Genomic DNA, 69,128 nt, shown 5'->3' with positions numbered 1-69,128 from the left:
TTTTTTTTTTACAATTAAAAATTATTTACAATTATGTGGTATAAGTAGAAATATTTACAATTTATTTATTTATTTATTTTTTTAAATTTATATTGAAATTAAATATCTATGTACAGGTTAGAATCATATAGGAATTTTAATGTTTTTCTTTGTTCTTTTTCATCTGGGCCCAGGCTTACTGCCAATGAGTGGTCAATGCTGTTTTCTGCTCTTAACTCTTCAAATTTTATGCATTCTGTTATTACATGTTTGACGGTTTTGGCGGTGTTGCAAACTTCGCAAATTGGTTCCTCATTCTTTTCCAGTATGTGTTTGTGTGTCATTAAGGTGTGTCCTATTCGTAATCTGTTAATTTTTACTTCTTCGTTTCTTTTTAGCGAGACAGATTTTGGCCACGGTTTTATGGATTTTTTTATTTCGTGGAGTTTGGAATATCCATTTTGCCATCTTAGTTGCCATTCTTTAGTCGTGTTTTCTTTTATTAAACGTATTATATCTTTTACTGTGAGTTTCTTAATTGTTGTTGCACTTGTGTTGGTTATTGCGCTTTTAGCTGCCCTGTCTGCTTCTTCGTTTCCTTTTATGCCGCAGTGAATTATCCATTTAATTGTGGAGCAATACATGATTACGAGTATATTATTCGTATTACACAAAAATAGACGTGTGAAGACTAAAGATCAAAACATGTAATTAATACATCTAAGTGATACATCAGCAACTAATTCATACTCTTCCCGAGATAAGAGAAATGAGATATAATCATAAAAACATATATTATATAATACGAATCGATAATTTGTGGCTAATATCACTAAAAATTATAAAATTTAATCTTAAATATAAGTATATTTTTTTCAAAAGTCAAATTATGTGTAGCATTTATGTTAAAACCCCAATTTTAAACTCGCTATTCGAATACAAAACATAATGAATCGTAGCACAATTGCATTAAATATTAACTTTTTTTTAATTTTTTTAATCCAACCATTGTGTGTATTTTGATAAGTTTATTTTTGATGCACAATGGCTACTTCTAGACAAATCTGTTAATTTAAGTTCGTCGAGTAAGATAAGGTACACGGATGTAAAAGTTAGTGTATACGATACTATTTAGGTCCAGGTATTGTGTACAGATTTATGTAACACTTGTAACAGGTCAGTTATAATTTCAACTTGATATGCTTAACATGACATCAACTTTCTTTGTATAATGCAATAGAGATGGAAAAGGGTTGGAAATATTAAAATGTTAAAAAATACTTTATGTATATAATTAAAAGTTAGCTAAATCGCTAGTATTTTTCTCATTGGCTTATAAACAATTAAAAGTAACAGTTGTTTGAATATTATGTAATCCTATTTGATAATATCTATAAACAAGCATTATTTGGTCAACAGTCAGATTAAATAATTAATAGTTATCACTTTAGATTAAGAATACAGTTTAAATGATTTGAATAGATATTTTTTCACTAATTTTAGACGATTTAGAAAAATAAATTTATTTTAGATTTCTGCATCTAAAATATTCATAGTAAAATAATTAATTTTCATTAATAATTTGAACTAATTTTGAAATTTTCTTATTAAAATTTAAACGATTCTAAACATTTTTTAAAAACCAAATATTTATTCAATCCAATCAAAATGATTGCATTTAAATTGTATAGACGAAAAAAATGATCAGATCATAATCATAGACATGCTGGAGAATGTCTTGCAGTTTCCGGTACGTTCGCATTACCAACAGCAACGATTTTCAATGTTGCCAAATCACATTTTGCAAACATTCTGTTGATGGTTTCACATTTTATTATGTTTTACAATTAATCGAGTGTATTTATCAATATTATTAGCTATAAATAGCTCCGCGGGGTCCTAAAGTCGAGTAAATTCCAGTTTCCATGTAAATATTCAAAGGTTGTGACCAAATACGTAATGCTTAATTGTATTTTGTCTTGATTTTTCTCTATAAAAGAATCATTAGAGAACTTGAAATTTGATTTTTCTTAAGCCTAACAATTATCAAAAAACGATTGCATGTATTGTGACTTTATTTCAATGTCTGAAACAACAACAACAACAACAACAACATAATTATTCAAGTAATCGCGGTCGACACTTATATCGATATCTGAACTACGACTTTAAACGTTTCAAGGTCAAGTGTTCCTAATAATACTGTTTAATTTTTTATGTAACTTCAATGTATTTTCCGTTTTGTTCTAGAAGTTTTTTGTTAATATTACATTTTCGAAATTTTTAATTAAAAATCAAAAAACATCACATAACATGTTTAATCTTAATATGGAACTGATATCTATGTCTTTACCAATGCTAATTAATTATCAATGATATTTTCACTTTCTATACATGGAATTTTTATTGGGTCGACTTATAATTATTGTCCATGTCACTTAATGAGGTATTAGCTGGCTTATACAATTGTAGAATATGACGCAATTTAAAATTTTGTTACTAACAAAATTTCTGTTCATAAACACTATTACACGAATAAGTAAATATTCATTACGAGCCAATCTAATTATCATCCAAAGAGGTAAAGAATATAAACAATAATTGTTTAAACAATAGTTCTAATTATTAGAAAGATAACTTTAAAGAAATATAATATTAACTACAAATTAATATTTTTAAGAGGGTAGTTTTCTAAAAATGGCGATTAAAAAAATACTATAAACTTTTCGATATTTACTCCTTAGAAATGTTAAATCATAGGTAAATAAATCAAATATTTATATTTGATGTGTTTAAACATCATTATCTCTTTAAAGCTTTGAATATGCTCCTGTTTTCAATGAAATTTGAAAATTGTATTTTTGCGAAAATAAAATATCCTTGTAAAAGCTTATTATAAGCCGTATAACAATTTTAAAAGCTTTTTAAGTGTTATACAAACCTGTTAAACAAATATATTATCATTAACTACGTACTAAACGTTTAGTTGTAATCTTCAGTGATATGACTTGTCTGTTTAAAGTAAACATGCATTAGTCATTGAAGTCAATGTTCTAAGGTGAGCGATTTGCACGGTCTGATGGTTTTAACGTAAATCGTTCATTCATAGTATTCAACGAATAACATTAGATACATTGTATTTTAAAATTGATTCTACTTCTTCTACGACGAGTAAACTTACAAAGATTGGACTGAAATAGATATTCTACTCTTCAACACATACTAAATAAAGTAAATATCAAAGAACAACAATAAAATCTCGTGTGATAGGTCTCATCAATGTAACTATAACTTTGATTTAATTGAGCTTCGAGTTTCTCTATACATAATAAAAAAAAAGGATCAGAATTCTCAATCTTTTCACCCTATTCTTAGTCACGAACGTCAAATATACTTGAAATCGAATTAAGTGGTACGATGTACATTTGAAAAAGAAAAAATACATTTTATACATTTTCCTCAAAAGATCCGATTTTAACAACTATTTACTCAAAATAAAATAGAAAAATTTGAAATTACAGTATTTTTTTCAATATAATAGAATTAGTACTGAATATCTGAATGACTTCTAATTAAAAAACTAAGCTTAAAGGTACTTTTAAGTCCTCACCAGTTACGATCATTTTTGAACATAACAAGTTTTTCTTTCTTTAATTTCAAGTCCTACTTATCCCGTACAATATTAACTAGATCAACAAAGATCAACTATAATTATTTGACAATTCTAATATAATTGTTATTGTTTAAAGAAAAACCTGTTTAAGAATTTGTCTTAAAAACATTTCTTACCACTCAACAACAATAAGTGTATATTCCCTCCCTACGCATATGATGTAAATCAAGCAAACGTGAGCACCATCACATTGACGTACGTACCGTGTTCTTGTCTGGGACCGGTTTTCAAACGGATCCATTTGGGTGAAAGTGAAAATTACTTGACCCCGCCTAAAAAACCCATCTGACTCATCAGTTTCCGTTTAACGGGTTATGGTTTAGTTGCGTTTATTTTGTTTTTACAAGCACCTCCAGTAGTCTTATTACCCACGTCTGGAAAATCCCGTAAACGCCCCAACTACGCATTGCCTCTTTTTGGTTAGTGTCGTTTAACTATTTCAACACACCAATAGGTAAATCACTTAATTAAAATAGCAACAAAAATGTATTTACTGTGAAGTAAAATAAAATCTGTAGATATAAAATATAAATTTTTTAAGAGATAAAAATAAATAGAATTCTATCCCCTGAGAAACATCTAAAAGATAACAATTTATTATAAAAAAACAGCCCTCATTCAAATAAAACTTTAATTTGTGTTAAAAAAATTGTCTTTTTTTCAAACAATTAAAAAAAAACATTTGGGTGACAAAAATCTATCGAAACTGTTTACAATAATAATATATAAATTAAAATTAAAAACACTTTTAAAAATGCACCTTTTCGTGAATTAGATATTGGCAAAGAAAACTTTTAAAATAGACAAATGTCAAAAAACAGTTGAATTATGATCATTATAACTCAATTGTCAATACATTAACATAGTATATGTATTTAACCACGCACTGCATACTTTTTAGTGCACATTAATCAAACTCACGAGTTTCTTCTAACGAATGACAGAGAAAGATTTAATTTTTTAATTAATAGTTTAATTAAAATGTCAATTCTATATAAAATTCTTGTTATTAATAAATGAACAAGAGTTTATATTCTCAATAATAATAATAAAATGAACTTTAGGTATCCAATAATTTAATTGATTTTATATATCCCATAAAATAATACAAATTGCAGTAAAATGATTAATTCTTTTTATATAAATTTCTGGTAACATATTCTAATTAAATTATTTACTAATTTTTATTACTCTAAAAGTGTTTACAAATTACAACTTCATAACTGTCACATAATTAATCACTTTTATTTTTTTATCAATAACATTTGGTACCATTTTAGCATCCAGTTCGTTGTATTACTTGATGCATATCAAATTGTTTGAAGTAAATTATTTCTTGGAAATTATTAACATGCTTTGTTTACCTAAAGATATGACAATATTGTTAGTCGAACATATCAGCAATTCGAATGTGGCGATTGTCCCTTATCGTTGACGTTGTGCTCGTTTTGTGCATGTCGACATCTAGTCTATAGGCTCTAAACACAAATTATCAGTTGTTTTTGCTGGACGAATTGTTTGAAGAAATCGCAAGGTCTGTCAAGAATTAATGACTGACGATATATCTGTAAAACGATTTATGAGCAAAACTTTTTTTAAACTTTCCGAAAGTATCGCTCAAACAAGTGTCAGTTTAAAGCAGATGTATATATTATATTTCTCGTTTGACCTGATTTTATAATGAAAACATATTCGTATAAAGATGAATTGAGACTTTGTCCTTTTATCTGAACTCAACAGTAGAATATTTCACTAATAATAAATTTAATTCATAAGCTATAAAAAATTCTACTTACATAAAAAAACATATCATTTAAAAATCTCATGTTAATTTATTTAAATTAAAAAATTTGGAATAAAAACAATAGTTTGAATAATTCAAACTGAAATATACGGAATAAAAAATAGAGATCACTAGATAATTATTTCTTGAGCTAACATAGAGGGTCTAAAATTAATAAAGGAACTGATTAATTGCAATTTTTCAGTTATTAATTAATTCAAATTAATAGTAAAATTTTTTTTTTTTAATAAAAATTGTATTTTATTAATGATATTAAGAGACAATTTTTTTTTAATAAATTTTTTTTTTTCCTGAATGAAAAATTAAAATTTAGTTTTACTTTTCTAAACAAAAAAAAGGATTTGTTGATACGTTTCTTTAAACCTAAATCTTTGACATTTTAGCTCAATAAATTTGACAACTCTATTCTAGGGTAACTGAAAAAAATTTAATTCTACAATCATTGTTTTATTATTGAAAAATATTAGATATTAAAGGTGTACATTTAAATTTTCTTCTCAAAAATACAACTAACATAGTTTCAAACTACTGTATTAAAATTATAGTTTTATAGTAATTTTAAGTTTCAAAATAATTGTCTTTTAAATAATTTGATATTTATTGATTAACACTAGAGATGTGAAAAGGTCTGATTACAACTGCATAATCAAATAAGGTAGTAAAATAAATATACATAATAATATATATATATATATTAAGTTAGAACAAATATTTATTGCTTAGATTTTTATTATGGGAACATAAAAAATTTGGAAATAACACTTTTAAAGCATAATAGTTATATATTTTAAATAAATTACTATCAAAATTTATAATCTATCGAATTTAATGCGTAATCATTAACACTAATCACTTGGTGTCAAAATAATTTTACAAATAAAATAACTTCTATTAATTAAAATTACAGTTATAAAACCTGTAGGCTATTAAATTGGCTAACAGATATTTAACCTAACATTTTACTCGTATAGATAGTCATTCAATGGTTCATTTAGTATGTTTTAACAATGAAAAATATTATTTAAAATAATTACATATTTTACATTATTTGTTTCACAGATGGATTGCATCATATATTTACTTTTGATCAGAGTTCACAATTAACACCTTCGCCATTAAACAAACTGGTTGTAATTTGTACAGTGCAATGATCTAAAAAAATAGACTGCATAACGCAAATATTACGTTTTAGAGACGTCATACGACAATTACACAGTCATAATAAGTTCAAATTGAAATTTTTGACAATATATAAACTTAAAAGTTTTTTTAATTATAAGGTCTCTACAGATAATAAAACATAACGAATCTTATTGTATTTCCAATTAAAAATATTTCTTTAAGAAATTATATTTTAATATTCCGTTTTGAAAATAAAATATTATAATACATGAATGTATTTTCATTAAATGTATAAAAACACATTTATGAAATTTATTTTTAATGTTAAATTTAAATTTAAAGTGCAATAACTAGTTATAACGATTGGAAATAAATTTTTTAGATTATTTTTGATTAAAATTAACTTATTCAAATGTTACAGCAATTTTACTTAGATGTACCTAAGTCAAATTAAAATTATAATTTAAATATTTATTCTTATTTGATGCATCTATAAAATAATATACTTAGTCAAATATTTAATTTATATTTGATCATATAATTTATAGATCCCTCATAGTATTGTGATGAACTATTAAAAATTGAACTAAGCTTTGATGGTTTTTGTTCGATGATTTTGAACTATACAAAGTTTTAGTTGAGATTCCATTTCAAAATAAAAAATTTTACTCGTTTTTATTTATTATAATTGTGAAAATGTTTATTATTCATGAATTCTTTTCTGGGTTGTAATGTTAATCTCAAACTGTTAAATCTTGAAATAAAAGATACAACAGTAAACAATTTAAGTCAAACAATATGAGAATTAAAGAGAACAAAAGATGCTTCATGTTTATTTAACCAACTCCACATCATGAAATATTATACAAACATATTATAAATAGCTAGACTTTATCCATTAGATATGGAAAAGTTTAATTACAATACTGTTATGGTTATCATCATTTTTTTTTGTAGTCGAGACTCAATTCAATTACTCTGACCCTTTAATGAATATTAACTCCGTAGGTCGATTTGTTGGATTATTTCAAATATAAAATACATTTACTCGTATATTACATGTACGTCTTTTACCTGAAATAAAAACATCTGTAGACATGCTAAACATAATATTGTACTCAGTATACTTTAATTCCGTAAAACACTGAAGTTTTTAATCAAAAATACATTGTATTAAAGTGTTTGAAACAAAATTTTATTTATTTTAATTTTTAACAAGGGAACATTATATTAACTGATTCTTAGGTCATAATTAATATTTATAAGCAATACTTGGAAAGTTAATGAAAATTGTAAAATCTATTAGTTAAATTGATTTATTCCTAAAATTATAGACTTAGAATTTAGTAAATAGAAAGTTAGTGCTAATAGAAATATTAAAATTTGTAATTGAAATAATTGTTAATAAAAAATTTATTTGTAAAAATAATTTATTGATTAAGGGGCTAACTGGTAAAAAATTAAGATGATATAATAAATTTGAAATTCAATAGGTCAATCAACTTTTAACTTAGCAATATCACTTAAATTTTTCGTTTAACAAATTCTCAGCCTTATTTATTAGTACTTAATAGTAAAAATGCTTAATAAAAAAAAGTAATCGCTTTATTGATAAATTTTAATCAAGATAACAATCATTACAGTTAAATCTTTGTATTTTAAAACAAAAATAATAAAACATAATAATGTAATGAAAGGTTAATTTCCATGTATTCATTATCAATAAAAATAAAACCATTTGAGTCACGTACATTGAATAATTATTATTGTAATATCGAAGTTAAATTATTTTTGTTGTATATAATCGCAGTAGTATTGTAAACTTAAACAATAAAGAAAACCTTATTATTTTTTATTGCTATTTACAATCGAGTTGATTAAAATTGGAATTTAAAATTTCTCGACATTATTTTATCTTGAGCGTAAGTAACAATAATAGTAAATTATTAACAAACTAACTTCTGTAAGGATTACATAAAGTAATTTGATAGTTCGTTCATTTTTTTTATAATAAAAGTAATAACAACATTAATTTTAAGAATGAAGTGTAACGATTTAAATAAAATTGTGATAAGTACTTTTACAAAATCAATTTTAATTAAAATTCACTGTTTCGGGCTTCAGAGAAAAAACATTTTTCTCTAATTACCTTTTATAAAAACAACAAATACTCTATTTTAACATTTTATAAAAATTTTTATTTTTATTATAATTGTATAAATCTATTTAATAGTGTAACATTATTCGTCTAAAAAAAGTATAACAATTACATTGCGATATGGCCAATTATAATATAAGTAATGTTTTAAGTATCGTCGAATTTCGGTGCACGTTGAGCGTTTGATTATTATTTACAATGTGTGACACACGAATACTCTACACCGGAAATACCAATTTCGCGTTGTCATGGAAGAATAAATGTTTGCACTAACCGTATTTCTAGTACAGAAATGCATTTTTTTTTTACTCTTTGAAGAGGTTAAATTACCATGATTTTTGTGCAAACTTAGTATTTCTTTTAAGTACTGATGATTTAATATTATCCGAATTATTTTATTCGTGTTTGCTATTTTTACTTATTTGAACAACAATCAAATTTAAAGTATTGTTAATAGCTACTGCAATGAAATATAAGATTTGTTTTTTTTTCAATATTTTTAATTTATACAACACGACGACATTAATTTATAAAGTATTATCAGTACAAATTATATTAAATATTTTTAATGAAATAATTTAATTAAAACGGTACACAAAAAATTGTTTTAGTTTCTACATAATACATTTGATCATGTAATTTGACATTGGAGTATATATTTTGTGTATGCACATGCAAATAAAGACGATTGTTGGTTTTATTATTAATATCATAATTTCTACAAAGGAATTCATGAATATGTCGCTACATGGTTTATATTCACAATGAAACTTAAAATACTAACAAGTACAGAAATAGAAGTCAACATTGTAAAGAAATAAAAAAAAAGCTTAAGACCATTTTGCAGAGCTTTTAACAACATAGAGACGCAAATTAATTTAGTAGGTCAATGTATGAAGCTCGAGGACAAGTTTGCCGGCTACAAAAATAAACGAAGACAAGGCGCATGCCTATGCAACAACAGGTTTATCTGGTGACGCGTTATTTCCAGGCAATCGCTATTTGGTTTTACTATTAATATATATATATATATATATATTAATATAAAAAATATATATATATATATATATTTTTTTTTTTATTGTCGTTATCCGTGATTGTGTCGGGGGACTTGTGTTTTACGTCATAGCCTTCGTTTGACGCAATATCTATATTATTCTAATTAATGGAATTATCATAATATATGAGTGGTCAACACAAAAAATAATACATAACCTCTAGATAGGCTAATATTAAGAAGTATAATTTAACCGGATCCGTAAGTACGTTCATAAAAGTCGATTTCGTGGGGAAGTGCCAAATTACTTCTCCGTCTGGGAATGGATGACAATTGGAAGTCTATAGGTGCTCTCTGATCATAGAGTGACGGAGCTTGGAATATAATGGCGCACGTGCCCACGATACAGGCTAATGTAAACACCCACAAAAAGAACCGGTCGAAAACCATAGATACGAACTTCCAATCTTCAATCACCTGTAAGCAAACCAAACATTATACTATTCAATATTTTATGCTCTAGTCAGTTACTATGTTATAATGTGGGAGTAAATAATTTATCATTTTGTTATTATTACACATAAATAATTAGACGTGTAAAGTATTGATAGCGAATTCGCGTCGCACATAAAATAAAACAGTTCTGAAAACATTCAATGGCGATTCCCATACACCGAAATCTAACGATATTAGTTTTTTTTCAGCGTGTATTAAATAATTTTTGTAGTTGAAAACTCTTGATGAAAGTTGCATAGCAGACAAGTGATTTATTAAATGATAAGTGATACATTACAACTTTAAATATTGAACCATATCCATGTTTAACCTAAAAAGTGCCTCTACGCATTATCAAATATACAAATATATTGACAAATATAGATAATATTTATATTTCTCATAAAAACTCGCCTAGAAAAATTAATCATTCCGGTTCAAGTTGGGTAAAGTATAAGATTCAGCGATTAGGAGATTAGAGGATAACAATAGATTCATAACTCATTTAACCGATTGTTTTAATTTTTAAACATAAAATATACAGTTAAAGTAATATTTAAATATACTATTTTCTATATATAAAACGGAGTATACCCTTTTATGAGCTTTTTGAGGTACCTAGGTTTAAATTTATAATTTATAATTGTAAAAGCAGCTTTTCATTGACTACCATACAATTTTTTAAACCATAATTAATACGAAAAAAAATTATTGGAGACTATTTTTATTCAAGGTCATTTCTGTTCAAAAATAAATTTGGATGCGTATTAACCAAAATCCTCAAAGTAAAGTTCTTGGTAAATTTAATTGCAGCATATTTGCAAAAAATATTGTTTGAAACAATTTGTAAATATAAATATGTCAATTGTTTTATTTTAATAACTCACAAAACTCGCTTGATCGCATAGAATAATTTTACAACAAATAAAAAACCAGCGATTACTATAAGAATTACTGCAACCTATGTTATCAAGTATACTTACTTCTTTATCTTTATCAGCATCTTTAATATGTTGAGCAATGTAACATACTCCCTGTAAAGCCTTGAGTAAATCTGGCGACATGGTTTTAGGGAGAACATTATCAGCTGCAACAATCCATTTTTGTTTTTAATTAATTTAATTATACAATAAAAATAAAGGCAATAAATTAATTGTTTTACCAAAAAATGTATTTCGTTATCTTGTAAAAATAAGTTAAGATCTAAGTAAATTTATTGCGTTATCACAATTTTTAGGAAAAATTGTACATAAATATAAAAACGTTTTCTAACTTAATAATAATAAGATATGTTCAATGTCAAATGACTCATTAAACTTGACAAAATATCGAATAATAAAAATAATAATTATATATAATTACTAAACGACTGGTCGTCAAATTTTAAAATTATAAATATAGACTGGAAGAGGTAAGGCATGTTTTATTGTTAAACTAAAAGTATGAAATATTCATGTAAAGCTGCACCTATTGTAAAGCTAAAATATTAATGTAAAGTCGGCATCATATACAATATGTGTTTTTAACAAAATCTCTTTTCTCGATTTCTTAAGTGAAAACATAAGGTAGACTTAAAAATTTAATGACTCAATAATTAAAAACGTATAAAAAGACTATAAAACAATGTTCAATTCAACTTTTGGAATATAAATTTGGTCAGTAAAGATTTTAGATGAATATTCAATAAATTTTAAAACCACGGTAAATAAATAAATAAATAAATAAAAACAGACTACCGTAATTTAAATTAAAGTAAACATATAAACAATAAGAAAACAAAATTTTCTTTTTTTTTTTATTTAATGTTTAAAAATATTTTGAAATACTTAAACATTTGGATGAGAAAAATAGTAAAATAACTTATGTAAATATGTTATTTTTCTTTAATAAATATAGATGTATGTTATACATTTATTTATTAGTAACTAAAAAATATTTAAAATAACTAATTAATAAATTGTTTATTTAAAACGAATAATTTAAAAATAAGTACCCTTCTTGTTATCAAACTCATTTTAGTTAAGAATTAAAAACGAAATACTTGAGATAGAAAGTTGTTTCTGAAGAAATTTTCTTGAAAATTTACTATCTATGATTAATATTTAAACTCTACACCTCTTTAAGGACTTCCTTTTTTCTTTTAACAAACCTTTAAAAACTATAATATTAACATACATTAACACTTACGATAAACACGCGGTTGTACAGATTGAATCTTTTTGAAAGACCAATGTCTCTGAGTCAAAGACGCTGGTGGTTTTAGATCAACTCCGCCACTGTCACTAATACTATCACGGCTTTTGTTTGAGGAACAAACAATTATAATTTTTACATTATTTTACACTTTTACAGAAAATTAAGGTAATGTTTTTACAAACCTAATTAAATCAAATTACCTGTAGTCCAATTCACTGAAATATCCAGGAGAACTTTGAAAACCATCGTTTGTCATTAACGAATACGGTGGCCGACGCATCATTAGAATTTGAGGCATCATATGCAGAAACACGGTTCTTACCCACGGAGTGAGAGTATGTGTAGATGGTGACCTTAGAAATTATACAAAAATAAATCCGTGTATTATTTAATAATGCACAATTTTGATCCTCACCGAAAATGAATATTTAAAACCACCACTGTCATGCCTATAGACATTGAAACTAAGACCATAGTGAAGAGCAGATATTTACCGAGAAGGGGTACTGCAAGGGATGTTGGAGGAATAATTTCAGCCAAAAGCAAAAAAAACACAGTTAGTGAAACAAGTATGTTACTGCATAAAGTGACCTATAACGCAAAAGTAAAAACGAATAACAGTAAAAAATAGAGTAAATTAAATATATACGATTGTTATGTAGAAATAGTTTACTTTTTCTCCAGAATCTGATGGTAAATAAAACACTAAAACTGTCATGAAAGTAAGGCCAACGCATGGAATTATCAAATTTACTGTATAAAATAGTGTTTTGCGTCTCATTTTAATGTTGAAAGTAATATCTATAAAAAAAATAATTATAATTTTATATCGTAATAATAATTTTGAGATTGCTATAATTGCAATTAATTGTGCTTAAATTTTAACATATTTACCGGGATATGGTTCAGAACAACACGGGTAATATTCTTCGTTTCTATAAGCAGGAACTTCAAGCACGTCCCACTCGACGGACAAATAAAATTCACTGAGATCTATACCGACATCTACTTTATTACTACCTGAAGTTTGATCAATATGCCTCAGATCCACCTAAAATGTATTGTTTAGGATCATATATAAAAATACTAGTTGACATAAAATCATTGAATTCTTCAAAAACTCACCTGAACTCCATTATATGTCCAGGAACCAAACATCATGTAACAAGTTTGTTCATCAAACGGAAAATAAAGCACATTAATTTCACAGTAAGATTTGTAAATTGCTGGCGGTGTCCACAAAACTTCTCCAGTATACTTTAGTACGGCTTTCGTCATTAAAGTCACTTCATAATTTCCGTCAGCACTATAAAAGATAATCCATCAAGTAAATACATATGACACTGTGAATGCAAGAAAGCTGCATTTCGAAAAAAAAAAACAGTTTTCGTGATAAATGACATAACGTTTTGACTTTCCATACTAATTACATTGTTTTTAACATTTATATTAAGTTGAAATCAAAATTTGTTTAAATATCTGAGTATATTGAAATAAAATTAAATAATACCAAACTATCAAATATGAATTTAAATATATTGCATTTATAAAGTGACATATAAAATAACTTTAAACAAAATAAACTCTGAATATCAGCAACAAAATAGTAAAGATTGATTTCACATTTTCTAATTTCATTAAAAATCATGGGAAAGTAATATAGACATTTGAGTTTAAAAGTCATAAAGTAAAGAATTTTGCAAATTCCATTTTGAAAAATATTAGTATTGTAAATGGTCTATCAATATTTAAAAATTGAGCATATTGTATATATTTACTTATTAAACAGTACTATATCTGGTAACCAAATATGATCAGATGGTACATAAATGACCTCTAAACCACCGTAGTCGTCAGGATTCCATTTCAAATTACAATCAAACCATTTTTGAACCAGCCAAACACTTGTTGTCATTACTTGACTTTTAAGGTTCTAAATTAAAAACTGTCTTAGATAATTATAAAATTAAAGGGTCCGAAATAATTACCATTTCTGTTAACTGAGTAAGTTTCAAACCCACCCATACAGTTAAATTTTCTGAATGATTATGAACGGGTCTAATCAATCGGTTGTAATTACTTAAGAGATCATCAAATAAATGTTTCTTATGAGGATTACTTTCGAATAAATCTGAGCCTAAAAAATATATATAACTTTTAAATTACGAAAATTATTAAAATAAATAAATCTCAATTTTAATAAAAAAATGTTCATTTATAAAGTATTTAAAAATCCACGTTTAATTAATTTAAAATATTAATAATTAAACTATACATTTCGATGATAAATGAAAAACTAGAAATCAATTAAATGTCTCGGTATTGATTTGTGATATTATCTAAAAAATTTAAAAGTTGAAAATTACTTCATTTAATATAATTTGAAATAATAACAAAATTCAATTTAAAAGAATATGAATTAAAGCAAAAATTACAAATTTGAGAATGTCATGAAAAAGTTGATCTTTTATTAATTATACTAATTTTTACTATTTAACTAAGGATAAATTATATAGGGTGTTCAATAAGTAAGGAAACTGGTTTCTATTGTTCTCATTGTTTGTAACAATTTATCTGTTTCCTTATTTCTGAACATTCTGTGTAATATTCAATAAAAAATAATAGTAATTTAATGGTCAAAATATACACTAATTTTAATAACTTCTTTAATTGTTTTCTATTTTTATCTTTGGTAGTTTTTTAAAATTAATTTATACATAAAAGTAGTAATAAATGCAAACATGTTAGATTTTGAATGGAATATAAAGTCCATCGTTATCGTTTTTGTTATACCTTTTAAAGGTACATGTTGTTAATTTTTAATAAAAGTCGTAAATATCTTATACAGGTCGTGTAAAATTATATTATTACATTATTTTAGCAATAATACGTACAAATTAAAATTTACATACCATTATATGCCAAAACGTTGCTGCCTAGTTGCAGAAGTAAATGTATTATAACAAAGATATTCATTTCAGAGTAATTTTATGAAAATTAAAAGCAAAATAGAAGTAAATATGGAGCAATTCTCGTGTTGTTAATCAGCTGGCCAAAGTTTTCGCATATAGCCGGAAAAATCAATAAACCACGCCCTCTCATCTCATTTTACAGTTTGCAGATCACAATGGCATTTTTCGGATTTCGCCGCCCTCTATTTGATAATACCGTTGAAAAAGTGTCATTGGCGTCGGGTAGAGGGGGGCTACGGAGGTTTAGGCCCTCAATTTATAATTTAGTAAAAAAAATAATAATAATAATTTAGCCAGAAATCTATCAAAATATTATGCATTGTCATAGAGAAATTATTTTTAAGAAGGAGAAAAATTACATTTAGCTTCTAAAAAAAATTAACTACAATACGTCTATGAAAAGTGTACATTTAAATATAAATGTTGTAGGCGATAAGAATGTATATTGTATTTACGCGTCAAAATTTCAAGGGTATAATAGACCATTATTTAAAAGTACTTGATATGAAAAAGTTAATTTAACACCAAGTATTCTTGTTATTTATAGATCGAAAGGGTTTTTTAACATCGAACTAATACAAATAATTAAAAAGTAAATTCTTGAACTTATCTTATAAACGTATAGTTCATAATATAATTATTTTACTATTATTTTTTTTAAATTTATTATTAAATCTGCAGTTATTAATTATGATCATATACTATACTATTAAAACAATTATATTTTTGTTTTACCTATTTTGAATAGTGTAAGAGTATAATTTATGTAGAGAAGAAAAGCTAAATAGAAATAGCTAAAAATGTTAGATATTATTAATAAAATTAGTATGTTTTTTTAAGATTATAAAACAAAAAAAAATTCTATAACAACTATAAAACTTTCATTATATTTTAGATTAAGGTACTTTAATAAATTTTATTAATACATTCATAAGTCTGAAAAGTGAAATTTAGAGTTAATTAAATTTATTATTAATTATATTGATAATTAGGAACGTTGTTTTATTTTAATTTAATTCATTATTAAAATACTATAAGAGTGAAAAATTTATTTAACATGAATTCTTAAACAAGTTCACAATGAGAAATACTTAAGTAAATATACATTTATATTTTGCACGTATTTTTTACGACTATCACTGAATAATATTTCAAATACACCTACGTACATTGTATAGTTGAGCAAAACAGAATGTGAAAACTTAAAGATAATGACTGTCATCACGATTCGCGGTAAACTAATTTGCGTAGGTGATTCAACTGAAATGATTATAACTATTTTTTTTTTATCTTTGGAATTCTTAATAATGAAATAAATAGGTACGCTTTGTTCAGTTTATATTATTGAATTGTTTAATGATCTTAAACAAAAGTATTATTTATGCATTTTATTTAAAAAATTCAGTAGTGATATGAAAATATATTTGAAATTTGATCCGAAGTAATAACATAAAGTTCAGATAAGAATTTAAAATTAAATTTACATATTTTTGAACACAAAATTTCAGTTTTCTAATTTTGATACTTAAACATTTACCCTTTTGAGTAGAGTTAAGGTCGGAATTTTTTTCAATAACTTTTGTTTTGTTTGGCTCCATAATTTAATCTTCAGCGCTTTACCTTAGTAAAATTTATTTTAAATAAAAATTCTTTAGGTTAATTACGTAAAATACAAAAATGATTAAATATATGATGCGAACTTAAAATTTTAGACGTAACAACACCACTGTTCCTTTTCTTTAATTTTTTAACTAAAAATGATATGAGCGCGCACAATAGTTCTGGAAAAACTAGTGTTATTTACACGATACAGTTTATTTGGTTTTTTCAATGTACATATCTCGGTTTTAACATAATATAGACTCTTAAAATTTTAAGTATAAATTATGCTTTAGAAGCTTTTAACGTTGAAAAAAAATAAGCCCATAATATTAAGTCCTTTTAATTATAATATACTTGTAGAAAATTAAAACGTATTTTAGTCCTCAACTAGCCAATAACTGGTCAAGTGTTTAACTATACAATTAAAAATGTAGTGTTGATCTTCTACGCTATCTTTTTTCACTTTTTTTTACATGTACTTCTATGTACGTGTGAAGTGAATTTATAAATTAAAGAAAAAACAGACTTGGACACAAAGTTTTCTTTTTAGAATTTACATTTATGTTTTTATGAGAATAACTATCATTTTAAGTTTTGTAAACTTTATTAATATATTAAAAAGTACCTAGAAATTCAAAATAATAGAAATATTCATATTTACATGATAATAATAAAAAATTTGAAACATACTTCATACATACGACTTTGAGGATTTGTGTTAAATATTCTCTTAAGAAGTTTATAAAATTATTTAAGATAAGATATTTCACAAATCATAAATACATTGTTACTCTTTTTATGTACTATTAGCATTTTTTTACTTAGTATATAATAAATAATATACTAAAATAAATTTATAATGTTATGTGATACTAATTTAAGAAACTTTAAAACTTTGACGAAGTTAAAAAAGTTTATGTTATCAAAATTGATGAATACCTATTATAAAGCTTCAAGCGTTGCATTTCTTAAACGTGTTTGTTTCCGCTAAAAAATTAAGTTGTTATTACTAACAAATTGTGTGTGATGCAAAATCCTTCTAATTAAATATTTATAGTACTTTAAACAAGTAATTACCTATTAATTATTTAGTTTAACTCTGGTAATTAATATTTTCAATAAAATTTGTATAAAATATAATTTTTATACCATTTAAATTAAATCAATTTTTAATATAAGACAAATGACTTGGGAGAATTTATTAATTATTGTTAAGAGAGGTGTGTAAATGAGATCACTTACTTTATAAAATCAGGGTTTTGTTCGAAATTCATTATTATTATTATTACTCTAGACACTAATTCTTTCAAAATCAACTAGCGTTCAATTTTAATTACTTATACGCACGGAACACATTTTATGTTCACTGAATGGAACGAGACGCATACATAACTGCGTGTGAGTACAATTCTTGTTACCATAGGGACCTAAGTTCTATGTAATAGCAAAACAGTATAGAGCAAGTCTTCATTTTACACTCCAATTGTAGAAAAAAAATTTGATAAGGTAAAAATGGAATTGTCTACGCAAAGATACACAATGATATTAATTTTACAAGTGATGCTGTTGGTAGTAGATCTTATATTCAATACATTCATCTATCGGTTTCTTGGTAACACCGGAATATCCATTTTACTTTTTGTGTTAGTAATGTATAATTTTTTTAATTTAAACAAAAATGTATTAATTTTATATTTATAAAACAGGTTACAAGACATAAGCCAGTTAATCGCTTTTGCTGTACTTCTCATCACTTTTTTTCAAACAAATATATTTCAAGTAAATATGAAATACCTCAAAATAGTTTGTATATATTATATAAATATATGATATGTTTTATTTTCAGGCTGGGTTCATAGTATTACTATTCAATGAGTTCCGTTCAACAGTTATTACTGGTGTGGGTTATTTTATATTTACTTTATTTGTACAAGCATGGACATTAACAAACCGAATTAAAGGCCAAGTTTACTTTTTTTGGCCAGATGGATTATACATATTTTTCGTGTTACATAAATTTAGTAAGTACTACCAATAATTACAATAAAGTTTAATTAATCTAATAACTTGTAAAATCTAATTAACAAAATAATATAATTTATTTAGTAAAAATTTTTTATTAAATTTTCAGCATCTTGTTTACACTATTATTTGTATAAGAGGACTGCATTAAGTATATCAGATCCAAAATTTTATACGGATGAATGGATAAACAATCGGATAAATCAACACTCGGAACAAACAACTCCAAAATTCTAATTTCACATTGTTTTGGTACAAAATTTAAATACAAACATAAATAAACTGTTAGTAAAAAAAAAACAATTTTTTTGGTAACAAGAAAATAGAATTTTATGGTGTACATATTAGACGATTTTGGTGTAAAAGTTATACTGTGATAATATACATAAAACTGAGTAACATAATCTCAACAAATTTTGAAATTTATTCATTAAAATGTAAATTATAATAAATTAAGATGCATAAATTAAAAAGCTTCAAATAAATCATACTAGTCAAGATCAGTAATGTTGTAATAAATAATTTAATAATTATCATTTCAATTTAAAATAAATAGGGGTTTAAACAAAATAAAAGATACATATATTAAATAAACAAAGAAAATAATTTAAAAATATATATATTTAAACTTATTTAAGTGTTACAACCAACATAAAAAAAAGTATATAAATATATGTCAAAGCAAATTAAGGTGGTTTTTAGGATACTACCTATTCTTGAGTCAGAATATAAAAAATAAATAAAATAAATTACTTAATAGTTATTTTTTACAATAGTAAAATAATTTAAGATTTGTATTTTTTGGTTTTTAATTAATATAGTTTTTTTCCAACACGTATAATAAATAAATAAAAAATTTCATTAATTTTTAACTGGTGTATGATTGTTTGTTAAAGTGAAAATCAGAAACAAGAGAAAAGTGATCCGATGGATATGAAAAAGATGGTACTCTATTTTCACCAACATCTTTTTCAGTTGGCATGTTTAATATTGCACTAACGGTTAATTTTTGTTTGGTGTAAAATATGTAGTCAATAGTATGCATAACCTCGCCTTCTCCTCCTCTTATTTTCCATGAGGTATAAGGTGGTTCTGAGCCAGATACTTTATAAGCGCTATCCAATGGTAAAGAGGGGTAACTACACATAGTATTATAAACTGGCTCAATAGGTTCAGCATTGAAATCTCCACATATAACTGTTGGTCGTTCACCAGTATGTGAAGATATAAATTCTAGAAGATCTTTACCTTGTTCATTTCGTAATGTTGACAATAAAGCTCCTTTTCGAGCTTTAAGATGAGTGGTGGACACACATAATTCATTGCCTGAACATTTGTCTTTTAATATTAATAACAATGATACCTATTAAAAAAAAAAAAATGTCTTAAAATGTAATAAAATTTAAAAGATAAATAAATATTTATAATTATATTATAATACCTGATTACTATGAACTGTCCATACTTGCAAAATCTTTTCATGTTTTTCTAAGAGATCAAACTTATTGTTTTTATAAAATATGGCACATCCATCTGGCCCATTATTATCTTTAATGTATACACATGGAGAATCTGGTTTAGGTACAAATACACCACTGTATGATTGAGTAGCCAGGGCTCTACTTAGGAAATCAAAATGATCAACTTCCTAAAATACAAAAATGGTCAAAAAATACTATACATTTAAGAAATACTTTATTATAATAAGAGAATGTTTAATTATACAAACCTGTAAACAAATAATATCAGGGTTGTGTCTCAGAATTTCTTCAAGCATGTGACAGCGACGTCGTTTCCATTCTAAAGCTTCAGGTGGACAAAGATCAAATTTATCATTATTCTGACCTAATGCTGTAAATAAATATATTTGATATAATTTATAGTTTTAATAAACATTACTCTCAAATACAAACCTTGTGATAGAACGTTCCACTGAAGAACTCTTACAACATTATTCTCTACATTTTTAGGGTCTAGACAAAACATTAAAAATGGTTACATTTCAAAAAACTATATTAGAAAATATTATATAATTCTATAAAATATATAGTTATATATATATATTAGTTAGTATTTAATTTTTTTTTTATAGAAAAAAATTATGCAAATTAAGTTATGGAACGAATATAGTTAAAAAAAAATATTCATAAAATTTATAGTTAAGTTTTATAAAAGTTTAACTGAATATAGAAAATTACAAAAAATAAATAGTAATTAGTGAGATTTTTTTTTTTTTTTTATAAAATAAAAGTATTACAAACAAAAATTTCCACTTTTATTTCGCTAATTATTTTATAAGTTAACTTATTTAGTGTTACATAATTCTGATGAGATCTCTACAATATCATCTAACATAAAAATACATACATAATAATACGCTCCAAAAGTAAAATAGTTTGTTTAAGATTCCATAAAAACATGATCTATTTTTATTCAAATTTTAATACTGGATTTGACAGTGATTTAATTTAAAATTAGAATAGAATGAATTAAATGACTTGTACAGAATTTTGTAATAATGAAGTCATTAAAATAATCAATTTACAAAATTTGGATATATCACATAAATACAGAGGGGTTTACTTAATATTAGTATTATGTTAAACTAACCATACGGAATTGTTGAAAATGTCCTATGGATAAGTGATGTTTGACACTGATTATTGTGTTTTTGACAGTAATCCAATAATTGTTGTACTGAAGTTTTAGGTTCAAAATCTAGATCTTTATCTTGTGAATCTTCATTATCTATTTTAATAGATGAAGTGAAACTACCCATCCTAAAAATATATAAAAACAAAATAATATAGAAAAGCTTTTATAATTTTTTTATTTTTCAAACATGCCAAACTAAACTTTTTAAATTAAAATTTTCAGATACACTACAATCAACCACTGTTGCTAAGGAGTTTTCCAAACATTTTTAAATGAGTATTATTTCCAAATTGCAAAATTATGCACTAATTTATGAGCATACATGTCTAACTGCCAGGCTCTTACCAAATATATTTTAAAAATGTTGACCTCCTCATCCTGATTGAGCGTTTAACTCGGTTAAAATAACTGCTGGAGCAGTACATTCGTGCTGACCACAATAGTTGTGGCCGTTGCACAGAGTATCGCATAACAGACCTAATCATTTAATGTTATAAAGTATATTTTAATAATTCACTAAATATGATCACCGACAGAAAAATAATTTAATAAAATTAGTACATCATCGAAAAACTAAGCCTCCCATCATTTAAAACAATACCTACAATATTTCTTCAATGTAATTTTCTGTGCGTTTCAAGTAGTACATGTTATTAATTGAATAGAGGGCATTTACTGACTAATGCCAAATGACTAAGGCGGAGTGCGATAAAGGTGGGAGAATGCCCGAGAAAGTAACAATGAATTGGCGTGATTATAATATCTAATTAAGCAAATCATCGACTACTGTTTACAAACTAAAAAATTTAACAAACACGAAAATGAAAGAAAATTATTAGCAGCTTATACGACTATCGTGAATGCTGATAACGTCGATTGTTATCTCTTATCAATTACAGTAGTGTAGTTAACTCATTATCTAAACCTAGACCTTGTACAAAATTTAAACAACATGGTCACCGACCTTTCCAAAGCTAGTCTCTTGAATCGCGGTTCCAAGTCAACAAACAATGGACGTGGAGAAGTCGAACTATCTGTCACAACTTTTGAGGAAACAACAACTTCTTCAGCGTGTGCCATTTTTATCAGAAATCTATCTGCTACAATTTTGTATTCAAAATGGAACTTTTGATGCTTGCAGATATTATTCACTATCAATGGACACGACCACTACGAGAGCCCCGAGCAACTGTGTAAAAACTTGTCCACAAATACAATTGCGTCTCTTATTTATTGTGCAATGTGCGCTCCGTATTCGTCACAGTTATGCAAATATTTTTTTCTATGCTTTTATTATTTTCTATTTTATTATTATATATGTTTTTTTGTTACTCGATATTTTCTCAAAGCCGTTTATAATAACAATAATGATAATCTCCAACAATCGAATAATATTCAAAGCGTGTGCATTCGTTTACTACCGTGTGGCTGTTACATGAGATTGTTAACAATAAACCGTATAGTATCACATCACTAGATCTCTGCACTATTGACACTGCGGTCACGACGAAGTCTTGTTGTTCTTCCATTATGATTTTCGATGTCAATCATCAAAATGTGCAATCATTTTCAATTATTATTATTAAATATCTATATTTGTCGAATCTCATCTACTCTATAGTAAAGTTGGTCATTATGCATTTGTTTTATGACTGTGTCGTTATAACATCTAAATGTTAAATGTAGAGAATAAAAGGAAAGTTACTTTAACTCCTGAAAACTGACCCGTAACTGTCATTCTACGCCTAGATTACTTTCGACGTTAAAATTTTTAGAATTACATATGACTACATAGTTTAGAACGCACTAAGTTAAATTAAATTTTATACGGTTATGTCGACTGTGAAGATTGGTTTATTCCATTACATGAATACACGTTAACAACATTTTGATCCCATATAGTATAAAAATTTTAACAATCCAAAAGAACTTGAACTTTTGAAATTAATTTCTTAGTTATTAGATTTTGTTGTCAATATTGACTTAAAATGGACGGCAAAATCTTAAAATGAATCCTCTACACATTTTTTCTAGTTTTTTGAGCTTCGACGAAAAGGTGGAAGGTATTTTTTTTTAGAATTTCCATTATATTCACATAAATTTTGCAATACTAATCAAACAGCGCAGTATATTCAAGAAAGAAATCAACGATATTTGTATTGATATATATAATGGTATTTTTACACGATTTTATTACTTTGAACATAAATAAACAGTTGTATAAAATTTAAAACGCAAGCTAAGAAAAAAGTTTTTCATACTGTAAACTATGTATGTATGTTTAGTAGGAAGTTTTCAAAATAAATAAAATGCAAATGTAGATAAAGCAGATAGAACACACATAATATACACTAAGTGATAAAACACAATACTTACTGTTATGTAAAGATTAACACATACGAATTGTATGTTAGTATATGAAAAAAAGTAGACACGTGTCACGTTAGTTTGAAGTTACAGAAAATATATCATCTAAATTATTTTTAAAGTATATATCAAATATGTTTTAGCTTATTTTAATTTGATGGGTTTCTATTTCGACACCCATAAAAAAAATACCACAAAACTCATTTATGTTATAAGAGACATCAGTGGTTTTGGCTATAAAGAAATTTCAAACCTATAATTTCTATGGGTTATAATTGCAAGACAAATTTTTAGCCCCCTCAAAACAGTCGTCTCATACAAAAAATTTAAAGTACAGTGAAAAGAAGTATTAAATAAGATTAAGTAATATTTAATTAATACAAAATCATAATCAGTTAATACACTTTTTATGTTCAACACAGAGTGATCTGTTTAACATAAATCACTCAATTACTCGCATAATAAATACAATGTTAGTATTATTGTTTAGACCTCTAGTCGCTCAACGATCACCTGTGATTTAGTTCTAACTTGATGTTTGTATAAAATCTTTCCGTCTTTATTGTCAAACTAATTAAATCTTACAGATTTTTAAAGACTTTGACACATTTGATTTTAGATTGCTGATTTAATCTCTTGATATACTTGGTAAAGGGGGACTCCTTTATTGTCCTGGTTAAACTCATATTTTCCTAACCGCTTTCAATTCATCTCTGTTAATAGTGCAAATTCCACTTATTTTTCTCTGCCGTCAGGTGATGCTTAAAAGTCTTATCCCCTCTACTTTTTTATTTATATATTAATTACGCTCCATCTGTACTACTTCATTCTAAACACTTAACTTTTGCTGATGACATGAAATTTTTTATGCATATAAAATCAATTTCTGATTGTTATTTGCTCCAATTTGACTTATCTCAACTCGTTATTTGGGTTGATTAATTAGGACAAATTCTGTGTTTAAAATCTTAAATTAATATAAAGGAGACAACATTTCATATTGGACGAATACCAGACTGACCATGAAAAAAAGTGATTTCTTTATTAATATTTAATTATTTTAAAAAATTTGTCAGTTATCATTAATTATTAATGCACCTCTGTTAAAGGGGTTTTGTGAATAAGCAAAGCCACCGATAGACTTGTTTAGGATCTCGCGCTTAATAGAGTCTCACCAACATAAATAAAAATCAAAAAAAGGCCTTCTTTACTAAATAAAAAAAAGGGTCATGCAAAAACAATTATACATTGGTCCAATAATATTTAGCGCTGGTGCTGATCCTGTTAAGCTGATAAAGCAACGCATTAAAAATTCATTTTTTGAAAACGGATAATGCAACCAATGTAACACGAGATTAGTTAAATAGTATTCAAATTATATTTACGGAGTTCAAGGAAATATATGGTTTTTTATGAAAATATATTTCAAACTTGAGGATACTCGAATAGTATTATGTATCAGGTAATTATTATTTTTTAAATATTTATGTTAAAAAGTGCAAGTCATGGTATTAATTATTTAAAAATATTCCTATCGACAGACATTAAATTAATTATCATTAAAACGAGTTAAATGTATTTGTTTTTAACGTTGACAGTTTTGACGTTTCGGCGAATATTTAAACGTTTTAAAATTATAAAAATAAATCGAAACAAAAAATACTTAAATACATTATCCGCAACGCGTGAAGCATTTTAGACATATTTGTGGATTTTGAATGAATAAATTAAGTTTTTTTTCAATACATTTAAATTAGACATAATCTATTTTGTGTTTTTGTACTTCGTACAATATAAAAAATTAGCAATATTGTAAGTAATAATATTCATAGTAATTGATATTTTATTTTAGGTTGTACATCATGTATTTATTATCTTTAACGCAGATATTATGTGATGAGAAATGCGGAAGTTAAATACACTTTACTAGATTCATAGATTATGGACAAAAAAGTATTTCAAGAAACAGAATTAATAAAAATCATAACTGGTCAAAAGTTTTGACATACAATCTCTCAAATGGAAACTGTAATAATTACAGTCTTCATATTATAATTAGTCAAGTAAAAAATCTGGACAAAAAATTAACTCCGTTATACATCGGCGAATCAATTTTTTTAAACATTGACTTTTTTCTAATTAGATTTTAAAGATATTTGGCCAAAGACTACTAACGCAGTCTGTCGTTATTTATATAATATAACTGTAAATCGTGTTTTTTTGGATGATCTGCCAAAGCTACGGTACAGTCAACAAGTAATTGTGAGTTCACCGTCATTTTTAGTGCCAAGGCGACAACTTTAACGTACTACGTTAGCGTACAACGGACTTTTTCTTGTGGTTCCAAGGCCACTGAAATTGACTCAGTTTTATGATGAAAACATAATTATTGATTTGATCTATGATAACACGTCGAAGGTAGTTTAGATCTCCGAGTGTCTGTAACTCTACATTTGTATATAGTTTTTATGTTATCGTTAATTATTAATGTAAATTTTTATGTGATTTAATCCAACGTTTAGGTGGGGTATGTGTATAGTTTATTGACATTGTACAGTGTACTAAATTAAGCGAATATCGTTTTTCTGTAGAAGTCGGTAAGAAATAATTCATTTAATATTAGTATGGGACATTCAGATGTATCATACAAGAGAAAGTAAAGTAAATATAGGCACTCCCACATTATTAAAATGATGAGTCATTTTATTTATAAAACAAACAAAACAATCTAGATTCGAGCGTTAAAAGTTAAGGCCGTTTTTATAATTTTTGGAATAATAAAACTCAAAAAGCTATAATGTACAAAAAAACCTTGCTTATATTCACATGTATTATTAAAAGCATGAATAGATTAAAACACTTTACACTCTAGCCGAAAATATGTAATAAAATTATGTGTAATTTAATTATTCAGACAGATCCATGTGCTACATGCGTGTCGTGCAAAATATTTTTTGTAGTGAATTTACTTAACGTAAAATCATTGCTTTATCTGTTGGTTAACTAAAATTCTTATCGATAAAAAATAAGAGTTGAATGTAAGTAAAATATGTTTAGCTTTGTATGAAAATTATCTACTTTTCTATGACAATTATGAAATAAAGGAGACCCTAAGCCCAATATCTTTACTTAAAATTTATTCAAACATAAATATTTTGAGTAGCCACTATCAATAAAAATTAAAAAAGTTATACTGAGACCAATTTTAAACTAGAATTATTCTTTGAAGTAATTTCAGTACTAATTTCCAAATGAAAATTTTAATTAATTTTATTGGAAGTCAAAACAAACAGAAGTATTGTTATGAATACAAAAAGAATATTTTATTTACTCACAAAACTAAGTTCTCCATACTTCATAGTGGGGTAGAACTCGCAAATCAAACTGAGTATAATTTTTCTACCCGTATAGATATTATGTTTACATTTAAACTTGCATTTAATTGTTTCACGACTCAGAACTCATACATGAGTCGACGAAATACAAATATACCTACTGAATGCGTAAGGCTTCAAATCAATCATTATTTTGTTCACAACTATCTTTATGGTTGAACTGGTAACAATGAAAACTATATTGTGCGTTTTGTGTCGAATTAAAACAATAATAACATGTTAATTTATCGAAACATAATAGTTGTTTCACTTTGAAATTGTATAAATCTCTTATACAATGTAAACACTAAATAATTATAATTATAATTCATATTTATTATACAATTAAAATATTAAATCCTATTCCAATTCAAAATATATAAATAATAATAATATAAAAATATAATCATTTACTAAAGTTGAGTTTAATCATAGAAAGTTATTTTCATACTACTATTACGTCCCAAAAAGTTTTTGTTTTTAATTGTGTTATTACTTTAATGGTTCTTAATTTATCAATAAAGCACATGAATTGAATTGAATGAAAATAAAGTAAATTGTGTTTGCATGTTTCGAAAAGCTAAAGTATTGAAGAAATTTTTAGTAAACGAAATATTATTATTGCCAAAACCATCATTATTATATAGCGAAAGAAGTTTTTTGACCATTTAATTATAAATTAACTAATAGCGTATGATACAGTAAATAAACTAATATTTTAAATTAATGACTATAATCAATAAATTTCGAGTCATTAATTTTTAATAATTATTTTAAAAATATAATAGTTATAAAAATCTGTTATTTTTATCCAAAAACTGATAAGTTACAAACATGGGTTTTCTAGAATTTGCATAGAAAAGGATATTTTCTGTCTTGGGATAATGTTGACTTATCAGCTTTTGAGAAAAAGCCACTGAAGTTATTTATATTGAAACTGTAATAATTTTTATTTCCCGTGGTTTTATTAGAAAACTATTAAGTTAACTTTTACAATTTAAATGAATAATTTTCACTAGTAAAAAATTTGGACTTAATTAAAATTTTCAATTTAAGATGTGCCTATTAATTCTATAGTTTCTTATGCAACACAATTTAATATGGATATTTAAAGTTTATTCTAATAATTGTTTAACTATTGAACGTGTAGTTTGTATAGAAACCAAAAAGAACGATTTTAAATTGCAATCATAAAACATTTTTTTTCTTTAATTACATTTAAGACAAACTTAGTATGATAATTTAATTAGAAAATTTAAATGTCAATAATACGTTTAATGTAAATTATTCTGTTTGCAATTAAAAAAGTTTATTAATTGTATAAAATAATGAAACAATTATTAATTAATAGTTTATATTTTCTTTGTAGCAATTAAATTTTTCATTTATTAGATGTCCCAAATATTACTAAGAATCACATTATTACGCACATAATTAAAAGTTAACGGAAATTATTTTAAATAATAGAAAAATTTTGGCATACCATATTATTCAAATTTATGCAAATTTAAATACTATTAAATGTTGGTACTTACGTAAATTTATTAATTTTAATTTAATGAGGTAACTTTATAATGGTTTAATGTTTATCATTAGTAAAACAAAAATAGAATTATCAAAGTTATGCCATTTTGATATATAAGATATAGATAATTAGCCGAAATTTCATTGTCATAATTGTTATGACAATTATAATTATTAATTCATAATTAAATAATTCCAAGATTTAATATATTTTCTTAAACGTATTTGTATTTATTTGTCATGCAATTATTTTTCCTAATAAATTAGGAAATGTAAAGAGTAGAATCCAAGTAACGTTTTATAAATCCTAGGACTTTTTTTAATTAAAAAAATTTAGTTAAATTTAGTCGAACATTATCTAAAAAACAAATTTTATTACTTCATATGTTGCGTGTAGTCCGTAAAAATAATAGAAAGTGATTACATAATTTCTCTTAATAACAGTACACTCTCTTTCTCATTACATAGAAAATTATTTGAAAATGATCAACTACTTACCTAACTAAGTACAGGAGGAGTTCTCTCGGGGGCTCGTAAGGCTGCCCTGGTCTAAGACCGAGTTCTACACTTCTGGCTTGCAACCGCCTTTTAGCGGCAGGAGATGTCATCAAACTGACGCTGGCCAGAGTTTCGGCCAGTTCCAACGATCTCTTTATAGCGGATAAATCGTAACGGCAAACGCCTTCCATCATGTGGATGCTGCAAAAAATGACAATTGTTCAGTAAACTTTTTTTGTGACGATAGCGAATAGTTTTTTACTTACGTTTAATGAATTGTATCTGAAGACAAACTAGTCAACGAGTTGGCTGCGGGTCAGATTAACTTTTTGACCATAAATAGAGCACCGGAGTTATGAAAAATGTAAATACGATTTCCAAATAAATATCTATGTTTTATTGTTGATGATAATTTTTTATTTCCATAGAGTTTGACCGGTTCGTGTGGTGTAAACGTGCGAAAGTGAAGGATCGCTGAAAAACAATGCAATTTGCTATGTAGCTGCAAACGAACAGACCGACGGCGAGCTAGTTTTCCATCGGTCAGGAAGTTGTACATGTGATAACTGTTGAACGGCGGCGTCTCCGGCGAAAAGACTTCAATGCCGAGGTCACCACCTGCGGCCGGCCTTCCTCCACAACACCATACACACTCACACACACACACACCGCTCTGGAGTGGTCTCTAGCGAAGCAGTAGCGATACTTAAGCGTAAGTACACTTAAAAAACATTCATATCAATGCAACACGAGCCCGTACAAAACGCCGGCAGTTTTCACAGTTTTCTCATTTCATTGAAACGCTAGAAAAAATATATTACTAATAAGTTCTCGATAACATTAGTCAATATGTCGTCTTTCTTCTTTTTCCTCGCCGTAATCCCAACTACTTGGGGTCGGCCATTAGATATAATAATAATATGTTTTATGCAAAATGTTCTTCCAGTATGGAAAAATTTCTTTGAAATCGTATCGACGTTTTATGAAGATATTAAAAAAAAAAAACATGAGTCTGTCAGATGTGAAACATCGAATTTATTTTGTCCGGAATTATGCGCGAAAAGATGGTTTATTAAAGAAGAATAAATATTATTATTATTATTTTTTCGAAAGTATTTTATTTAATTATAAATTTAGAAATTATATTTGAATTGAATATGATGTTTAATTTATTCTTAATAAAAAATTATTAATCGACCAACCTCCGTTTGTAGAATCAGTCAAAATCGCTATTTTTTTTCTATTAAATATTGTTTAAATAAAATTTTTACTAGTAGAAACTTTTGTAGTATTCATTTTTAAGAAATTAGCATTTTATTACTTTGAGTAGTGGTAGTTTTTAGCAACGCTCTGGTTTTACCATATCGTACAGAAAAGAATTCCCCGCTCGTCTATAACTAAAAATTACAATAAGTCAAAAAGTAATAATACAAAACTATCGACCGCTCACAATTTTATCTAGACCATTCTCCATTTAATAGTAAAATAATAATGATTCCTAATTAACTTCCAAAAGTGCCCCTAAAATCTTCATTTAGGAATAGTTCTTTCTTATTATAAACTTAATATTTATAATGGCTTATAAAAATAAACCAAATTTTAATCTATACATTTTTATGAAAAAATTATTATTTAACGAAAAAATGGGGGTAGTATACTTAATGAACCACACAGTAAATATATTTAAGCACAACACATGTATATAAGTGTCGGCACTACTGCTTGTGTTTTCTGTGACAGGGTAATTTTACTTTCTTTAAAAAAGGCACACTATGTTCTAAACTGATAATTTTTTTATAGAGTTTTGAAATTAAAATTTTGAATATAATCGCTGAACAAAACTTTCTCTTATTTCATTGGTACAAAAGTAGACGAAGAAATTTTTACGAGTTAAAATTTATGTTAATAATTTACAGTGAAATTTTATAAAAGTTTAAAATATTAGACAAAACTATTTGTTCTAAACCATGCCAATTCATAAAAAATACTTAGTGACGCATTGTTATAACAAGAATTCTGCATTTCTGGATATAAATAAAAGTAGTTTTTCATCTTAAATTTAAAATAGCAAAAATGTTTTCGTTTTTAATGTAATTCATAGTATTGAGTAATAATTAAACATACTATTTATAAAAAATATATTTCAAAGTATACATATTTCTAATCAGTGATTTCATTTTTTATGCGGAATACAAAAAAAAAACATCAATGTTAATTAGAAAGATATATAACGCGCAATGGTTAATTATTCTGTTTGAAATATCGCTAGTTTGAAGTCAATAAACTTAATATATTATTTTGGTAATAAGAGTCCGAAATCTTTTAATCTAATTACGCAGTAATGATATCTGTTGTAATTGTTGACTATATGCATAACTTAACCCGTTTTATAATCTGTTTCACAGCATTAATATGTTTTTATTGAAGATTGTTTTTATTATTTGTCGTAGATTGACTATATCGTTTATATTTACTAAAAATTATACTAATTTGAACAGGAACAAGACCATAAAAATCAATAAAATAACAAGCAATAAATTTATAATGAGGAAACAGGTAAAGTAAGAATATAAAATTAAACTTCTATCGTACAGAAATACTAAAAGAATTTTTTACTATAGTTTTGTTGTATTAGTATTTTAATAAAATAATAATCTCAAATCAAAACATTTTAGGTGAATTATATTGTATTTGACACTCGTACTGACTCGAATGAAAATGAAAACTGTAATATTAAGAGCAGAAGATAACATTATTTTGTAAAATCGTCGAAATACCATTTATAGTAATAAAATAAAAGTAAATGACGATATTACACTGAGACAGCTACTCGGCGGAATACATTAAAATAATTTCATCTGCAATGTTGCTTACTATACGGAAAGTTAACACGCCCGACCCGATAAAAAACACTTCAGTGTCAATTGACTCTTGAACAACCTTTTGGTCAGTACCACCAGAGGGCATTGAATTATAATTTACAGATCGACATTGATACGATCTACAACCATTTCACTAAATACCGCCCAAAAGCAATGAGATCAGACACAGAGGCGTCGCGCGTACAAGTTTATAAAATATTAACTCCGCAACGAAGCAAAACGCATAAGCCTTTTAATCGTTTTTTTATTGAAAGCCTGCCAGGCTATTTTGGCAATAACATGAATTCTAATCGGCTAAATATTGTAGGCGAACACTTTTTTTTTGATCATTATCTTAACAAAGCCATTGATATTTACCATGATACATTTACACGAATTCGTCTTCAGTGTTCGGTTTAAACTATGCTGTAATTTTAACACACGGTTAGGGTTGCACTAATTAATCCACATGGTAAACATCGCGAGTCGTTCAAATTGCTAGGAAATAGGATTTCAATTCGAAGGACTTATTTGAGTTTTATAGCATCCTGAAAACCGCAATAAATTGTCTTATATATGTATAATATGTTTTGCTTTAATCGATAGTTCAATGAGCTAACATGCTATTAAAACAGCAGAATTTCCTGGCAAAAATTCTCTATAGCCTACTTTAAAGCGATAATTATCCATCACCATGAGATTTTGTGTAGGTAAAGATCTCGTACCAAATCTCAATGCTAATATTATTACTATTACTGTGTATCGTTATACTATTGAACAAAAACAATAATTATTGTAATATGTGCATAATAACAATCCATCGCTCGATATTTCATTGTATTATGTATGAATGTTGTTTAGTTAAATGCAAATTATAAGACTATTGAAAACTGTATTAAATTTTAATCCGGAAGAATTTTTCATGTGCTATCGTTTAGACAAATCGAATAATTATAAATTAGTTCTAGTTGAGTAACAATGTGTCAATCGGTTCCCGTCGATCACATCCATTCGCAACCCAATTAATGTTTTATTGCACATATTAATATTCCACTATCTTAAGGCCGTTGATGGTAGCAATTTTTTTCGCATTCGATAAAAGTACTTACCGTGTTGAGAAGTCGGAAACCTGCTTGTTATGCTTATCGCTCAGCCCTGATGTCTAGGTCATCGAATTTAATTGAACTATAAACATTTTATAAACAGAAAAATGTCAGATTTACCGAATTTATATGATCTGCGAGCTATTGTATACACATTCGCGACCAAGAGATGAATTATAATAAGCATAAAATACTTATGACAAGAAGAACATAAGGAAACACATAATGCGACAGCGCTTCATGCTAAAATAATCAGTGACTAAAATGTATAAAAATAAAAACACTTTTATACCCATACGTGCGTTGGAAGATCGAGTCTATAGTTACATTATGTATACAACACATGATCGGATGGAATTGTGGTTAAATATATAAAACAAAAAAAAAAAACATGTTTTTGAGCCATTTATCGGCTATGATTTTTACGTCATAAGCGTACTGATATGAACTAATATGCAGATATATCCTACTTAATTAATTTAAAAAAAATGAAATTAATTATTACGATTATTAAAAAATGTAAACAAAAATATCCAAGTTTATTTTTTTAAAGATAAGCTAAAACAGTAAAATGTGATGTTAATGTAAATTACATGACATGTAATTTATATTAAAAACATCTATTTTACAATTATTATTTTTAATTAGTTGCACGGTCCATTGTAAAATCCTTGTAAATTATAATCTAAATTCATTAAACTTTATTGAACTTTTGAAATAAAATTGAAATATTGTGCGATAATGATCAAGGACGGACAGCAAAATAAAAAACCTTAACTCAAACTGATGATTTTTATCAGTTATATTAATGAAACATAAAGGTGTATTTATAAAAGTACAAAGTATAACAAAGAAAATGTATTCAAATATATGTATACACAATGAATATTTATTTAGAATATTGTAAGACAAGGCTGACTTTTATGTTGTAGAAAATACCAATCAAGATAATCAAGTGTGATTACTAAAGATCAAAAATTAAAAATGTTGTTTTTAGCTACAAATAAAATAGAAATGTCTAAAAAAGTCTAGTTATAACAAGTAGACTTGTTGTAAACTACTTTACATCTTATTGCAATCTTATTGGGAAACAACCAATTATTTAGGGATAATGTATTATATTTATATGTATAACTATATCTACTACTATATCCTAGAGATATTTTAAGAATATATCATATTTTGGGTATTTTATTTGCATAAAGCTCCTAGATTTTAATAATAAAGAAGTAATATTTCTTTGAATTAGCCAAAATTCATCTTTATATATATTCTACTGAACTAGTAATAGTTCAATTAATTTTTGTTTCAATATTATCGCCAAAATAATTATTTATTTACACGTTAGTGTATTTAAAATGTTGATATAATGTTTTAAAATAAAATGAATCTATTTTTAAAAACTAAAGTAATTATTTAATAAACTCACACCGAAAAAGATTTGTAACTAATTGTAAATCGTCAAAATGAAAAACAAATACTTATTTAAAAAAATTGATTTTAACAACTTTTTCAAGACAGATTAATTGGTATGTATAGATATAGACAAGATCTCCCATTAACTAAAAGAAAAGTTAAATTATAAACTATTTTTCAGAAAAAAAAAATGTTCTGCTCTTAAAAAGTGAATAAAATAGTGACCCTATAAGATATATAGAAAGTAGTAGTTACGGAAAGTTATTAGTCATTAATATAAACCAACATTTTTATGAAGTCTGACAGTAACATAAGTCGATTTTTTAATTGTAAGTAATCATTACGTATTTATCTATTTGAAACACTTAATTAATTTAAAAAAAACTCAAGCGAAAGTAAATTAAAAATTAAACTGGCCTTCAGAACATTTTGATTTTTACTTCCTACCAATAATGTATTTCTATGGCATGAACGTATTTTAATTGTATATTTCTTTAAAATTGAATTAAAGTTGTTTTATATTTACATAAGTCAGTTGTATGTAATCATAAATGAAGTATATTATTATTTTTTGAATAGATGTTTACAGCGAATAAGAATTCAAATTAAGTATTGAATAAGGCTCAAGTCGTAAACAGCTTATTCAAAAAGACCAAATAACAACCATAGCTACTATGTTCATTCACAGTATTGAATGTGTGAACGTTTTTGGTAATTATTCTTGTTTTATTTAGTTGTGAAACGACCATAATCACGATTAATATGCTGTCGGCTTACCTTCACAATGATTCTCGCTGCAATCGTCAAGGATGATTGTGATAAATGTATGCATTTAGAGTTTAAACTCATAACTATAGTAGACGATCTATTATTTTCGGTTCAACACAAACACCGAGATGCAGAAAGCTTTGCACAGGGTCATGTCGCTTTCATGTCCGGATGTCTGATAACAAGTAATCGTAGTAAATAAAGATTATGAAAGAACACCTCACAACCGACTCGCCATCTGTTCAACGGGCCTATTTAAGTAGCGCTTGTTGTGAGGGTAGACGGGAAAAACACAGATAACAAGATCAGTAGATGATAAGTAAGTCTTAAACAAATAGTTCAATTGTAAGTAAATTTAGCTTCTTTTCTGTATTATACCCAAAAAGAAACGTATGGTAATTATATCAGTTAATGAACTACAGCCAATTTAACTATCATGAATGCGTAACATACTGAAATAATTAAATCACATTTTTTTTACCTTAAAGCTATATAAATCTAATATAATTATTATAAGGTAACAAGGTTAAGACGAATCAACATAGGAAATTTGGACGAGAGGACATTTAAAAAAAAATAAAACTAATATTTATTTATTTATTTTCTTTAAGTTTTTAAAATAATTAAACCCATAAGGAGAAAACATCAAAGTTCATCAGAACGCCATTTAAATTTTCTGTTTATGAAAACTTAATTTTTATATTAAAAATAAAAATTACAGGACTTGAATCCTTACACATAAATTCGTCTGTAATTAAATAAAATTTTATTTGTTAATGTTTAAAATTTCATGTTATTACTTTTAAACAGGACAGGAAAACGTCATGAATAAAGTTATAATAATAACGCTTAATAAAACCAAGAATGTTGTTAAACATAATAATAATACTCATAACTTAAAAGAGTCCTTGTTTAAAAAAAAGTAATCACTTGCTCTTTAATTGAACTTCTTATAACTATGAATTATATTTCGAACTATTTTAAAGTTTAAACATTAAAATTGTATAACGTTTAAGTGTTGATTAACGTTAAGCCCAATTGTAATGTGACGTGTAGCGAAAACAAAATTTGCAATCCGACCCCTGTGAACACAAGTTCACTACAATATTTTTTGAAGAAATTTACTAAATAATGAATGGCAACTGTGTCCTTCAATTTGATACATTTATTCGTATTATTTTTCGTAAACTTAAAAACTTAGCCAAGGTTACTTGTGTCACCGTTGTTTAGATAATATCAAATCATCTTGAGCGCGTGTTATACCGTTCTATGAAATATAATATTCCATTGTACTATGTTAATAATTATACATTGAAACATTTTCAGGAATAAATAACCATACACTGCATTTTCAGTTGAACAAAGACTACGTTATTATTATTAGTAACTTACTTGTAAAGTCATAATATTTCTAGTAATATATTGAACTATTTTCAATATTATTCGTTCTTAATGTTACTGGCAATAGAACAGGTACACATTGTAAGATGGAAATTATTAGTCAATTTTTTGTTTCAATGACAAGTATTTTCAAAAAAAAAGGACAATACAATTTTTTTTAGGCGTATTTTTGAAGTAAAAAAAAACAGACAGTAAGCTAAAACACACTCAAGAATCTAATTTTAAGACATTTTTACCCCCTCATAATCTAAAACAAGATCTGGTTTATTGAGATAATTATCTCTTTCTTGAACAACAAACCATAAGTACCTACTTCAAATTATTATAAAAACATCCGATATTAACATGATGGTTAAAAATAAAAATTACTTCTCCCGATTTTCCAAGGGTAACTAAAGAGGAAAGTAAACGAAAAGTGACAACAAGCAATTGATGACCGTATTGACATTATAATAACACAACAGACTCCGTGATGATGAGGAGATGTACATGTACAAGGGCACGAAAGTCATTACATTCAACTGCGTATTGAACTATAAAAACGTGACCCATTGTTTTCATTATTACTTATCAAAATATTCTTTTTATAAAAACTAAGCAAAGAAAATGCAATTAGTGCCAATATAAGATTTACTTAGTGAAAATATGTTTTTACGCTCTCCGTTGTCGTTTAATTTATCAAATTATAGAGCGACTTTTTGAATGAAATTTGGTAAAGATCAGAGTGTAACAAATTCAAAGAATTATTTGTATACTCTGTTGGTATGAATATTTTCACTATGCTTGTATGTTATTGCCACTGTATTGAACAAGCAATTGTTTTTTAAATTGAATTGTAAAATTATATTTGGTACCGATTAGCATATTAAAACAACCCTCACACGTTAATCAATAAAATAATTGAAATTAAGTAAAAGAAATATGAGAAAGTGTTGCAAAAATAAAAATTATGCTTGAGGATGCAGTAATGTCTTATTACAGCCGAAAGACTTAAGATGGCCTTTCCGTACAGGGTACTTTTTAACATTTCGTGCATTTTTTTGGCATACTGGAAAACAAAATTTCTTCTAAACGTGTACATATCTCATTAGCATTATTATATAATGACCTTATGTTTTTTATGAACAATCTTATTTGCTTTCTATTTTTTCGTAGGGTGTTAATAATTGTTAGTCTAAAGTCAATATTATTTCTGTATGCTTAAAATATGAAATTAATGGCAAGGACAAAATACTTTTATCTTCTAAAATATTTGTAATTTAAGTTAAACCTTAAAGCGTATATAGTAAGCTTTTTTTACATTATTAGCCTAAAAGTTTTTATAAAAATCTATAAAAACAAAAGAAAAAAACAAATATTTAATTTGTATCAAATACTTTACTTATATAACTGATATATTTTATAATCTTTGTTAGTCGAATAAATACTTAATCATTCAAAATTGTTTAATATATTTGCAAATGAATACACTAGTTTTTAAAAAGTCTAAATGCATAGACATAGTATTAGTTTATAATTACTTTAATTGGAAGGTTATTTTTAGACTATCCAACATCTCTCGAAACTTTCATTAAATTATATAAACTAAGTAGCTATAAATTGTCATTAAATTCTATTAATAATATTGAAAAATAAAATTAAAAAGGAATGTTGTAGCAAAATTTGCACTTGATATTATTTAAGTAGAAAAATTGAAGATAAATAAATTCATTACTGCTCTATAATACAGGTAGTAATAAATCATTAATACAGTAGAAGTTCGATAATCCGGTACGTTCGAGACCAGCTACGTGCCGGTCTATCGGGCGGTGCCCTTTCCTTTTAGTGTAGGCTTTGCTATAAGAACAATTACGTTAATAATTAAACTAAAAATACAGTATGCAAATACAAAAAAGTTTGTTCTATTGTATTCTACTGTTCTACTGTTGGATGCCGGGTTATCGGACTTCTACTGTATTAATTTAAATTAATAAAACTTAAAAATAATTAATAGAGAGAAATAATTCTTAATCTGTGAAATTATTAAAGAATTACTCTATATTAACTAATTAATGTATTGTCTATAGTTATTCTTAAAAATATGTCAATTTAGAATTGACAGGAATGAAAGTTTCTAGGAGTATTAGATAGGCAACCATAATTTTTATTGTATTTATCTGTCTAATACTAACTAATTTAATAAATTCTTAATTAATATCTTTCATTAAATATTTTATTTAAAGTTTTCTTAAATAATAATTTTTAATAAATCAAAAATTGAATAAATTGGTTATTACATCAAGATATTTAATTTCCAATAAAATCATTTTATTGTTTAATAAAATACAAAAATATTTATATTTATAATTATAATTCAAATAAAAAAAAAGATATCAGATAAATATTAAATATTTTGTACATCGCGAAATAAATTTTATTCAGAAAATAGAACAGCAAATTAAATTATTTACGATTTATTAAACACTTTTCAAAAATGTATATTTAGTACAAAATTTCTAAAGTAAATTCTATAATAATATAATTCAAATTTTGTGAAGATTTGGTGAACTTTGTTAAAAAAAAAAAAATTAGTAATATTTAAAATTCAATCATAAAATACGTTTATCAATTCAAATTTAAAAAAAAATAGGTTAATGCAATTATATTTAATCAAAAATACTATTCTATTTTCAGAAGAAGTATTGCCAATTGTATAACCAATTGAATTACGTGTAAGTATGTTTAAATTACAATTGATTACTATCATTAAGTGTACAGCTAAGATTAACTTGTTTCAAAATCAAAATTTTGTTAAATAATTTAAAAAAAACCCTACGCATAAGTTAAAAACAAATATTTTATAAAAACATTCATTATTACATTGATATAAAACATATACGAGGAATTTAATAGCATTTAAAGGTTTCAAAATAAATAATATAAAAATTAACTCGTGGTTTTAATTTAACTTAGAATCCTTTATTACTTAGAATTAGGATTTAATAAAATTATGTTTCACGAAAAGTATAAAATTTCACAATATTTCAAAAAGTATTTTTAATAATTGCAATAATCAATTATTTTAAATGCTAGCATTCTTTGGTTGAATTAAAACTATGTCACTAAACAAATCCACAACTCCATTACTTAACCCAATTAAACTATGAACAATTATTTAAAGAATTTAATCAACTTCTAGTTTTCGAAAACTTCCGTTCATTAGGTGAATTTCATTAGTAATACTTTTAGTTTTTTCTGTCCTTGTTTTTCTTGTTATTATGTTCTTGTCACTTAAAATTTTCATTTTATCCATTACAATCAACGCTTCTCTACTTGCAAGCAATTCTTTCTTCCACAATTCTATTAAATATAAAAATAAAAATAAGTAATTTAGATGTTACTCATACATTTCAAAATAATCTTACCGATCATTTCCGCCATTGGCATTATACCACCAAATTCTTTGGGTAATACTTTTTTGTCGATGCATTTGTGTAATTCTTCTAACGAATTATACATCTACAAAATAGAAATTAATTTTATCTTCATTTTTTAATACCACTTAAACATGTTGTAACATTGAATAAATAATATAAATCCTAAATAGTATATAATAAGAAATGATCACTCATGCCTATATTTTTTAAAATTAAAAATATATTTTTTAGTATCAAATATATATTTTAAATACATATTTAATTATAAATAGTATTAATAAACATAAAAAATTACCCATGATAATTATATAAACCTTTTTTTAAAGCCACAAGTTAATCAAAATAATTAGATATAATTTTAAATTAACTTTCTAATATTACAATATTTTAAAATATTGTAATATCATTTATTCAAACAAACTAAATTTCTATAAATTCAAATAAAAAATCACTTCTAAACAACAATAACACTAAAATTAATTTGAAATATATACCGTTATTCTGTTGATTAATTTTTCACTGATACGTGTCTTGAAGAAATCGTACAGAATTTTTAACGCTGATGGAACATTAAGTATGTGAATTTTTTTGTGACGTATTGGAACTGATTGCTAAAAACAGGTAAATTGTAAGACTAATTAATTTATAAAATATAGGGTAATATCACCAGTAAATGTCACTACTAGTGAATGAACACCAATGAGATATTAATTAAAAAATGTTCTAATATGATTATAGCAAAATGTTGTTAATAATTTTCACAAAAAAAGAAAATATCTAAATTGAATCTTACTATATTTTTACAATTTTTTATACAATATTTAGCTGTTCATTCTCTGAATGAATTATCTTTATGAGTGTAGTATAAAAAATAATAAATTAATAAAGAACTTTAAGAGATAAAATATTCTTAATTGCTCATTAAATGGTGTAGTCGCCCTATTTTAAAAAAATATATTTTAAAGATAATTAGATAATTAAAAATGTAAAATTTACTTGTAACTATTTTTAGAAGAAAAAAAATAAACTTAATCACCTCTCCCCATTTTACAAGTCTAGCAAATTCATTTGGTGTGAATGTTGATAAGATAGATGGACTAACATTTGCTACATCTCCAAAATGTGTTAGGCCCAAAACTTGGTTAACTTCATCTCTCAGTAACGTCTCATATGTCATAAAATGAAGGCAAGCTATGTCTCTTTTTGTATATTTTTGAAAATCGATATTTTCTGAAATTAATACCGATGTTTGAGTCATATTATATTTTTTGTTTTAATTTTCTATATTTTCATTGGCCTAAGTCAATTAAGTAATATTTTGTTAAAACTTTATTCTATGTTCTGTAATTATATTTATAAATATAATGACAAATTTTTACATAAATTTTTCGATTTTGGGCTTTAAAATCAGATATTTCATAAAAAAATTTCGTGGGATCATTTTTTTTTCACCATAAAATGTTTTATTTTAGTATAAGTTAAAAGATGTTAAATCATCCAGAACATTTTCTAAAATTTAATGTTTTTTTTAATTGCCATTTTTTTAGCTTTGATAACAGATTTTTTTATAAAAGAACAATCAAATAATGGATTTTTTTTTTATATTGTAATATACTCAAAATATTTAATTTGATATAAATTAGAAGTTATAAATCCTTCCAGAACAATATCAAAAATCAAGTTAAAAATAATTTATATATACATGTATATGTGTTGCTTTCAAATTCTTATTGTACTTAAGTTTGTCGTTGAACATCCTTAATAAGTATACCAAAAATATGCTTATTATCTCTTATATACTATGTCAAATTTTCCTTTAGTTTAGTAATTTATACAATTATAATAGTTTTAAAATGCAAAAAAAAAAAATTGTTTAATATTTTCTTTTGCGTAATACTTTTACATTACTGAAATTTGGAGTTTTTTTAATTTTTGGGGCTTACAAGTTTGATTAGATTAAAATCAGATTCTTTTGAGGTACTATTTATTAAAATCGATTTAGTGAGAATTTTTATGAACAGACCTTTTTATCTATGCATCAAATTTAATATAAGGATTCATAGAAATTCAAATACATTAAGAAGGTATTGAAAAACATTAAAGGTCATAATAATTTCTTTAAATAAACTGTACTTGAGCTATCTAAATAATATACTTAAGAATAGCTTTAGCAAAAGTTATTCATAAAAATCAACTATAAATACGGATCTTAAAAGTAATAGAAATGCAAAAAATTGAGAAACCATAGAATCGAATTTTTTTAAAGAATATTTATTATTTCTGTACGACAATCAATCAAGTAAAAGATGATTATTTTTCGATCATAAAGGTTTAACTCATTACTTCAAATAATTTTGAAATTCCGTTAATTATTCTTAAAGAAATTATTTAGCTTTATTTTCTTTTTTAATACTAATTCTCCCGTAATAATCTGTAAAGGAAAATTATTGAGAATACTGCCGTTACTGAGAAAATCCGAGAACATTTTTTTCATTACATCACTACTCAAAACTAATGAATACGTGATATTATCATTATATAATATTTTATTACTTATTATTTATTAATTTAACTGTTCATTGAACTCTAATTGTCATTAACCAAGCATTCATCACATTAATGTAATTAAATACCTTGAAATTATAGTAGATGAAAAGTTTACGTGGTCTAATCACATTCATTATATCTCAAATTCAATTCGTAAATTATTTTATATTTTTAGTAATCTAAGATTTATCTTTAACACACACGTATTAAAACTGGTTTACTTTTCTTTAGCTCAATTTGTTATAAATTATGGTATAGCAATTCGAGATGGAACGTATAGTATTCATTTGTCTAAATTAGAATTACGCACTATCATAAAGGTTAATACTTTTTAAGCCCATGTCTTACTTAACAATTAGTTTACATAATAATTTCAATGGTTCTAATTTAAAAGATACTTATTATAAAAATTGGAAAGATCCTAATTTCTGATCGTTGTCATAAAATCTATATAATATTTATAAAAAAAAGTATATTCTATAAATATATATATTATTTTGAAATGCAAAAGAAAACCATACACATTCAGTTAAAATTTTGAAGTTGCTAAGATTTTGTTTATGGTCATTGAAAAACTTTTTGCTTAGTAATAATCGTAAAGTTATAATTTCAGGATTATTTATTTATTTGATTTTTTTAATATATCAAAAAAAAAAACCTAGTATCCCCGAATGTATGATTATGCGTTAATAACAGACTCTCTAACTCTATTATCTTATATAAAATCATTAAAAAAGATTGGGGGTATTCTATTATGTATTAACACAGTAATTTTTGAGCATCCATTTTTAGATGAACCAAATTGGTTTGGTACAAAAAAAGATAGAAACATGCAGTTTAGATTTTAAACACTTTCAAAGTATTCATTCATATTCTCGTAAGTAAAAAAAACTTACTTCCTATTGTAATAGTGACGCGTCTGCCATGGCTGTCTCTAAAAGGAGAAACAAATAAAAAACCATCGCTTACAAGTTCATTGATAGATGGTTCTAAACAGTCCATCTTGAAAAAATACATAGAAAATTTTTGTCGAAAATTCAAGTATTTAAGAAGCATTTGTTGAGCCATGGGCAAGCTGTACTTTTTTACTCTTAAGAATCTCAACAGAAAATTCGAATCTAATTTGCATAAACCAACATTAATTTATTTATAAGGCATGAGAACATTTTGAAATTACCAATATTTACGTCTTGGATATCTCTACAGTCTGCTATCCACTTTTTGAATTCCACAAGAGCGTGATTCCTCGTATATTCATTTTCTCGAAGCTCATTGTAAGCAATAACTTGCACTGATCTTGGAAGTCTCATTATATCTAATGTCGAGGATAAATCAAAAGATTTATCTGGTTTTTCCCAACAACCACCAACCATGGCTTCAGCAACTTCAGCAGACGACATTCCTGAAAAATTTAAATCTTTATAAGTAATAAAAAAATCACAAATAAAGAAAAAAACCATTTTTTTTATAGCTGTAGATAAGATTGTTTGTAGTGATGTAAAATTTATCGTAAATTTGTTTTATATTGTTAATTAAAAATATAAATATAAATTTACGAATATTTCAGCTCAAAAAAATAATAATTATAATAGAAATGTAGAAAAGCCATGCAAATGCAAAACATTTGTAGCTACAAAAATTCACAAACTTTAAAAGGCCATTGAAATGAAATCTTAAAGATACCAAATCAACCAATTATTATGAAGATCAGTGGAATACATAGGGAACTAGAAACAAGTCTTGTCTTCCTCTCAAATTACGTACATCACACATGAGAGTAGACTACAAAGGTACACAAAAATAATATGAAACAATAGGAAAATATTTTCAACGTTTTTAAAACATTTTAAATATAAAAAAAAAAATACATAAAATTTAATATGAATACCGAAACATCTACTAAATATTAACCATTTCCAATCGATGCGGGATACCATTCAATGTAGTTAAATTATCATAAAAAAAATAATAGCAATGTTTTATATTATAGTCCGGTTGTGTCGATGAATAGGATTTCACAAAAAAACAATTATTACAAGTCTAGATATCAAATATTTTCCTTAATCAGTTTGGTAAAATCATACGTGATATTCAATATATGAATAAGCTTCATTAATTTTATAATACTTTTAACAAAAGAGTGGATAGTCCTACTTGTTAAAATATCTTTAAAAAATCAATTTTGATACACTATAATTTAAGATCTAATTACGCCGATTAAAAGACTACTTCAAGAAACAACAGACTTTTATATTTTCAAAAATTTATACCCACACTATTGAAACTGATAAAACATTGAAAAAATTCAAATTCTCTACAATATTTAAAAAAATAAACAACCTGCATTTAAGAAAAAACTATCAAAAGAATGTTCATTCAATATTTAATAGAACTAAACTTTAATCATTTTGACACATTTTCTACTTTGATATATTTTATACATAAATATTGAGGTACATCAATAGTGACTTAAACCAAATCATTACTAAACAATTTACTTTATAACTCTTTAATATTTTTTTACCCAGTGACTATAGATTTAATTTAAACATTACTGATTCATTTAACTACTCACTCGAATGACGCATTTATTGTTGCAAAATCAACTGTAAAATATTTTGTAAAACTATTAGTTCTTCCTATTAAATTGAAAATTTATTCAAGTATGTTTTAAAAATGTTAATTTTTCTATATTTTGTTCATTAATTTTTACTATACTTTTAAGAATGGCCGACCCCAAGTAGTTGGGATTCAGGCGAGGAAGAAGAAGAATTTTTAATACACTTAGTTATTGAATCTCTTGAACTTTAGTAGATATTTTTTCTTGTGAACTACTAATGTATGCGTGATATACACATTTTTTTTACTTGAAGAAATTAAAACTAAATAATAACATTGCTCCACAACAAAATTCTATATTTCGTCAAATATTTTAAACTTATAATAAAATTATAAAAAAAAAATAGAAAATAGATCAACAATTAGTTAGTTTATTTATTATTTTTTAGTATTTTATGGTTGTAGCTAATTAGGATTTTGTTTATTTAGATAATCATCATTGAATCATTTACCACCATGTCTTATAACAGAAATTTAATAAGCGGTTGGTGATTTAAATAACTGCAGGTTTCAATTTAAGAATTTACATACATAAACGATTTTAAAAACAACTCTAAAAATAATAAACTCTTAAAATGTTACTTTAAATGTAAATAATATATTTTCTTGGAAACCTATTTTTAGCTTTGATTTAATACTAAGAAGGTATTAATTTTACCAAAGTATGTTTATTTTTTTAAATGTAATAACTTATAGAGAGTAATAAAAAAATATAAAATAATTAAACTCAATCATAATTATATAATACATTAGTTATTAGCCCTAGTGGTAATCAACAAGTACATCCATTTGAAGCATAATTTATCAAGTTAAATTAAAAAAACTAATTTTCGCTATTGTGATTAACAAAACACTAAATTTTTCTTACAGAAGACTATCCGAACATCATTAATTTTTAACTCGATTTGTATACCATTTTTTAACCTCTCTATTATAATGGTTACAGAGCTCCGCCTTTTATATGATATTTGACGTGTCCTCTTTTCAATGTGAACTTTTCAATTGCTATTATTCAAACAGAATTATACGTAATACTCTTCGTAACGATCCTCGAAATGTTTTGTTCTAAAAACTATCTAGTCGTCTTATGTGTCATCGTTTTGTTACTATTCATAAGTTATGCACTGTATACTCGAACACATGGGCACTTACCTAATCAATGTAATATTAACTCGCAAGTATACGCACTATGCAAGTATAATAATTTTATTGCATAACTCAAATTTCGATTATTTATTCTTATAATTCAAATAAAAAATTTCTTTTACAAATGTTTTTTTATAAACCTTTTTTGGCTTAAAATTTTTAAATAAATTATAATTGTGAATGGTATAGAATTAAATTGTTTTCGATGAACAGCAATTACAATTTTAATAATAAATAAAATATGTCTTCATTTATAGTTAAAATAAATTACTCACAAAATCTTAAAGTAAAAATGTTTTTATCATTTCATATTAGTTTTGATCAAATTTTATTGAAATTGTCCACATTTGGTTGGGCTTACTAAGATTTGAATATTTTATTAACTTTAAATGAATTTATAAAGAATTACACGTAAATGTAGCAAAATACAAAGAGTATTGCTTAGGCTATTGTTCCCTAGAAATACAACTTCCCAACAATAAAGTATTTCACCAATCATTTCTTAATAATGTTAGTATGATGATTAATGATTAATATTTTAAATAATTATTAATGATTAATTGTACAAATTGTAGGTATTATTGCGAGACAGATTTTAAAATAACTCATTTAAGTTTCGTCACGTTTAATAACTTTATTACAATAATGTCTACTTGTAAAAGTGTAATTAGTTTTGTAAGTCCAATAAATAACTTAAATATTTCTTTAATTGACAGTTACGTTGTACTAATGTATAGATAAATATAATCAACCAAATGGGCCAACTTGATGAGGAGGTTAAATATTTCACAGATTTCATCACTTATTTTAGGTGTACAATCATTTATATAACTCATTCAGTTATTTAACATATCTTTTATTTTCAGTGAAAGATTTCACGCTTTTAAAAAAGGCATTTAGATTAAGGGTTTGTAATTTTCATACAATAGTGTTTTTTACACAACAATAACACTTTTATTTAATTGCAGGGCCGTTTGTACATATTATATAATATATTATAGTACATATATTTTTTTGTGAGTTAGTTATATTAAACTTACAATAAATATTTATTTAAAGAGGACGCATGTTATTTGAAATATTTTGAAAAGATCACTTTTCATATTAAAGTTGATATTTTGAACCTCCTTGTAGGCAGGTAAAGTGTCGGATTTTCAAAAATAAAAAATATTAAGTCTAATAAAATAAACATATCTAAGAAACAGTTCTAAAAAAAAACTATAATTACTAAAATTTTATTTTTTTTGAGGATTTCCTTTATTTACAAGGAATAAGGGACTTTTCTTTAATATTGAGGTCAATGTCTTCAACCAGTTACAACTTATGTTGAATCATTTACGTATCATTCAAACTTGGTATAGTAAGAGCCGAAAAAAATTGCGATAAATACAAAACAAAAAATAATAATAAATGCATCTTAATAAAACCATTACCTCCTCATCTTCGAATAAAAGCTAAAAAAATTGAAAACGCTATTTAGCCTTTTTTTCTGAATTTATCTTTGTATTTAAAAAGTGATTTTTATTTTCAAATAAAATTGCATTAAAACAATAGTGTATATTTTTACATTATTATTTATCTGAAAAACTTTGACTTGTCATTCAAAAATTATCTTAAAAACGTCGTCACACTCTATTATTTTAATAAGTTTAGATTTTTAATAAATAAAGAATTTATTTGTATATATATTTTAAAATAAATATATTAAGTAAAAAGTAATTATTTGAATTTCTAAGGAAACCTTAATAAAGAAAACAAAATTGTTTCTAATGACAATTTTTGAAGTAGCCGTTAAAAATAATATAAAATGTTATAACAAAAAACATCATCAAAACCTACTATTAGACAATAACTTCTGAGTTAATTTCATCTCTTACATTATAAATAAAATATGAAGGTTATGTAATACCAATCACTGTTTTTTTTAATTTTTTAAGTGTAGTATTCAGCATTTCAAAACTATGAATAGATTTACTGATCTATTAAAGTATTTATTCATCTTTTAATAACCATAAATCTAAGAAATTAAATTTATAGAAATCAAATATCTATCAATAATGAAATTGGTATGGATGAAATGTTGAGGTTCAGTATCTTTTACAATAAATCCTCTTTAATATTTGAAAAAACTTTTTTATTATTCAGCAATATTTTTTTATGCATCTCTTTTAAATTATGATTAACTTGTTAGTTAGTTAATGACAAATAAAAAAGCTCATCACTTTGTAGAAGTTAGCCAATTTTATTGCACTACAAATAAATATATTTATTCATAATTAATTTCAAGTAAGTATTCCACGAGTAGTATTCAACTGCGAAAGCAGTTCAAAATATTTATTATGTACTGAGATAAACATAATTTTCTTTCAAATATTTTTTCACGCAATACCCATTTTATAGTAAAAAATAGTTCTATAGACATTATGTTTTGCTTCAGAAATTTAGATTATCTTATTAAGCCAACAATATACCAAAATTAAACATTCGGAAAGTATTGATGTTCATAAATTGTACATTTCTATTTTATACATACTTTTGAGGAAATTCATTTCATCGACAACAAGTTTCTTCTTAATTTTTTTAATTTTTGTTACAAGTTAACTTGTTTGACTCGAAATCTATTTTTTTATTTTTAAGATGTATAATCAGTGAGCTAGACTAGTGTTCTAATCTGTTGGCTGATCTAAAAACATTATTCTATTAATTTAATGGTGCAACAACAAAGGAAATACAAAATCAGTGTGTTTTAGCCACTTAAAAAACCTTAAATTAAATTTTTTTTTTAATTTATAGAGGTAAAGAACCCACTATATAAATATTACTGATTAATTTAAAAAATCTCAGAATTGTTTTTGCTAGTAAAAATACTTAAAAACTTAATTAGATTTATCCTTAAATCAATGTTAATTTTCTAAATAAATTAAGAAGTTCAACAAACTTGTTTAACACTTCAGAATAAAAATTAAAATCCAACCTTTTTTGAAAGAAATATTATTAAATCAACGTTTTAACGGAAAAAATAGTTTCACATTTTAGCTACAAAATTATAGTAAAGACATTGAGTAATTGAAAAAGAAAATATTAGTATAGATAAAAAAATTAACAATTTTTAACTTAATCATACAATCAAAAATGGAAAGATAGTTAAAACCAGTTTTCCATCGTATTAAGAAGTAGAACGATGACAATATGTAGAAACTGTGAAGTAATATTGAAATGTAACTATTAATTGCGTATTTTGACATTTGAAACCATGAACTTATAAAGTTTATCGGCCCATAAATTATATATTTCAGTGCAATTGCAATCTATCTTGCTTAAAATATTGGGCTAACATATATGACTGATTTTTCAATTTTAATTCATTGATAAATTATATTATAAAAAACGCCTAAAGCTAAACGCGATAAGGGGCGACTTATGCCGACCCAAACCACCGAATCTGTGTCTCTGAGGCTAATACTAGTTTACTGATTATTAATAATTAAAATGAACAATACTTTACTAATAAGTAGCAAATAGCAAGTAAAAAATTGATGAATGATTTAACAAAAAGAATACATAATTGATGTTGACATCAAAATGTATTATAACGCTAACTATGCCTTATAATAAGATAATTATTTTTATGCGTATGTAAATTGTATGAAAATAACAATCATCGCATTATTTTAAAAATGGTTTAGTAAACAATAAGTAAATACAGATATGTCGCTTAATTCCCTAAGGCGTTTAAGTGACATAACAATCAAATAATATTGAAAACGTTACTCATATTAGAAAAACAAGCAAATTATATAATGCAAGACTATATTGTATTGTGAATAAATCTCCAAGGTATTTTATGGCTCCGAGAAAAATTATAGATGATACTAATCACACTTTTTGATGACTTTTAGTTTTTTTATTTTACTGTAAATCATTTTAGATTTTTGATACAAACGCCAAAACAAAAAAAACTGCACTGTGCGGTAGCCCTTGTATCTATTCCTTAAGCCAAATTAATGATTACTTAAATGAAGTCATTATGCACGCTATCTAATACAAAATAAAATAAAGATCCCTTAGTTATGTAAATTCACCTTTCTTACCCGAACAAATAAAAAAGAAAATTTGTATGGTATTTAAAACATTGTGGAATAGATGTGAACAAAGAAGCAGACAAAGTAAAGCGAGTCACAATCACTAACCTAAGCCACCAAATATTTCATCTCGTGTATCTAGAAGATAAAATAAAGACCGTTAAAATGTACTACTGCAATGTTGTAATTATGTTGCACTAGAATTGTATAGAATTAGAATAGTCATAATAGGTTTACGCTAAATTATTTGTTAAAACTAAACAACGCCAAACAATGTTTCATATTCATTAGTCATCATTACCAAGCAGTTAGGAGATTGATACCCAACAAAAATAGTAAATTGATATTCATGAATTTTTTTTAATATATGAATTTTATTTATTGGAAGTAATTCCAACAAAGAATCATCAATAATCACGAGAATAATAACGCTGCGAACCTAAGTCGTTTATTGGTGTGAAAATATATACCATACAGACAGTCATTCTCAATTTTTAGAACTAGTAGGCATAATTGTTTGCAAACATCAAAAAAACCACCAATCTTCCATATTAAATATGAGAGACTTGTCAACAGAGTGATATACCAAAAAGTGAAGTTGACATTTTGGAACTCTTTTGTCACCGGACACATCGAGAGCTGTGTATATAACTATACACTTTATATATATATATATTATATAGTCATACATTTCTATTTTTGATAATACGACTTAATATCTAAAATAAATCTTCAAACTAAATTTTTGTGAAGATCTCATTATAATATACTTATTTGTAGTCATTATGTGTTAAAGTCTATCAATCTTGTCTAAAATACATTTAAGATAAAGTTGTACTCAAAACCCCGATGAAATTAAAGTGACTTTTCGAAAAAATGAGGTAAGTACAAAACTAAAAAGTAACAATCATTCGAGAGGTTTAAAGATGTAACATGAAATTTTTATATTTCTGATACCTACTACATTTAAAAAATATCATTTCTCAAGTTTTAAATTCAATTATTTCGGAATCAACTTGTTACTTTGATTTCTTTAACTACTCTGGGTACCTAAAATATGATTACATTTGAAATATATTCTATAGGCTTCGAAATATATTTTTTGTTTCCTATTTCTGATAAACTTATTTACTTAAATCGGGATTGTTAAATAATTACATATACTTATGTTCTTTTTGGAGAACATAAATTCTTTCTCGTAGCCCATTACCCGCCCATGTGTAATAATGTTTGTCTACGAGGAAATCAAAAATGTAAACCACTAAAATAATTGTTGAGAAATAAAAAATGTAAGAATTCCTTCTATGAATTATAAATTCAATATAAATTATGCTTAAGCTATATATTTTTCTAAAATCCTATCCCATAGTTAAAATGAAAAATAGCTTCTCCGACATTTATCAAAATTAGTAGACTATGAATTTTTATAATTTTGTTGAATTTAAGTTAATAATGTCTTAAAACAATGTTGTGTATAAACATGTACTAACTTCCTTGTCCTTAACAATATTTAATGCAATCAAAATTATAAAAATATTTCCTATATTCAAATGTGACAAAAAAACTCTAGTGTCATGTTGAATAAAGATGATTAGAAAACCAATATCGCAAGTTTAGCATAGAAATTAATTAGTTTTTATTTTTTTAGTTAGTTATAACCTCCGTTTGATGAACAATAATACGATCGCAAATTTTTATAACAATCATACATAGAAAAACAATAATAATAACATTTTCAAACAAATACAAAAATTACCGTTAGTGACTTTCTAAATCAATATAAAGATAAGAGATATGCAAAAAGTTAGCGAAAATAATCAACATTTCAATTTGTAAAATATTACAAAAAAAAAAAAAATAATTAAAAATCAGCAATATTCTCCGTTAGTTATATTAATGTAAGCTTTTACGTAAGGCATATCATTACACGATAATACTTACTAAGTTTTTTGCATCAAACTGTGTACTGGCGTTTACAATTCTCCAAGTCGACTACCATTCTTGTTAGGGTACAATATGTTTCACTGTACTGTCACTCTGCAAAAGAAAGTCATTATTGCGCGTGCGTCAAGGACGACTATATTAAAAGTTTTTAAAGAGGGGAAAGAAAAAATAAATTTTCAATTTTTTCACTAATTTATGTAGATTCATATAAAGACATTAGTAAAATAAAACTAATGAGTAGTTTTTAAATATCAAGTTGACATGATTTTGATATTTTATATGCATTTTTACTCGCACAGAATCCGCGAATATGATTTAATGTTAAAAAAAAGTGCGATTAATCGTTTTTTGTAACCATCTACAAATGATAGTTTTAAGTACATATTATTATAAAAATATTTAATTGTCTTACAACTTAGACATAAATATTTTAAATAGTGGTTTTAATTTAAACTTCGTCAACAATAGTGTAGAATATATTCTTATACATTTTAATTACACATAAAATAGTCATTATCAATTTTAAAATGATCATATTCAGACAATTTTAATGGTCAGAGAAAAATCTATCATCAATTTTACAATACAATCCGCAACTATTCCCGTAAATATGAATCTCTTTTTAACATTGATAATGTTGATTGTAAAATTAAAAAATATAAATCGAACAACTAAAATCCGTTTAACACTTTAAAGTATTGAATGTAGATCTGTATTTTTTTAGTAGAAGTTGAATTTTTCAAATAGATAGAGTTCTCTAAGAAGTACTCAATATTTTGGTAACTCTTAACAATATCTACCCCATGTTATATTACTATCTTAAAACCTTTCAGTTCGACGTATTTAATTTTATCAGGTCTAGGCCGTTGTAGTTGATCAAAAACTTTCTTATTTGTAAGTATATATACGTAAGTGCGTCAAGAACTAGTACTCTTACAACAGTTCATAAGCTGCTTATTTCAAGGCCTGTAAGAGCTGCTTTGGTATAACATCTGGAGTAATACTAATTCATCTGTCTTTAAGAGTATTTCAAAACTACTCAATCCTTATAGTCAATTCACTCAAGTTACAACTTTTACTACCTAGTCTATTTTTACTCCATAATATTTATAGATCATAATGAACAGAAATTTTCCTGAATTTCAGGGAATATATTCAAAAACATCAGTATTTTTCAAATATCAATGAAGAATTTAAACTATTATTTCATTTTTCAAATATAAAAGAGCAAATTGAAAACTAAGACATTATTTTGTTTATTGATATGCCTTATAAATGTTGATAGTGATATGAGTATGTATGGAGTGCCCACCACGTTTTGACATGTTTAACAACTTTTGATTCAGCGAAGCTTTATGTTACCTATTTTTATATAATTTTTACAGTCTGAGACAACATTAAAAGCATATTTTTTTATTTTGCGGGCTTGGATTGAAAAGATTTTATATGTAAAAATATGATTTTTTAGAAGAGCCAATTTAAAAGTATTTGAAAAGTTTTCATCTTATAATTATTTAATTTGAACGTATAATTAATCAATAAATTTTAATTTATAACAGAATTTATATTATATCATCAGTTAATTTCGAAGGAACTTTATAATAAAATTATATTGATAAAACTAAATTAGGAGAGAAATGGTTCTAGAGAGAGAACCTTTTGGTACAAATAGTATTTATTTGCAGTGAATAACATCTTCGATTCTTAATTAAGAATAAATAAGTTCAATACGCTAAGCTATCGAACTCTTTAAAAGATAAAAAATTCATGCCTGAAAAAAAAAGGAATTTTTACAAAACATTCACATAGAACTGTTTGGATCTAAACCCGCACTTTTTTTTCAATAAAAATTTTTTTTAATTTTTCGACATTTTAAAAGTCTTTTTTTTAGATTTTTTCTTACGAAAAATTTTATGAGTTGATAACAACTATAAGATAAATATTTATTATGTTACAAGCATAATTAAAAGTTCTTAGATCTAAGAGTTGTTATTGATCCATCAAATTTTTTTTAAGAAAAGGCCTATTTTTAAAATTCAGAAAAATAAAAAAATACGTTTTTCTTTATTAAAGATAAATAATAAAAAATTAATGTAGGCCAAAATAGTATAAATTATATTTAAAATATATATATATATTTGCAGAATCAAAAGTTATTAAACAACTTGGTGGGACACTAAATAACAATATTAAATTCAAACTATTATTTGAAAAAAATTCCTTCAATATTAGAATGTTTTAAAAGTATAATTTAAACACTATGGTATATTTTTTAACTTAATAACTTATCATAATAAAGAATATTGAAAGGAGTTTTAACTGGATGCAGCATCACATTTATGAATAAATATTTGGTACATTTGTACCATTATGTACCTCAACAAATAATAATTTTATAATATTCATAATTCGGAAGAAATTATATTTAGATGAAAAGGTTAATAATAATACAGCAAAAAAAGTTTTGATGACACTATTATCATGTTTTCTGACAAAAGACTAAAAAATGTTTGAAAACTATCCGATGTACACAAATTGCAATTTAAAATAATTATTAAATTAAAAGTTTTTTTTTTTTTTTTAATAATTTTCTTTTAAAAACTATTTAAATTAATATTATTAATAATTTAGGTACAATTAAAAACATTTTTTATGCTCCTTATATTTATATGAAAAGTATTACTTGAAAATATTGTATACAACCCCTCCCCCAATTAAATTAATATTATAGACCCTAAAAAAAATTTAAATAAATATATTTATTTATTATACATAACTATTTATAGTATAAATTATAGCGTTTACTACTTTTTTTAGAATAATTCTTGTTTAGATTAATTAAACTAAATTAAATTGTACTGGGCTCACAGACTGATATATTAGGGTCTGATTGTATAACTAAAAATGTTCATTGGAAAACATTTATATTGTTTAGTTTATTAGTTAAGATGTTCTTTGAATCCTAGGTTACATAATATTTATTCATAATCTCGTCTTTTTTGTTTTTTTTTTCAATATATAACATTATATATTACAATATTGAATTTATACATTTTTATTTTATGTTTTGTTAATAGTCTTACAATATGTATTCAAGTACAAAAACTAAATATACAAAAAAAAATGTTATCCACAAAATTATTCTAAGTGACATTAGAAAAGAAAGAAATGAAAACTTATAATAATAATTATATATAATATAAAATAAATCATAGTTCAATAGACACAAGAAAGTTTTTTTTTTTATCAATAACAATTAACTCAATACAATTATTTAATATTAAGAAGTTAATATCGTACATTTTGTTGTCTTTTTTGTCTTCTTTCTAATTTCTTTTGTTTTTTTTCATTCACCTCAGGTATATTATCAGCAGAGCTTTGCATAAAATATGGTCCCAAAAAATTAGTCCATAATATATAAAATGCTCTTCCTGGTGCCTAAATAATAAAATTAATTAATATGAAACTCTTTTTAGTATAAGTAACTAGTGAATTATAAAAATTTAAATACACTTACTAATAACCATAATAACCAAAAGTAATTGCTAATTATTGATAAAAGTTGACATCCTGATGTCAAAATAATTAAATCTTTCGTATGTCTGAAATTATCAGAATTTTTACATATAAATAGTGAACTTTTACTAAAAATATATTATTTTATTTTAAATACTAAATATTATTTCAATCATTCAAACTTAATATCACTTTTGTACAGGGTGATTGACTAACTATGCCTCACGAATTTTCTTTAAAAATATTAGTATTATCGTATATGTAATTATTTTATTTGTTATAAATCTTTGTTGAGCTACTTGACAACCCTTAAATCAATATCAACTTTAGTTTTTCAAATAGCAACCGAGGTTTTTTTTTTATTAATCTTGTTATAAATAAAAAAAAAAATTTTCTCAAAAAAAAAAAAATCAATTTTAATAAATTCTAAGCGAGATATTACTATTTAAAGTTTAGGGGATTTAACAAATAAAACAGTAGTCGGGTAAATATAGTATCGTTATTATTTAGTGTACTGATAAGAAGTGGTAGCGCTTATCGATTTACGATCCATAACGTTCTCGTCTGTAATGATTTTTTCTTAATAAACCCTAAACTTTAGAGAGCCGTGGAGCGCTTAATATTTAATAAAATAAAATATTTTTTTTACAAAACATTTTTTTTTTATTAAACTAAATATAATGGTATAAAAAAAAAATAGTGTTGCCATTTGAAAATATGAAGTTGACACTATTTTTAAGCAAAAGGGATGGTGGTAAAAATTTAAATTTTCTCGTGAAACAGCTCATCAAAGATCCATAATGATTAAAAAAAAAAATTGTTTATAACTCTTATATTTTCAGAGATAATTCATGAGGCATAGTTAGTCAATCACCCTGTACAATTTATTTAACATCTTACTTCTATGATGTTAAATTTGGATACATTACCTAATATTAATTTTAAATCATACTTTATCAAATCTAACATATGTTTTTAATAAAAAAAATATCAACAGAAGAAAAAAAAAAAATTAGATCCCTGATAGTTTATAATAAGACATTAAAAAGTTTATAATTTTTGTAGTTTTAAAAATATTTTTCATAATGTATTTGACTTTCTTTATTATAGTGAAAAACAAAAAGGATTAAGTGCTTATAAATATAAGAAAAGAAGAGTAAAAAATTATAACATATATTATAATGAATATTTGCTTATTTTATTGATATTACAAGATTATTAACAAATATTTAGATATGAAGTAACAAAAGTTCAGTTGATTATTGCCTTTTACCATACAAATTATTCTCCAAAGTGTTTTAAAGACATAACTTTTTTCAAATTTTTTATTAGTATTGGCCTTAACATTTTTTAGAGTCTAATTTGATTTAATTTTGTTAATTTATTTTTAAGAACTTAAGAATATTTTTATTTTTGTAAATAAAATTACTCAAGAAATAAATATATTACTCGGCTAATCCTCCTTCCATATTTAAATCAGTACCAGAATCAAGCAATTGACCACTCTCTGTATACTTTGCATTTGCCATATAAGACATAAAGCGATAACTTCCTCCATGTGATACAATAACTAAAAGATAAAAAAACTGTAAAATAAATAAATTATTAACACACAATTGTCATAATGCTATAACATAAAATAAAAATAACATACAATATTCGTAAGTGAAAAAACATTTCCAAATGCTAAATTATACACAATATATATTAAGCTAACAGCAATTATCATATTTCGATAAAAATTCAGGGTGGACAAATTTTCTTCAAGTATTTGTTTTTGTCCTTTAGTGCCAGTCTTTCCTTTTTGTGGCTGTAACATATAAATAAATTCAATACAAAAAATAAATAAATAAAAGTATGAAAACATACCGCCATAATTAAAATTAAAATTACTAAAAAAACTAATAAAAAAAATTCTAAAAACTATATTTTAAATAAATAGTTCAATTTCAGGGAGCTATAACATTGTTCAACTTAGTATTACGTATGCAGGTATCAGTAAGACTACCCTCTCAAGATTCGATTTCGTATTTACCGATTTCTTATCACGAATATATTATCACAAATTGGTAAGTTGGAATAGACTAAACGACACGTGTATACACGTTCACCGTTCAAATAATAAGAACAAGTACACATTCTATAGTTTTTCCTAATTGCTTATTAATAATCCAATGAAGCATTTGTTATTAATGTTTCATTCTTCAACAAGTCATATGAAGATTGTAGTTTTAAAACCAGCTACAACATAATTTTTTCAAAAAATCTTTTTGGTATTTTCTTAAAATTTATATTGTATTTCATGGTCTTTAAAATGATTGAACACTTCACAAAACTATAGCACCATTAACTGATCATAAAAAATAGTATTCCTCATATAACTTCATTAAAAATTAAAATTTTTTTTGTTCCTGAAATATTTATAGAATTGCTTTTGAAACAACAAGCCTCATATTTGCTATTTCTGTTCATAATATACTAATTGTATTGTGCTTTAAATTTATTTTTACAATAAAATCTAAAATGAGCTACTCTATAGACTAATATCTCAAGTGGAGTTATAAATTATTGTAATTCATTAATTTATACTATGATTAAAATACAAATTTATTCATATAACACATAGTCTTATATCTCTTATAAAAAAAATTTCGTTATAATATCAAAATTTAATATGACATCATATAATTATATTCTTTTAGATCATATAACAATCTCAAAATTGATTGAACAAAGAATTTTCTGTAAAGAGGTTTGGCTTTTAGGGGATTTGAAGACGTCTAATACTGAAAACAAATAAAAACAATAAAAAATTTTCCTTCAAATACTAGAAAAATACAAAAGCGACACAGTATTTTGGCAAATTAACCAATTTTAAGCAATCGTATTTGAGAGATAATAAATAAACTATTTAAATTTTAAATAATCATGTTTATTTTAATGTGAATTCTAGGATTAATTAATGAAATTAAAGACTATTATTGAAATCCTTTAAAGACACATGTTAAATTTGAAAATTGACAGTTTGGGGAATTGACAACGACTAATGTTATTACCTTCATACATTCGTTATCAAGTAATTTAATAAATAAAATTACAAACTTTATATATTATATAGAACTTGTTAACAATAATCTTAAAATTAAAAATTATGGAATTACTTCCTTTTCGCAGCAAAACCTTTAATTGAAGGTAAATTATTAATTTTACCTAAATATAAATAATATATATTTTACCTAAATTATTCATGTAAATTTTACATGATTTTTATAATAATTTTTATATTGTAAAAGTGATATTAACCAGGTTATTAAAAAATTCTGATAACATAAAATTCTTATCTTATCTCGTTATTATTGTTACATTAATGTCATGTGCTTTCTTTCAAAATAATCAAGTTGGGATATCTTATTCTATTTGATTTTATATTTTCTTGTATTATTTGACGACTTTATTTTTTTATATTTCACAAATATGGCTAAAAGTCTTCGTAGTAAATGGCGTAGAAAGATGAGAGCAATCAAACGTATTCGCTATGGAGTTAAAGAATTGGATCGCTTGAAGAATATGTTAGTTAAAGCTGGCGAAATAGAAATAAAAGAAGATGGAGTAATAGAACATGTTTGTTTAGGTAATCTTTATATATTTAATATGCGCCAATATTTTTTATTTTATTATCTTATATATAAAATTTTTTGGCATACAATATTTATTACCCTTAATTAGCCTTTTCATTCTTTTGTATTTATTGAATTCATACATTTTTTTCAATGTGTGGTGTTGGGCAGTGTGTCATTCAATCGCCGCATTAGCACAGATATTCAGCTGCATTGTTTGCTTCTGATACCCAGATGGATAACCATATGGGAATTTTAACATAGACATACATGTTGTCCCCATACATTGTATCCCAGCCATTGTAAGATTCCATTAACAAGTTAAGGCTCCTTGTAATTAACAACAAATATTTGGGATAAAGGCTATTGTGTTAATTATCTATATTTTTTTAATCAAAGTACAATTGATAATATTTTTGATATTTATTATACTAGCATTATAATGGATATTATAGCATGTAATTTTAACTTTGTTGTTTTTAATAATGTGCATAGTAATTTTGAATATGTAATAAAATCAATATATTGACATACATTACATAATGCAAAATCGTTCATTGCATACCTTGATCACCTAATCATTGCGTGCAAGATAATTTAGTTGGATTTTATAGTCTAGTTATGTATAATAATTGAAGTAGTACTATAAAAACTCTTACTCTTTGTTAAAAAAGAAACCTTTGTAACCTATTTTACACACCCTATCCACTAACTAGCGCTTTAATATCTTTAACATCTTTTTAACATTATATTTATTATAGTCTTCTATCTAAAGTACTTATTTTTTTAGTTAAAGCCCAAAAAGATGAAGAAGAAAAAATGCAAATTGATAGAGAAAACAAAGCTGAAAATAAAGATGAATCAAACAAAAAGCCAAAAGTACAACACCCCACATGGCTAAGAAAAAAAGAATACAAAAAATATTTAAAAAGTTATAAAAAACAAAAAATGCTTAATGCTAAACGTTTAAAAACGGCAAATAAAAAATGATTTTTTCTGAATAAAATATTTTTTTCATTTTCTTTTTTTATTATTCTAATCCATATATGTACAATTCTACCTTTTGATAGTAAAATATATCATTATAAATATTGATTATAGTTTTTGCTCAAATACATAGGTGATCATACAAATGTCCATCTCAGTAAACATCATAATAGTACTATAATATATCCTAGGATAGCACTTATTCATGAAATATTACTTTAAATAATTAAAAATAATAAATGCTCTCAATATATTTTTAGCGTGGAGAATTCTCCAAACAATTAAAAAAATATATTTCTATTTAATTCACAATAATAAAAATATAATTAATTTTCATAGTTTATTTAGTATATTTTACCTATCTAACAATAATTACAAAACAACAAAGTATTAATTCAATATTTACATAATTGAAATAGGAATAACATTAATTGATTGCTGCTTTCATATTACTATACCAAATATTAATATCAGTTTTTTTACATGCATCTTCAAAAGCCATACAACCCTCTATACTAGATAATATACCATAGACAGCCAAATCAGCTAAATTTGGTTTTTTACCACCCATAAATGTTTCCCCTTTTTTTTTTACTTCATTCATCCAAATGTTGCAGTCATCATAAAGAGACTGGCGAACATCATCTTTTAACTTGTACCTAAAATAATTTACAAATGAATAGCATATTAATTTATAATTAATAAAATAGTATACTTTTTTTTTAATTTTTTGCTAATTATCCACATCATAAAAGCACCTCCATAAATCATTAAAATAGTCTCCCAAAGCGGAAAATTTTTTTCCCATTGACCAACTACTGAAAACCATTTAAATGAATCTATAGCTTCAGGCAAACTTCGGTAAGCATTTGGTGATAAAGAATGTACTAAAACTTCATCTGACCACTTTCTCCATTTTCTTTCATCACTATTACAAAAGAAAAAATGCACTATATATTTTATCAATTAATTACTAACTTACTCAAATTTTAGTTGTTTATCTTTAATTGATTCTTCATGATTCATTATAAAATATTTATTCATAATTTCAGATTTTCGTTTACCATCTGTGTCTACAAAAGACACAGATGGATAATAATTTGCAATATCTTGAATATTAACTGATGGATCTTTTAAATATGTGGTCATTGCTGATATTATCATGGTGCTATCTGTAAGTGGTATATAACCATCACCCAATTTAACTAATAAAATTGGAACTTTTTTATATGATGACCAACTAATTTGTTGCTTTAGCATAGGGTCAACTTCAACAATATTGTATGATATTTTAAAGTAGTCCAAAAATGCTCGAACCTTACAACAAAATGGACATGTGGGATATTGAAATAAAATAAAATCTGCTTTTTCTTCATTGTGATAATGTACCTAAAAATATTAAACTTTAAATCAATTAATTAGAAGAAAGTTAAGATTTGACCACTTACTTCGCGAGTAATTTTAATTTCAGGTAGTTTTTGAATTTTTGATACTGTTGTGGGTGTATTTACAATTGAACCTGGTAATTTTTTTTCAAAATCTGTGAAATAGTAATATCCAATTCCAATAGCCACACCAATGGCAATCCCATTAGCCATTGTACGTAGTATGCTTCCTTCTTGTTTTTTCTGTTTGGAAATTGGAGATTCTCTATTATCAAAATGTTTAAATCTATTTAATTGATTCATGCGAAATACTACAGGTCTAGTAATTAAACAACTAAAATTTAGATTCCCTCGGATAGCTAAACGTAGAGCCATCATTATTTTATTATCAATAAGTAAATAAATATATTTAAATTAGAATAAATTATTGCACTAAATTAATATAAATATTATAAACAAATTATTTGTAATAAAAACTTATATTCAACGTATAGTTAACATGAAGTATACATGATTGCATTTGAAATTAAATATTTTTCTATATAGATTTTTAAAATTATATATTTTTCAATAATGACGAATCTATCCTTGAGATCTCAATTTCACGACTCAGATAATCATCGCCGTTCAACCCTTGCTTTTATCACAAAAATATAAATATCTTTAAATTTATCATTACTGATAAATTTTAAATACGGCCATTAGCATGTTTTTGATAAGAATATCACACTTATTTCTCATTTATTTTATTCATGTTAATCAAAAGTAAAGAAATAATTAGTACAATTACAAGTCATAAAATTCAGGGTAAGCTTATTTACTAATATAGCTGGATTATTTTCGAGAATAATATCATAGTCGAATAACTTAATTTTTTTAAATAGTTTTGCAAACATGGCACAACCTCAACTAATTGACTTAAAGAAATTAAATGTTCAACAATTGGCTAAAATGAAGGAACAAATGTATAAAGAAGTTAGTTTAATTCAAGATTCACTTCAATCTCTAAAAATTGCACAAAAACGTTATTTGAGCTCTCAAGAAGCATTAGAAAGTACCAAAGGTCGACCAACTGGTACATCATTAATGATACCATTAACAAAATCAATGTATGCTGCCGGACAATTGGCTGATCCTGAATATGTTACCGTATGCATAGGAGCTGGTTACTACTTGCGTCTTGAAATAGATGATGCGATTCAATATTTTAAAAGACGTGTTAACTTTCTTGTTGAACAAATGGAAAGCATTCAACAAATTGGAATTGAAAAACAGAAACTTCAAAATGTTATAACAGAAGTACTAGAGATCAAATTACAGCAAGCACAAACTGAAAATAAATAAAAATAGCTTTAACTAAATTCATTTTTAATCTATGTTCCCTAATATTTAATTAAAACATTTATGTTGTTTGTATACTTCTTTTATTAACATTTTATTTAACAACATAAAAAATAAGTTTCTCTAAGTACTTTAATGTTTTCTAAACAAAAATATAACAAACAAATTATTAAAAAAAATATAACATAATTTTTTCTATAAAAGATGATACAAAATGTCATCTATTTATCTAAGGGTATATAGAAGGCATTCAATACTTGTTCATGGATTATGAAACCTGATCAACTTAACCTTTTGAAATTAATTGATATTTTTGTATGGTAGTGTTCAACCTCATTAAAAAATATATGAAGAAGTTATATTAAATTTCTTTTAAAAAAATTTCAAATTTTTAATAAGAATAATATTTTGAAATTTGTATCAATATAGATGAACATTTATATTTTACTAACTCATTTAAAAAAATAACGAGTAAATTTTTTCAAATTTTTATTATTATTATTGAGGTTACCTGAAGACGATATTGTAAATTTTATTTTTTCACATGCACTATATAAATAATATATTAAAAGATAGTGTCAGTATATTCACTGGACATCAAACATATAATTTAAAAAATAATTTTTCATTACAATCGGTACTAATCGCAAAACGTTATCCCTAACAAGGCCTCAAAGTTTTAATTTCAAGCATAGTTTCATTGAATAATTTTTTGTTGTTGGTTAATTCGTAATTATCAAGGCTTGAAATTATATGCATTTATACATTTTTGGATTATTCTGAATATCATAAATCCGTAAACATTTTTATTGCCTTGAAAATAATGTAAAGTTATTTCATGAGATTATAGTTCTGGACACATAGGACAGTTATCCCCTTTAAAACGAAACATATTTATATACTTATTAATGATAGTTGCAAAAAATTAGAACCCTTCAAAGTGGCTCAAATAAAATTTTTATATACATTTAATTCCTAGTCCTAGTTATTACCGTCACCTAAAGCAGTAACCCATTATTTAAAATGGTTGTAATAAAAAATTAATATCTATACAGCTGGCTTATTATGCTTGTACATTCTAATACATTAATATGTATAAATTATTTTATTTTAATTTAAAGAAAATTGTCTCAACGTTAACGTAACCTTACATTACTATTCAAGAACACAAGATTAGAGTGATTAGTTTAATTCGATTCGGAATTTATAAATTATATTCATCATGATTATATTAGCTGTTATTAAAAAATCGATGTAATAAAAATATTAGTTTCAACATGGTTTTTAGATAAAAACTCATGAAAACCGTGGTATCTATAATATAAAGGTGGTAACTGCAGATTTATAAATGCAAGTATTTATTAGGCTATAGTGGTAATAGTAGGTAACATAAAGATAACAAATACATCTTTTGCAGCCTATCATAGCATCATATTTGTATTATCTAAACGGTGTGTATGAAAGACTTAAAATTTGTTTTTAGCGTTGGTAAAACGGCGTCTTTTTTTGAGGATTAAAGTTTTGTTGTATAAAATTTATTAAGTACTATAGCCTGTGCTCAAGATCTTCAAAACCATTTGGAAAGAATTATGAAATTAAATTTAGTTAAGCAAGTGCATGAATTTATTTAACAAGAATGGCCAATCGTACTGTAAAGGATGCAAAGACTGTACATGGAACTAATCCTCAATATTTAATTGAAAAAATTATCCGTTCCCGTATTTATGATAACAAGTTTTGGAAAGAAGAATGTTTTGCTCTTTCAGCCGAACTGTTGGTGGACAAAGCAATGTCAATACGTTATATTGGAGGTGTTTATGGTGGAAATATCAAACCTACACCATTCCTTTGTCTCACGTTAAAAATGCTGCAAATACAACCAGAAAAAGATATTATTGTAGAATTTATAAAAAATGAAGAATTCAAATATGTTCGAGCTTTAGGTGCATATTATATGCGATTGACAGGTTCTTCAGTAGATTGTTATAAATATTTGGAACCATTACTGGCCGACAGTCGTAAATTAAGGAGTCAAAATCGTGAAGGACAATTTGAACTTATTTATATGGATGAATTTATTGATTCATTATTAAGAGAAGAACGTGTATGTGATGTTATTTTACCTCGTGTTCAAAGTAGACATGTTTTAGAAGAGAATAATGAACTAGAACCCAAAGTATCTATTTTGGAAGAAGATATTGATGAAGGTATTGAATCTTCAGATGAAGAAGAAGTTATAGAAAAAAAGAAAGAAAAAGATAGTAGAGAGAAACGGTCTCCAGCAAGAGATAAAAGAAGAGAAAGAGACCGTGATCGTGATAAACGAGACAAAAATAGAGATAGGGATAAAGAAAGAGATAGAGATCGTGATCGTGACCGTAGAGATCGTGATAGAAGAGATAGAGACCGTCATAGAAGAAGTAGGAGCCATGATCGTGATAGATCAAGAAGACATAGGTCAAGATCACCTTATAAAAAGTAATTTGTAACTTTATTTTAAGTATACATGTATTTCCTTTTTTTTTTTTTATATATATATATATATACAATAAAATATTAATCAAAATAATCATCTATGTCTATGTTAGGATCCAGTAAATCATCAGTAAGATTAGTAACATCTATTTTATTTAATATCAAATTTTCACACATTTCTTCCAGATCAGAATTTCCTATAAGCATGGCTCCAACAACTTTTCCTTTTTCCAATACTAACTTGATATATTCATGTCCTTTAGTCACTCGTACCAATAGTTCACAATCTTTTTTGTTTAATCCTTGAGCATTATATAAACCTAAAAGTATAACTTTAAATCCAAAAAAGCAAGTCACATGTGTAAAAAGTTCAAAACTAAAATCTTGATAGAATTCTTCTTTTATATGGGTAAAATACATACATTTTGCTGAATACATTCCCATTTGTCTTGCCTGAGACCACAATCGCATTTGAAACCAATGTTCAGATTTCCAATCAGTAGTGCATACATCACCTGCTGCAAACACATCAGGAATATTGGTTTCCATTTTCCAATTCACTTTTATGCCTCCATCAGGAGCTATTAAAAAATGTTCATTGTTTTTCAATTCTATATTATTATTTGGTACAACACCAGTTGCAGATACAACAAAATCACATTCATATATTTTTCCATTTGCCAACTCTACTTTTACTCGTTCATTCTTAGAAATTCTCTCTATGGTTGTCATGTATTCAACAATAACTTCTTTATTTTTATTATTACCAAACATAGGGCCACTATGCCAATCTGGACCTAAAGCTGCCCTAGTTCCTTCCTCACCTTTATATCTATGTCTTTTAACAACTCCACTTTGTTTTTGGGTTGTATTCACATAATCACTAAAAAATTCAGCAGCACCAGCATCTAAAAAGTGTGAACTTATATGATCATCTTTAATGACCCAGATTATTTTAATACCGTTCAATTTATAAACCAAATCAGTAGCAATACCACCATTGCCTATAATTAATATTTCTTTAGCATGACCAAGAATTGATTGAAAATATTCTACAGAATGAGTATCTCGTAGACCAATAACATAATTTTGATTATTTATCAGTTTAGGTGTGGCTCCAGTACATAAACATAATTTTTTATATTTTACTTTACTGTTATTTGTGTAAACTATGTGTGCAAGAGAATCAATAGAAATAACTTTTCCAATAATATACTTAATATTTTCAATAGAATGCACACTTCTGCCTTCAACATCAAATTCTGCTGCAAGTTTTGTATGATATTTTACATTGGTAACAATTTTAATTGTGGGTGTTTCAGAAATTAATAATATTATATCACTTGTATATAACTTTAACGATTCAATACAACTTATTCCTGCAATACCACCACCAACTACAACATATGTAGCTTCGATTTCTTCAAGAGTACTCATAACGAACAAGTTACAACATAATTTCAAATAATAAAAATTAGATACTCTACATTTCTACGGAAATTTTAATGAAGCAAATGTTTTATTCATAAATAAGAATAAAATTTCTAACTTACAAAATATATTACTTTCAATTAACTTTGCAAGTTAAAAATTAGTTAGTAATAAAACTTTGATAACACTATCAATGTCTCAGCAGAATACCCATAGAATATAGATAACCACTATCATGAAGAACTAGTATACAAAATAGCGATGGTAACTTATTATCAATCTTGATAACTATTATTTTCTTTAAAAAATGTTATCTTTGTATAAAACTCTTAATAACAGTGATATTACTATTTTATATGTTACAAGACTGTTAATAAATATTTAGTCTATAAATTAATAACATTAAATATTTATAAGCAATTTAAATGTAAACATAGAATTACTCCTAATAAATTAATTTTAAAAGGCTTTTCATAAATAATGATTCTTTGGAAATTGAATTTTAAGGAAATGGTAGTAAAACGATATATAATAAAGCAATTTTTTTTAATAAATGAGAAATAGCGTTTGTCTTACGATTCCTAATTACGTTTGTGTTTGGTAATCGGTATAAACAAATGCGTGTGTATACATTCGTTTATGTGTATTATTTCTTAGTAATATCTCACAAATTATATACTGACTAAATATGAATTTTTACTTAGTGAACCTTTAATTGTTGCTTCATTATGCATTAAAACGTTACACTGAAAGTTATAATTTAGAACTATTTTGTTGTAATCAGTATACTTTGATATTTAAACTGTACCACATTTTGTGTTTCACGCGTTTTACAAAAACACAAATTTTTGTTTCTAAATACATTATATAAACCCCTTTCTTCCCACATACTATTTTTTTACTCGGGCAATTTCCCCTTATACAAGGGGCATTCAAAATTTGAAACATACGTATAAAAAGTAGAACTTTTGAAAATGTTCCGGAAATACTGTGTCCTTTAATCATATGTTATATTAAAGCCTATGTTATATACTATAAATTAAAAAAAAAAAAATTTGTCCTGACCGCTTATCTTATATATGCTATTGGCTGCCATAATTAAAAAACATACTATTTTTGTGTTCAAATTTAATTTTTTTTTTTGTTTATTTTAAAGTCATAGTAATAAGTATACCATTTTTTATAAAATTTACATAAATCTAACTTACATTAAATATAAATTTATACTTATTTTAATTCTTTTGCCTCCTCAAAGTTAAAAAAAGCTGCTTTGAATTTAAGAACTAGCTTAAATTGTCTTTTGTAGCTAGAAATTCGCATAATATACGGTGGCTGCGTCGTATACAAAACGGTTTTATACGACCGGGGTACGAATTCGGACCCCACCAGTCAATAAATCTCTTTTTTACATTTTTTTTCTTAACTCTTTTTTGAGATGGAAAAAAATTTAAAATAAATAATATCCAATGAATATCGAGGATCTTATCACTTTGGTCTCCCCTTGGGAGAGGACATTGTAATTTATATTAAAATATAATACTATATGGTTTATTTTTATGTCTGTCTTAAAATTTTCTCAGCTCTTACTTGACCAATTTTAATGAAATTATAATTTTAGATTAATATGTGATCAGA

General features: G+C 25.2%; 10 protein-coding genes and 1 long non-coding RNA gene across 20 annotated transcripts; 5 read left to right on the top strand and 6 right to left on the bottom strand.

Annotated features, from left to right (window-relative positions):
* Positions 1-8,403: 8,403 nt before the first annotated feature.
* On the top strand, positions 8,404-19,430 carry LOC126905954 (transmembrane protein 138). 3 transcript variants are annotated; one of them, XM_050686155.1, is made up of 5 exons: positions 8,404-8,500; positions 18,293-18,641; positions 18,705-18,777; positions 18,845-19,019; positions 19,130-19,430. In XM_050686155.1, the coding sequence occupies exons 2-5, from the start codon at positions 18,511-18,513 to the stop codon at positions 19,255-19,257; spliced, it is 507 nt and encodes a 168-aa protein (XP_050542112.1). In that variant the 5' UTR covers positions 8,404-8,500; positions 18,293-18,510; the 3' UTR covers positions 19,258-19,430. The 3 variants fall into 3 exon arrangements, with proteins under 3 accessions (XP_050542112.1, XP_050542110.1, XP_050542111.1); XM_050686153.1 differs by lacking the exon at positions 8,404-8,500 and adding an exon at positions 10,086-10,212; XM_050686154.1 differs by lacking the exon at positions 8,404-8,500 and adding an exon at positions 10,093-10,212 and having other exon boundaries at positions 18,319-18,641.
* LOC126905950 (acetylcholine receptor subunit beta-like 2) lies at positions 9,416-15,483 on the bottom strand. The gene is made up of 11 exons (XM_050686144.1): positions 15,337-15,483; positions 14,413-14,561; positions 14,203-14,357; positions 13,550-13,730; positions 13,319-13,475; positions 13,098-13,225; positions 12,840-13,015; positions 12,625-12,777; positions 12,416-12,525; positions 11,212-11,315; positions 9,416-10,210 (listed from the first exon to the last, which is right to left on the bottom strand). The coding sequence occupies exons 1-11, from the start codon at positions 15,398-15,400 to the stop codon at positions 9,983-9,985; spliced, it is 1,605 nt and encodes a 534-aa protein (XP_050542101.1). The 5' UTR covers positions 15,401-15,483; the 3' UTR covers positions 9,416-9,982.
* Positions 19,431-19,623: 193 nt separating the features above from the next.
* On the bottom strand, positions 19,624-33,728 carry LOC126905951 (nocturnin). 6 transcript variants are annotated; one of them, XM_050686145.1, is made up of 8 exons: positions 33,409-33,728; positions 29,705-30,241; positions 29,439-29,639; positions 21,631-21,800; positions 20,934-20,993; positions 20,750-20,871; positions 20,462-20,668; positions 19,624-20,383 (listed from the first exon to the last, which is right to left on the bottom strand). In XM_050686145.1, exons 3-8 carry the CDS (start codon positions 29,630-29,632, stop codon positions 19,889-19,891), a joined length of 1,248 nt encoding a protein of 415 aa, XP_050542102.1. In that variant the 5' UTR covers positions 29,633-29,639; positions 29,705-30,241; positions 33,409-33,728; the 3' UTR covers positions 19,624-19,888. The 6 variants fall into 6 exon arrangements, with proteins under 6 accessions (XP_050542102.1, XP_050542103.1, XP_050542104.1 ...); XM_050686146.1 differs by lacking the exons at positions 29,439-29,639; positions 29,705-30,241; positions 33,409-33,728 and adding exons at positions 22,021-22,152; positions 22,281-22,581; XM_050686147.1 differs by lacking the exons at positions 29,439-29,639; positions 29,705-30,241; positions 33,409-33,728 and adding an exon at positions 22,640-23,813.
* Positions 33,729-34,868: 1,140 nt separating this feature from the next.
* On the top strand, positions 34,869-37,551 carry LOC126905955 (uncharacterized). Its single transcript, XR_007704142.1, has 2 exons — positions 34,869-35,905; positions 36,913-37,551. It is a non-coding gene; the product is annotated as an uncharacterized LOC126905955 (long non-coding RNA).
* A 2,096-nt stretch (positions 37,552-39,647) lies between these two features.
* Positions 39,648-52,847, bottom strand: LOC126905953 (clavesin-2). Of its 2 annotated transcripts, XM_050686151.1 has the most exons (8): positions 52,739-52,823; positions 49,249-49,398; positions 44,128-44,352; positions 43,847-44,068; positions 41,440-41,633; positions 40,898-41,014; positions 40,392-40,485; positions 39,648-40,326 (listed from the first exon to the last, which is right to left on the bottom strand). In XM_050686151.1, the coding sequence occupies exons 2-8, from the start codon at positions 49,262-49,264 to the stop codon at positions 40,151-40,153; spliced, it is 1,044 nt and encodes a 347-aa protein (XP_050542108.1). In that variant the 5' UTR covers positions 49,265-49,398; positions 52,739-52,823; the 3' UTR covers positions 39,648-40,150. The 2 variants fall into 2 exon arrangements, with proteins under 2 accessions (XP_050542108.1, XP_050542109.1); XM_050686152.1 differs by lacking the exon at positions 49,249-49,398 and having other exon boundaries at positions 39,654-40,326; positions 52,739-52,847.
* Positions 52,848-55,784: 2,937 nt separating this feature from the next.
* Positions 55,785-58,293, bottom strand: LOC126903511 (transmembrane protein 208). Of its 2 annotated transcripts, XM_050681686.1 has the most exons (5): positions 58,127-58,293; positions 57,912-58,067; positions 57,707-57,843; positions 56,259-56,343; positions 55,785-56,179 (listed from the first exon to the last, which is right to left on the bottom strand). In XM_050681686.1, exons 1-5 carry the CDS (start codon positions 58,130-58,132, stop codon positions 56,030-56,032), a joined length of 534 nt encoding a protein of 177 aa, XP_050537643.1. In that variant the 5' UTR covers positions 58,133-58,293; the 3' UTR covers positions 55,785-56,029. The 2 variants fall into 2 exon arrangements, with proteins under 2 accessions (XP_050537643.1, XP_050537642.1); XM_050681685.1 differs by lacking the exon at positions 58,127-58,293 and having other exon boundaries at positions 57,912-58,076.
* Positions 58,294-59,614: 1,321 nt separating this feature from the next.
* LOC126903514 (protein LLP homolog) lies at positions 59,615-60,880 on the top strand. The gene is made up of 2 exons (XM_050681688.1): positions 59,615-59,888; positions 60,665-60,880. The coding sequence occupies exons 1-2, from the start codon at positions 59,732-59,734 to the stop codon at positions 60,862-60,864; spliced, it is 357 nt and encodes a 118-aa protein (XP_050537645.1). The 5' UTR covers positions 59,615-59,731; the 3' UTR covers positions 60,865-60,880.
* Positions 60,881-61,182: 302 nt separating this feature from the next.
* LOC126903509 (prostaglandin E synthase 2) lies at positions 61,183-62,791 on the bottom strand. The gene is made up of 4 exons (XM_050681683.1): positions 62,310-62,791; positions 61,844-62,250; positions 61,577-61,789; positions 61,183-61,520 (listed from the first exon to the last, which is right to left on the bottom strand). Exons 1-4 carry the CDS (start codon positions 62,622-62,624, stop codon positions 61,289-61,291), a joined length of 1,167 nt encoding a protein of 388 aa, XP_050537640.1. The 5' UTR covers positions 62,625-62,791; the 3' UTR covers positions 61,183-61,288.
* Positions 62,792-62,922: 131 nt separating this feature from the next.
* LOC126903512 (prefoldin subunit 5) lies at positions 62,923-63,725 on the top strand. Its single transcript, XM_050681687.1, has 2 exons — positions 62,923-63,053; positions 63,131-63,725. Exon 2 carries the CDS (start codon positions 63,141-63,143, stop codon positions 63,588-63,590), a length of 450 nt encoding a protein of 149 aa, XP_050537644.1. The 5' UTR covers positions 62,923-63,053; positions 63,131-63,140; the 3' UTR covers positions 63,591-63,725.
* Positions 63,726-65,021: 1,296 nt separating this feature from the next.
* LOC126903510 (pre-mRNA-splicing factor 38) lies at positions 65,022-66,156 on the top strand. Its single transcript, XM_050681684.1, has one exon. The coding sequence runs from the start codon at positions 65,224-65,226 to the stop codon at positions 66,067-66,069; it is 846 nt and encodes a 281-aa protein (XP_050537641.1). The 5' UTR covers positions 65,022-65,223; the 3' UTR covers positions 66,070-66,156.
* Positions 66,045-67,670, bottom strand: LOC126903508 (pyridine nucleotide-disulfide oxidoreductase domain-containing protein 1). The gene has a single exon (XM_050681682.1). The coding sequence runs from the start codon at positions 67,497-67,499 to the stop codon at positions 66,144-66,146; it is 1,356 nt and encodes a 451-aa protein (XP_050537639.1). The 5' UTR covers positions 67,500-67,670; the 3' UTR covers positions 66,045-66,143.
* Between the last annotated feature and the right edge of the window lie 1,458 nt (positions 67,671-69,128).

This window comes from Daktulosphaira vitifoliae, unplaced genomic scaffold (genome assembly GCF_025091365.1).
Source record: "Daktulosphaira vitifoliae isolate Bord-2020 unplaced genomic scaffold, ASM2509136v1 Scaffold_4, whole genome shotgun sequence".
Classification (NCBI taxonomy): Eukaryota; Metazoa; Arthropoda; class Insecta; order Hemiptera; family Phylloxeridae; genus Daktulosphaira; species Daktulosphaira vitifoliae.
Note: the sequence above shows the minus strand (reverse complement) of the source record. Positions and strands in the feature narration are given on the sequence as shown.

Bases quoted from the DNA above. Each gene is read 5' to 3' on its own strand.
- LOC126905954 (XM_050686155.1), top strand. From the start codon at position 18,511: ATGGAATTGTCTACGCAAAGATACACAATGATATTAATTTTACAAGTG. The intron at 18,642-18,704 runs GTTAGTAATGTA...TTTATAAAACAG, and splicing joins ATATCCATTTTACTTTTTGT to GTTACAAGACATAAGCCAGT. The intron at 18,778-18,844 runs GTAAATATGAAA...TTTTATTTTCAG, and splicing joins TTCAAACAAATATATTTCAA to GCTGGGTTCATAGTATTACT.
- LOC126905951 (XM_050686145.1), bottom strand. From the start codon at position 29,632: ATGATGGAAGGCGTTTGCCGTTACGATTTATCCGCTATAAAGAGATCG. The intron at 21,801-29,438 runs GTAAGTAGTTGA...ATATATTTTTAG, and splicing joins CTCCTCCTGTACTTAGTTAG to GATGGGTAGTTTCACTTCAT. The intron at 20,872-20,933 runs GTTTGTATTTGA...ATTTATTTACAG, and splicing joins GTGGAACGTTCTATCACAAG to CATTAGGTCAGAATAATGAT.
- LOC126903508 (XM_050681682.1), bottom strand. From the start codon at position 67,499: ATGAGTACTCTTGAAGAAATCGAAGCTACATATGTTGTAGTTGGTGGT.
- LOC126903512 (XM_050681687.1), top strand. From the start codon at position 63,141: ATGGCACAACCTCAACTAATTGACTTAAAGAAATTAAATGTTCAACAA.
- LOC126905953 (XM_050686151.1), bottom strand. The intron at 41,634-43,846 runs GTAAGTTTTTTT...TATTAATTTCAG, and splicing joins CGTCACTATTACAATAGGAA to AAAATATCGATTTTCAAAAA. The intron at 41,015-41,439 runs GTGATTAAGTTT...ACCTGTTTTTAG, and splicing joins GACTTGTAAAATGGGGAGAG to CAATCAGTTCCAATACGTCA.
- LOC126905950 (XM_050686144.1), bottom strand. From the start codon at position 15,400: ATGAATATCTTTGTTATAATACATTTACTTCTGCAACTAGGCAGCAAC. The intron at 14,562-15,336 runs GTATGTAAATTT...TATATTTTTTAG, and splicing joins CAACGTTTTGGCATATAATG to GCTCAGATTTATTCGAAAGT. The intron at 13,226-13,318 runs GTAAATATGTTA...TTTTTTTTATAG, and splicing joins TTGTTCTGAACCATATCCCG to ATATTACTTTCAACATTAAA.
- LOC126903510 (XM_050681684.1), top strand. From the start codon at position 65,224: ATGGCCAATCGTACTGTAAAGGATGCAAAGACTGTACATGGAACTAAT.
- LOC126903514 (XM_050681688.1), top strand. From the start codon at position 59,732: ATGGCTAAAAGTCTTCGTAGTAAATGGCGTAGAAAGATGAGAGCAATC. The intron at 59,889-60,664 runs GTAATCTTTATA...TTATTTTTTTAG, and splicing joins AATAGAACATGTTTGTTTAG to TTAAAGCCCAAAAAGATGAA.
- LOC126903511 (XM_050681685.1), bottom strand. From the start codon at position 58,076: ATGTTACAGCCACAAAAAGGAAAGACTGGCACTAAAGGACAAAAACAA. The intron at 57,844-57,911 runs GTATGTTATTTT...TTTATTTTACAG, and splicing joins TTTTTTCACTTACGAATATT to TTTTTTTATCTTTTAGTTAT. The intron at 56,344-57,706 runs GTAATATATTTA...TGATAATTTCAG, and splicing joins ATGGAAGGAGGATTAGCCGA to ACATACGAAAGATTTAATTA.
- LOC126903509 (XM_050681683.1), bottom strand. From the start codon at position 62,624: ATGATGGCTCTACGTTTAGCTATCCGAGGGAATCTAAATTTTAGTTGT. The intron at 61,790-61,843 runs GTAAGTTAGTAA...CTTTTGTAATAG, and splicing joins GATAAACAACTAAAATTTGA to TGATGAAAGAAAATGGAGAA. The intron at 61,521-61,576 runs GTATACTATTTT...AAATTATTTTAG, and splicing joins AGCAAAAAATTAAAAAAAAA to GTACAAGTTAAAAGATGATG.